The 72089-nt window shown below is 43.3% G+C and overlaps 1 protein-coding gene across 2 annotated transcripts; it reads left to right on the plus strand.

Moving 5' to 3' along the window:
- The first annotated feature begins 23509 nt into the window (after positions 1 to 23509).
- On the plus strand, positions 23510 to 37648 carry LOC135532365 (uncharacterized). 2 transcript variants are annotated; one of them, XM_064959928.1, is made up of 8 exons: positions 23510 to 23638; positions 24844 to 24936; positions 25116 to 25154; positions 27064 to 27160; positions 27279 to 27301; positions 35419 to 35548; positions 35658 to 35902; positions 37348 to 37648. In XM_064959928.1, exons 2-8 carry the CDS (start codon positions 24862 to 24864, stop codon positions 37495 to 37497), a joined length of 759 nt encoding a protein of 252 aa, XP_064816000.1. In that variant the 5' UTR covers positions 23510 to 23638; positions 24844 to 24861; the 3' UTR covers positions 37498 to 37648. The 2 variants fall into 2 exon arrangements, with proteins under 2 accessions (XP_064816000.1, XP_064815999.1); XM_064959927.1 differs by having other exon boundaries at positions 23511 to 23638; positions 27061 to 27160.
- The last annotated feature ends 34441 nt before the right edge of the window (positions 37649 to 72089 follow it).

Here is a 72089-nt window from a genome sequence, read left to right on the forward strand (position 1 = left end):
AACTGCAGGTATGATGGAGGGTATACAGTAGGTAGATAGAGGGTATACAGTAGGTATAATGGAGGGTATACAGTTGGTAAGATATAGGGTATACAGTAGGTATGATGGAGGGTATACAGTAGGTATGATGGAGGGTATACAACAGGTATGATGGAGGGTATACAGTAGGTATGATGGAGGGTATACAGTAGGTATGATGGAGGGTATACAATAGGTATGATGGGGGCATACAGTAGGTATGATGGAGGGTACACAATAGGTATGATGGAGGGTATACAGTAGGTATGATATAGGGTATACAGTAGGTATGATGGAGGGTATACAGTAGGTATGATGGAGGGTATACAGTAGGTATGATGGAGGGTAAACTGCAGGTATGATGGAGGGTATACAGTAGGTAGATAGAGGGTATACAGTAGGTATAATGGAGGGTATACAGTTGGTAAGATATAGGGTATACAGTAGGTATGATGGAGGGTATACAGTAGGTATGATGGAGGGTATACAGTAGGTATGATATAGGGTATACAGTAGGTATGATGGAGGGTATACAATAGGTATGATGGAGGATATACAGTAGGTATGATGGAGGGTTACCAGTAGGTATGATGGAGGTTATACAGTAGGTATGATGGAGGTTATACAGTAGGTATGATGGAGGGTTACCAGTAGGTATTATGGAGGTTATACAGTAGGTATGATGGGGGGTATACAGTAGGTATGATGGAGGGTATACAACAGGTATGATGGAGGGTATACAGTATGTATGATGGAGGGTATAGGGTATACAGTATGTATGATGGAGGGTATACAGTAAATCAAATCAAATCAAATCAAATTTATTTATATAGCCCTTCGTACATCAGCTGATATCTCAAAGTGCTGTACAGAAACCCAGCCTAAAACCCCAAACAGCAAGCAATGCAGGTGTAGATGCACGGTGGTTAGGAAAAACTCCCTAGAAAGGCCAAAACCTAGGAAGAAACCTAAAGAGGAACCAGGCTGTGTGGGGTGGCCAGTCCTCTTCTGGCTGTGCCGGGTAGAGATTATAACAGAACATGGCCAAGATGTTCAAATGTTCATAAATGACCAGCATGGTCGAATAATAATAAGGCAGAACAGTTGAAACTGGAGCAGCAGCACGGCCAGGTGGACTGGGGACAGCAAGGAGTCATCACGTCAAGTAGTCCTGGGGCATGGTCCTAGGGCTCAGGTCTGGAGCAGCAGCATGGCCAGGTGGACTGGGGACAGCAAGTAGTCATCATGTCAGGTAGTCCTGGGGCATGGTCCTAGGGCTCAGGTCCTCCGAGAGACAGAAGGAGAGAATTAGAGAACGCACACTTAGATTCACACAGGACACCGAATTGGACAGGAGAAGTACTCCAGATATAACAAACTGACCCCAGCCCCCCGACACATAAACTACTGCAGCATAAATACTGGAGGCTGAGACAGGAGGGGTCAGGAGACACTGTGGCCCCACCCGAGGACACCCCCGGACAGGGCCAAACAGGAAGGATATAACCCCACCCACTTTGCCAAAGCACAGCCCCCACACCACTGGAGGGATATCTTCAACCACCAACCTACCACCCTGAGACAAAGCTGAGTATAGCCCGCAAAGATCTCCGCCACGGCACAACCCAAGGGGGGGGGGCGCCAACCCAGACAGGATGACCACATCAGTGAATCAACCCACTCAGGTGACGCACCCCCTCCAGGGACGGCATGAGAGAGCCCCAGCAAGCCAGTGACTCAGCCCCCATAATAGGGTTAGAGGCAGAGAATCCCAGTGGAAAGAGGGGAACCGGCCAGGCAGAGACAGCAAGGGTGGTTCGTTGCTCCAGAGCCTTTCCGTTCACCTTCCCACTCCTGGGCCAGACTACACTCAATCATATGACCCACTGAAGAGATGAGTCTTCAGTAAAGACTTAAAGGTTGAGACCGAGTTTGCGTCTCTGACATGGGTAGGCAGACCGTTCCATAAAAATGGAGCTCTATAGGAGAAAGCCCTGCCTCCAGCTGTTTGCTTAGAAATTCTAGGGACAATTAGGAGGCCTGCGTCTTGTGACCGTAGCGTACGTGTAGGTATGTACGGCAGGACCAAATCAGAGAGATAGGTAGGAGCAAGCCCATGCAATGCTTTGTAGGTTAGCAGCAAAACCTTGAAATCAGCCCTTGCTTTGACAGGAAGCCAGTGTAGGGAGGCTAGCACTGGAGTAATATGATCAAATTTTTGGTTCTAGTCAGGATTCTAGCAGCCGTAATTAGCACTAACTGAAGTTTATTTAGTGCTTTATCCGGGTAGCCGGAAAGTAGAGCATTGCAGTAGTCCAACCTAGAAGTGACAAAAGCATGGATTAATTTTTCTGCATCATTTTTGGACAGAAAGTTTCTGATTTTTGCAATGTTACGTAGATGGAAAAAAGCTGTCCTTGAAATGGTCTTGATATGTTCTTCAAAAGAGAGATCAGGGTCCAGAGTAACGCCGAGGTCCTTCACAGTTTTATTTGAGATGACTGTACAACCATTAAGATTAATTGTCAGATTCAACAGAAGATCTAGGTAGGTAGGTATGATGGAGGGTATACAGTAGGTATGATGGAGGGTACACAGTAGTTATGATGGAGGGTATACAGTAGATATGATGGAGGGTATAGGGTATACAGTAGGTATGATGGAGGGTATACTGTATGTATAATGGAGGGTACACAGTAGGTATGATGGAGGGTATACAGTGGATATGATGGAGGGTATAGTGTATACAGTAGGTATGATGGAGGGTATACAGTATGTATGTGTTATGTACTTGAGTGAAGACCCAAAAGCGGTTTTAACAGAAACAGAGTTCTTTAATGAAAAAACAGGAATGGCATAGATCCTCTTCCGACGTTGTCAATGGAACAAAAGATAGTTAGTAGAGTGCAGGATGCACCTGCCAGGCAGACTCCGACAGGATAGGACTAGGTGGAAGCAAACGAGACGATAGCTTGCTTCTGGCATGAGAAACACAAACGAGAATCTGACACCGAAAGTAACAGGAACAGAGAGAGAAATAGAGACCTAATCAGAGGGAAAAAAGGGAACAGGTGGGGAAAGGGTGAATGAGCTAGTTAGAGGAGATGAGGAACAGCTGGAGAAGGAGAGAAAGAGAAGGTAACCTAATAAGACCAGCAGAGAGAGACAGAGTGAAGAGAAAGGACAGGAACAGACATAATAAGACATGACAGTACCCCCCACTCACCGAGCGCCTCCTGGCGCACTCGAGGAGGAAACCTGGCGGCAACGGAGGAAATCATCGATCAGCGAACGGTCCAGCACGTCCCGAGAGGGAACCCAACTCCTCTCCTCAGGACCGTACCCCTCCCAATCCACTAGGTACTGATGACCACGGCCCCGAGGACGCATGTCCAAAATCTTACGAACCCTGTAGATAGGTGCGCCTCGACAAGGATGGGGGGAGGGACGAGCGGGGGCGCGAAGAACGGGCTTAACACAGGAGACATGGAAGACCGGGTGAACGCGACGAAGATAGCTGGAGAAGAAGTCGCACAGCGACAGGATTAATGACTTGAGAAATACGGAACGGACCAATGAACCGCGGGGTCAACTTGCGAGAAGCTGTCTTAAGGGGAAGGTTCTGAGTGGAGAGCCATACTCTCTGACCGCAACAATATCTAGGACTCTTGGTCCTACGCTTATTAGCGGCCCTCACAGTCTGCGCCCTATTACGGCAAAGTGCCGACCTGACCCCTTCCAGGTGCGCTGCAACGCTGGACAAAAGCCTGAGCGGAGGGGACGCAGGACTCGGCGAGCTGAGATGAGAACAGCGGAGGCTGGTACCCGAGGCTACTCTGAAAAGGAGATAGACCGGTAGCAGACGAAGGAAGCGAGTTGTGGGCGTACTCTGCCCAGGGAGCTGTTCTGACCAAGACGCAGGGTTACGAAAAGAAAGACTGTGTAAGATGCGACCAACAGTCTGATTGGCCCGTTCGGCTTGACCGTTAGACTGGGGATGAAAGCCGGACGAGAGACTGACGGAAGCCCCAATCAAACGGCAAAACTCCCTCCAAAATTGAGACGTGAACTGCGGGCCTCTGTCCGAAACGACGTCTGACGGAAGGCCATGAATTCGGAAAACATTCTCGATAATGATCTGAGCCGTCTCCTTAGCAGAAGGGAGCTTAGCGAGAGGAATGAAATGAGCCGCCTTAGAGAATCTATCGACAACCGTAAGAATAACTGTCTTCCCGCTGATGAAGGCAGTCCGGTGATAAAATCTAAAGCGATGTGAGACCACGGTCGAGAGGGAATGGGAAGCGGTCTGAGACGGCCGGCAGGAGGAGAGTTCCCAGATTTAGTCTGCGCGCAGACCGAACAAGCGGCGACAAATCGACGCGCGTCACGTTCCCGAGTGGGCCACCAGAAACGCTGGCGAATGGAAGCGAGCGTACCCCGAACGCCGGGGTGGCCGGCTAACTTGGCAGAGTGGGCCCACTGAAGAACGGCCGGACGAGTAGGAACGGGAACGAACAGAAGGTTCCTAGGACAAGCTCGCGGCGACGGAGTGTGAGCGAGTGCTTGCTTTACCTGCCTCTCAATTCCCCAGACAGTCAACCCGACAACACGCCCCTCAGGGAGAATCCCCTCGGGGTCGGTGGAGACCTCAGAAGAACTGAAGAGACGAGATAAAGCATCAGGCTTGGTGTTTTTGAGCCCGGACGATAAGAAATAACGAACTCGAAACGAGCGAAAAACAGAGCCCAACGAGCCTGGCGCGCATTAAGTCGTTTGGCTGAACGGATGTACTCAAGGTTCCTATGGTCAGTCCAAACGACAAAAGGAACGGTCGCCCCTCCAACCACTGTCGCCATTCGCCTAGGGCTAAGCGGATGGCGAGCAGTTCGCGATTACCAACATCATAATTACGTTCTGACGGCGATAAGCGATGAGAGAAAACGCGCAAGGATGGACCTTGCCGTCAGAGAGGGAGCGCTGAGAAAGAATGGCTCCCACGCCCACCTCTGACGCGTCAACCTCAACAACAAACTGTCTAGAGATGTCAGGTGTAACAAGAATAGGTGCGGATGTAAAACGATTCTTGAGAAGATCAAAAGCTCCCTGGGCGGAAACGGACCACTTAAAGCACGTCTTAACAGAAGTAAGGGCTGTGAGGGGAGCTGCCACCTGACCGAAATTACGGATGAAACGACGATAGAAATTCGCGAAGCCAAGAAAGCGCTGCAGCTCGACGCGTGACTTAGGAACGGGCCAATCAATGACAGCCTGGACCTTAGCGGGATCCATCTTAATGCCCTCAGCGGAAATAACGGAACCGAGAAAAGGGACAGAGGAGGCATGAAAAGTGCACTTCTCAGCCTTCACATAAAGACAGTTCTCCAAAAGGCGCTGGAGGACGCGTCGCACGTGCTGAACATGAATCGGGAGAGACGGTGAAAAAATCAGGATATCGTCCATGTAAACGAAAACAAAAATGTTCAGCATGTCTCTCAGGACGTCGTTAACTAGTGCCTGAAAGACAGCTGGAGCGTTAACGAGGCCGAAAGGAAGAACCCGGTATTCAAAGTGCCCTAACGGAGTGTTAAACGCCGTCTTCCACTCGTCCCCCTCCCTGATGCGCACGAGATGGTAGGCGTTACGAAGGTCCAATTTGGTGAAAAACCTGGCTCCCTGCAGGATCTCGAAGGCTGAAGACATAAGAGGAAGCGGATAACGATTCTTAACTGTTATGTCATTCAGCCCTCGATAATCCACGCATGGGCGCAGGGACCCGTCCTTCTTCTGAACAAAAAACAACCCCGCTCCGGCGGGAGAGGAGGAGGAGACTATGGTACCGGCGTCGAGCGATACAGACAAATAATCCTCGAGAGCCTTACGTTCGGGAGCCGACAGAGAGTATAATCTACCCCGGGGGAGTAGTTCCCGGAAGGAGATCAATACTACAGTCATACGACCGGTGTGGAGGGAGAGAAGTGGTCTTGGAACGACTGAACACCGTGCGCAGATCGTGATACTCCTCCGGCACCCCTGTCAAATCACCAGGCTCCTCCTGTGAAGAAGAGACAGAGGAAACAGGAGGGATAGCAGACATTAAACAGGTCACATGACAAGAAACATTCCAGGATAGGATAGTATTACTAGACCAATTAATAGATGGGTTATGGCGAACTAGCCAGGGATGACCCAAAACAACAGGTGTAAAAGGTGAACGAAAAATTAAAAAAGAAATGGTTTCGCTATGATTACCAGAGACAGTGAGGGTTAAAGGCAGCGCCTCACGCTGAATCTCGGGGAGAGAACTACCATCTAAAGCGAACAAGGCCGTGGGATCCCTTAACTGTCTGAGAGGAATGTCATGTTCCCGAGCCCAGGTCTCGTCCATAAAACAGCCCTCCGCCCCAGAGTCTATCAAGGCACTGCAGGAAGCAGATGAACCGGTCCAGCGGAGATGGACCGGAAAGGTAGTGCAGGATCTTGAAGGAGAGACCTGAGTAGTTGCGCCACCAGTAGCCCTCCTCTTACTGATGAGCTCTGGCTTTTACTGGGCATGAGGTGACAAAATGACCAGCGGAGCCGCAGTAGAGACAGAGGCGGTTGGTGATTCTCCGTTCCTTCTCCTTGGCCGAGATGTGGATACCCCCCAGCTGCATAGGCTCAGCACCCGAGCCGGCGGAGGAGGGTGGCAGTGATGCAGCAGGTGGCTGTGATGCGGAGAGGGGGGCAACGGAGAACGCGAGCTCCCTTCCACGAGCTCGGCGACGAAGATCAAACCGTCGCTCTATGCGAATAGCGAGAGCTATTAAGGAATCCAGACTGGAAGGAACCTCCCGGGAGAGAATCTCATCCTTAACCTCGGCGAGGAGACCCTCCAGAAAACGAGCGAGCAAAGCCGGCTCGTTCCAGTCACTAGAGGCAGCGAGAGTGCGAAACTCAATAGAATAATCCGTTATGGATCGATTCCCCTGACATAGGGAAGACAGGGCCCTGGAAGCCTCCTCCCCAAAAACAGAACGGTCAAAAACCCGTATCATCTCCTCCTTAAAGTCCTGATACTGGTTAATACACTCAGCCCTCGCCTCCCAGATTGCCGTGCCCCACTCACGCGCCCGTCCGGTAAGGAGAGAAATGACGTAGGCGATGCGGGCTGTGCTCCTGGAGTAAGTGTTGGGCTGGAGAGAGAACACCACATCACACTGAGTGAGGAATGAGCGGCACTCAGTGGGCTCCCAGAGTAACACGGCGGGTTATTGATCCTGGGCTCCGGAGACTCGGAACCCTGGAAGTGGGCGGTGGATCGAGGTGGAGTTGGTGAACCTGTCTTGTGAGGTCGGAGACTTGGACGGCCAGGGTCTCAACGGCATGTCGAGCAGCAGACAATTCCTCCTCGTGTCTGCCTAGCATCGCTCCCTGGATCTCGACGGCGGAGTGAAAAGGGTCCGGAGCCGCTGGGTCCATTCTTGGTCAGATTCTTCTGTTATGTACTTGAGTGAAGACCCAAAGCGGTTTTAACAGAAACAGAGTTCTTTAATGAAAAAACAGGAATGGCATAGATCCTCTTCCGACGTTGTCAATGGAACAAAAGATAGTTAGTAGAGTGCAGGATGCACCTGCCAGGCAGACTCCGACAGGATAGGACTAGGTGGAAGCAAACGAGACGATAGCTTGCTTCTGGCATGAGAAACACAAACGAGAATCTGACACCGAAAGTAACAGGAACAGAGAGAGAAATAGAGACCTAATCAGAGGGAAAAAAGGGAACAGGTGGGGAAAGGGTGAATGAGCTAGTTAGAGGAGATGAGGAACAGCTGGAGAAGGAGAGAAAGAGAAGGTAACCTAATAAGACCAGCAGAGAGAGTCAGAGTGAAGAGAAAGGACAGGAACAGACATAATAAGACATGACAGTATGATTGAGGGTATACAGTAGGTATGATGGAGGGTATACAGTAGGTATGATGGAGGGTATACAGTAGGTATGATGGAGGGTATACAGTAGGTATGATGAGGGTATACAGTAGGTATGATGGAGGGTACATAAGGTATGATGGAGGGTATACAGTAGGTATGATGGAGGGTACATAAGGTATGATGGAGGGTATAGAGTAGGTATGATGGAGGGTACATAATGTATGATGGAGGGTATACAGTAGGTATGATGGAAGGTATACAGTAGGTAGATAGAGGGTATACAGTAGGTATGATTTGGGTATACAGTAGGTATGATGGAGGGTATACAGTAGGTATGATGGAGGGTAAACTGCAGGTATGATGGAGGGTATACAGTAGGTAGATAGAGGGTAAACAGTAGGTATAATGGAGGGTATACAGTAGGTAAGATATAGGGTATACAGTAGGTATGATGGAGAGTATACAGTAGGTATGATGGAGGGTATACAACAGGTATGATGGAGGGTATACAGTAGGTATGATGGAGGGTATACAGTAGGTATGATGGAGGGTATACAGTAGGTATGATGGAGGGTATACAGTAGGTATGATGGAGGGTATACAATAGGTATGATGGGGGCATACAGTAGGTATGATGGAGGGTACACAATAGGTATGATGGAGGGTATACAGTAGGTATGATATAGGGTATACAGTAGGTATGATGGAGGGTATACAGTAGGTATGATGGAGGGTATACAATAGGTATGATGGAGGGTATACAGTAGGTATGATATAGGGTATACAGTAGGTATGATGGAGGGTACACAGTAGGTATGATGGAGGGTATACAGTAGGTATGATGGAGGGTATACAGTAGGTATGATATAGGGTATACAGTAGGTATGATGGAGGGTATACAATAGGTATGATGGAGGATATACAGTAGGTGTGATGGAGGGTTACCAGTAGGTATGATGGAGGTTATACAGTAGGTATGATGGAGGTTATACAGTAGGTATGATGGAGGGTTACCAGTAGGTATGATGGAGGTTATACAGTAGGTATGATGGGGTATACAGTAGGTATGATGGAGGGTATACAACAGGTATGATGGAGGGTATACAGTAGGTATGATGGAGGGTATACTGTATGTATGATGGAGGGTATACAGTGGATATGATGGAGGGTATAGTGTATACAGTAGGTATGATGGAGGGTATACAGTATGTATGATTGAGGGTATACAGTAGGTATGATGGAGGGTATACAGTAGGTATGATGGAGGGTATACAGTAGGTATGATGGAGGGTATACAGTAGGTATGATGAGGGTATACAGTAGGTATGATGGAGGGTACATAAGGTATGATGGAGGGTATACAGTAGGTATGATGGAGGGTACATAAGGTATGATGGAGGGTATAGAGTAGGTATGATTGAGGGTACATAATGTATGATGGAGGGTATACAGTAGGTATGATGGAAGGTATACAGTAGGTAGATAGAGGGTATACAGTAGGTATGATTTGGGTATACAGTAGGTATGATGGAGGGTATACAGTAGGTATGATGGAGGGTAAACTGCAGGTATGATGGAGGGTATACAGTAGGTAGATAGAGGCTATACAGTAGGTATAATGGAGGGTATACAGTTGGTAAGATATAGGGTATACAGTAGGTATGATGGAGGGTATACAGTAGGTATGATGGAGGGTATACAACAGGTATGATGGAGGGTATACAGTAGGTATGATGGAGGGTATACAGTAGGTATGATGGAGGGTATACAATAGGTATGATGGGGGCATACAGTTTGTATGATGGAGGGTACACAATAGGTATGATGGAGGGTATACAGTAGGTATGATATAGGGTATACAGTAGGTATGATGGAGGGTATACAGTAGGTATGATGGAGGGTATACAGTAGGTATGATGGAGGGTAAACTGCAGGTATGATGGAGGGTATACAGTAGGTAGATAGAGGGTATACAGTAGGTATAATGGAGGGTATACAGTTGGTAAGATATAGGGTATACAGTAGGTATGATGGAGGGTATACAGTAGGTATGATGGAGGGTATACAACAGGTATGATGGAGGGTATACAGTAGGTATGATATAGGGTATACATTAGGTATGACGGAGGGTATACAATAGGTATGATGGAGGGTATACAGTAGGTATGATGGAGGGTATATAGTAGGTATGATGGAGGGTACACAGTAGGTATGATGGAGGGTATACAGTAGGTATGATGGAGGGTATACAGTAGGTATGATGGAGGGTATACAGTAGGTATGATGGAGGGTACACAGTAGGTATTATGGAGGGTATACAGTAGGTATGATGGAGGGTATACAGTAGGTATGATATAGGGTATACAGTAGGTATGATGGAGGGTATACAGTAGGTATGATGGAGGGTATACTGTAGGTATGATGGAGGGTATAGAGTAGGTATGATGGAGGGTACATAATGTATGATGGAGGGTATACAGTAGGTATGATGGAAGGTATACAGTAGGTAGATAGAGGGTATACAGTAGGTATGATTTGGGTATACAGTAGGTATGATGGAGGGTATACAGTAGGTATGATGGAGGGTATACAGTAGGTAGATAGAGGGTATACAGTAGGTATAATGGAGGGTATACAGTAGGTAAGATATAGGGTATACAGTAGGTATGATGGAGGGTATACAGTAGGTATGATGGAGGGTATACAACAGGTATGATGGAGGGTATACAGTAGGTATGATGGAGGGTATACAGTAGGTATGATGGAGGGTATACAGTAGGTATGATGAAGGGTATACATTAGGTATGATGGAGGGTATACAATAGGTATGATGGGGGCATACAGTAGGTATGATGGAGGGTACACAATAGGTATGATGGAGGGTATACAGTAGGTATGATATAGGGTATACAGTAGGTATGATGGAGGGTATACAGTAGGTATGATGGAGGGTATACAGTAGGTATGATGGAGGGTATACAATAGGTATGATGGAGGGTATACAGTAGGTATGATATAGGGTATACAGTAGGTATGATGGAGGGTACACAGTAGGTATGATGGAGGGTATACAGTAGGTATGATGGAGGGTATACAGTAGGTATGATATAGGGTATACAGTAGGTATGATGGAGGGTATACAATAGGTATGATGGAGGATATACAGTAGGTGTGATGGAGGGTTACCAGTAGGTATGATGGAGGTTATACAGTAGGTATGATGGAGGTTATACAGTAGGTATGATGGAGGGTTACCAGTAGGTATGATGGAGGTTATACAGTAGGTATGATGGGGGGTATACAGTAGGTATGATGGAGGGTATACAACAGGTATGATGGAGGGTATACAGTAGGTATGATGGAGGGTATACTGTATGTATGATGGAGGGTACACAGTAGGTATGATGGAGGGTATACAGTGGATATGATGGAGGGTATAGAGTATACAGTAGGTATGATGGAGGGTATACAGTATGTATGATTGAGGGTATACAGTAGGTATGATGGAGGGTATACAGTAGGTATGATGGAGGGTATACAGTAGGTATGATGTGGGTATACAGTAGGTATGATGGAGGGTACATAAGGTATGATGGAGGGTATACAGTAGGTATGATGGAGGGTACATAAGGTATGATGGAGGGTATAGAGTAGGTATGATGGAGGGTACATAATGTATGATGGAGGGTATACAGTAGGTATGATGGAAGGTATACAGTAGGTAGATAGAGGGTATACAGTAGGTATGATTTGGGTATACAGTAGGTATGATGGAGGGTATACAGTAGGTATGATGGAGGGTAAACTGCAGGTATGATGGAGGGTATACAGTAGGTAGATAGAGGGTATACAGTAGGTATAATGGAGGGTATACAGTTGGTAAGATATAGGGTATACAGTAGGTATGATGGAGGGTATACAGTAGGTATGATGGAGGGTATACAACAGGTATGATGGAGGGTATACAGTAGGTATGATGGAGGGTATACAGTAGGTATGATGGAGGGTATACAATAGGTATGATGGGGGCATACAGTAGGTATGATGGAGGGTACACAATAGGTATGATGGAGGGTATACAGTAGGTATGATATAGGGTATACAGTAGGTATGATGGAGGGTATACAGTAGGTATGATGGAGGGTATACAGTAGGTATGATGGAGGGTAAACAGCAGGTATGATGGAGGGTATACAGTAGGTAGATAGAGGGTATACAGTAGGTATAATGGAGGGTATACAGTTGGTAAGATATAGGGTATACAGTAGGTATGATGGAGGGTATACAGTAGGTATGATGGAGGGTATACAACAGGTATGATGGAGGGTATACAGTAGGTATGATATAGGGTATACATTAGGTATGATGGAGGGTATACAATAGGTATGATGGAGGGTATACAGTAGGTATGATGGAGGGTATATAGTAGGTATGATGGAGGGTACACAGTAGGTATGATGGAGGGTATACAGTAGGTATGATGGAGGGTATACAGTAGGTATGATGGAGGGTATACAGTAGGTATGATGGAGGGTACACAGTAGGTATTATGGAGGGTATACAGTAGGTATGATGGAGGGTATACAGTAGGTATGATATAGGGTATACAGTAGGTATGATGGAGGGTATACAGTAGGTATGATGGAGGGTATACTGTAGGTATGATGGAGGGTATACATTAGGTATGATATAGGGTATACAGTAGGTATGATGGAGGTTATACAGTAGGTATGATGGAGGGTATACAGTAAGTATGATGGAGGGTATACAGTAGGTATGATGGAGGGTATAGGGTATACAGTAGGTATGATATAGGGTATACAGTAGGTATGATGGAGGGTATACAGTAGGTATGATGGAGGGTATACAGTAGGTATGATGGAGGGTATACAGTAGGTATGATGGAGGTTATACAGTAGGTATGATGGAGGGTATACAGTAGGTATGATGGAGTTTGAAAATGTCTGGAGGAGACAGTCTCTACAGGGATTTTTCCAGGCCAGTCTCTTCAGGGATCTGTCCAGGCCAGTCTCTACACGGATTTGTCCAGGCCAGTCTCTACAGGGATTTGTCCAGGCCAGTCTCTACAGGGATCTGTCCAGGCCAGTCTCTACAGGGATTTGTCCAGGCCAGTCTCTACAGGGATCTGTCCAGGCCAGTCTTACAGGGATCTGTCCAGGCCAGTCTCTACAGGGATTTGTCCAGGCCAGTCTCTACAGGGATCTGTCCAGGCCAGTCTCTACAGGGATTTGTCCAGGCCAGTCTCTACAGGTAGAGATAACACTGGATCACCTGAGTGGATAGGTGAATGGGACATCAGTGAGGACTTGTGTGTCTATTAAGATCTGATTTGATAACAGTATTTATTTTGTTTTCTGCCCTGTAACAAATCCACGTTTTTATTGTTCATGATAATGTGACATGATTTGCATGGATAAAGTGCTGTGATACCTTGGCTGCAAAACAATTGACCCTGTTTCTTTTAATATTAATTTGAATGTCATGTAATAATGTACATTTTCTGTAATTTGTTTGTGTATATATCACAATTGTACCTACAGGTGTAGGATCTTAATTTGATCACGATTTTTTTGTTGCTGAGAATTTTGATGCACAACAGGAAAAGTAAACATGTAGTGTATTCAAGGTTTAAAAAGCTTCTAAAGTTTCAACCTCTAAATACATTCATTATAATCCATCCATTCATTTTAATCCACACAATAATTCACATTTTATGTTGCAGCAAGATTATGTTCCTGCTGTGGGAATCTGCTCAAAATAAGATCCAACATCTGTAGCTGTGCATGTGGAGACAGCAGATTATACACCACAATGCTGCAGCCACCAAAAGCACCAGCAGAAGTACATGAAAGCAAACTAATTTTGCGGTTCATAAATGATAATTTGATGTAATCACAATGATTACAACCGCTTTTGTATTTGTATTTATTAGGGATCCCCATTGGCTGGCAGCAGCTACTCTTCCTGGGGTCCAAACACATTAAAGGCACTTGATTGTTCCATTGTTACACCACTACATATGAGGCTGAGCCGTGTTCAGACGAGCGTGAAAAGTAAACAGTCTCCATGGTAAAGTTGTCAACACAGCCAAGTGTATATCCTTTAGTAACCCTGGGAAATAAATGATTATAGTTTAACATGGTTCAGCAGGTGTCCTGTTAATTAGTTAACGTCATCGTCATCATCTCCCTGTCAGGACGGAAGTCTCCTGCGTAGCACAGTGGGAACTCTCACACCCCACTGTCTCGGAGTCATTTAAAGAAGGGCAGGATTCAGTATGAGCAACTATTCTCAATCTAGAGACTCTAGTTACTAGTTCTTGTAGAACTAAAACATAATAATGGTTGGCCTGTGATAACAGCAACCCAGCTAATGGGAAACATTCACAAACATAATGGTTGGCCTGTGATAACAGCAACCCAGCTAATGGGAAACATTCACAAACATAATGGTTGGCCTGTGATAACAGCAACCCAGCTAATGGGAAACATTCACAAACATAATGGTTGGCCTGTGATAACAGCAACCCAGCTAATGGAAACATTCACAAACATAATGGTTGGCCTGTGATAACAGCAACCCAGCTAATGGAAACATTCACAAACATAATGGTTGGCCTGTGATAACAGCAACCCAGCTAATGGGAAACATTCACAAACATAATGGTTGGCCTGTGATAACAGCAACACAGCTAATGGGAAACATTCACAAACATAATGGTTGGCCTGTGATAACAGCAACCCAGCTAATGGGAAACATTCACAAACATAATGGTTGGCCTGTGATAACAGCAACCCAGCTAATGGGAAACATTCACAAACATAATGGTTGGCCTGTGATAACAGCAACCCAGCTAATGGGAAACATTCACAAACATAATGGTTGGCCTGTGATAACAGCAACCCAGCTAATGTGAAACATTCACAAACATAATGGTTGGCCTGTGATAACAGCAACCCAGCTAATGGGAAACATTCCCAAACATAACGCCTTCTTGTCCGCTTCCGTGGCCTCCTAACCACGGTGACCCTACTAAATAACCCCACTGGACTGAGGGGCGGAAGCTCTGGACAGAGGGGCGGAAGCTCTGGACAGAGGGGCGGAAGCTCTGGACAGAGGGGCGAAAGCTCTGGACAGAGGGGCGGAAGCTCTGGACAGAGGGGCGGAAGCTCTGGATAGAGGGGCGGACTAAGACGCCCACCCAGACCCTCCCCTATAGTGTCAGGATTTGGCCAGGGTTGTTCCGGGTTTTTTCACTAGATGCCCCCATTGTGCTTTTTGACCTTATGTTTTTTCCCTTGATCCCCATTATTATTTGCACCTGTGCCTCGTTTTCCCTGATTATATTTAAACCCTTTGTTTCCCTCAGTTCTGTGCTCTGTGTTTGTATGTTAGCACCCAGCCCTAGTGTTCTGTGTGCTCTGTCGATTCGGGTGACGCTCTTGTGGAATTCTTTTTTGTTCTTGTTCATTTTTTGTGAGTATCTCTTGAGGCTTTTTGTGCTTTACCTTCCACCTTTTGGATTTGCCATTTTTGTATTAGAAGGACTTTTACTTTATTAAATACAGTTGGGTACTGCTGTGTCTGCCTCATCTTCTGGGTTCTGCTGACTATTCGTGGCTCAGTTGGTTAAGTGACTGTTTCTCACTCTGGAGACCCATCGTCTCGGTCCTGACACTATAGGTTAAGGTTTTGGTTCTTTCAATCACTTTCTGACCTTTATTTTCTTTGTTTTGTCATTATTTAGTATGGTCAGGGCGTGAGTTGGGGTGGGCAGTCTATGTTTGTTTTTCTATGATTTGGGTATTTCTATGTCTCGGCCTAGTATGGTTCTCAATCAGAGGCAGGTGTCATTAGTTGTCTCTGATTGAGAATCATACTTAGGTAGCTTGTGGTTGATTGTTCCGGTCTCTGTGTTTGCACCAGATAGGGCTGTTTTGTTTTTTTCACATTTCTTGTTTTGTTAGTTTATTCATGTATAGTGTCTTTATAAATTAAACATGAGTAACCACCACGCTGCGTTTTGGTCCGCCTCTCCTTCAAGTAAAGAAAACTGTTACAGGAGCTAAAGTATTCCCTTAAACAGATGTTTCTACAAAACTTAAAACATGTCTACCGTAACATCAAAATCATTTCACTGACTTATAGGCACAAAAGATAACCCTTTATTAAGCAAAGAGACATGGGCAGGACTCAATATCTTGCTAGATGAATTAAAGACACTCAGTCCCCTGGGTTCTGGGACCGTGTGAACGGTCTCCTCTGCCTCAGATAGCTGTTTCTTCTCACCCCGTCGGGTGCATGTCGTAGATGCGCGTGCCCCCGGCCTCCTCCACCCTTCCGTCGGCCCAGTCTCTCGTTGAATAACAAACTGCCACTGGAAGCCGATGAGGCGCTGGTTGTAGAGTGTTGGTCAGACGGGGTGGATCCAAGTAAGCATCATTCCTCCTGCGTCTGCCATGGAGAGGAGGAGCAGGACCTCCCTTGTCAGGGTTTCTCCAGAAGTAGACTATCCTCATCATTTCCCCAAACTTGAAACCCTTACTCAAGGTTTCAAAGACCTCTCTGATGAGGATAGGCTGCTCTGTAACGGCGTTCTTCTATTGTTGAAAGAGAGTCGGACCGAAATGCAGCGTGTAAGTTTCTCATGTTTATTAGTGAAGACAAACGAACGAACTATACACGAATAACTAATAGATACAAAAATAACAAACAGAACGTGAAACCAATTACAGCCTGACTGGTGCACACTACACAGAAACAGGAACAATCACCCACGAAATACAAGGCGAAAACCAGGCTACCTAAATACGGTTCCCAATCAGCGACAACGAGAATCACCTGACTCTGATTGAGAACCGCCTCAGGCAGTCAACCTAATTAACACAAACACACACCCCTAATCAGCTACAATCCCAGACACTACAAACCCCAATACGAAAACACAATACATAATAACCCCATGTCACACCCTGGTCTGACTAACTAATAAACTAAAACACAAAATACTAAGACCAAGGCGTGACAGAACCCCCCCCCCCTAAGGTGCGGACTCCCGAACGCACCTCAAAACCATAGGGAGGGTCCGGGCGGGCGTCTGTCCATGGTGGCGGTTCCGGCTCCGGACGTGGACCCCACTTCATAAATGTCATTGTTCCTCCCCTTCGCGTCCATGGATAATCCACCCTCACCGCCGACCATGGCCGAATAGTCCTCACCCAGAACCCTACATAACAGAGGAGCAGCTCGTGACTGAGGGGCAGCTCGGGACTGAGGCAGCTCGGTACTGAGGGACAGCTCGGGACTGAGGGGCAGCTCGGGACTGAGGGGCAGCTCGGGACTGAGGGGCAGCTCGGGACTGAGGGGCAGCTCGGGACTGAGGGGCAGCTCGTGACTGAGGGGCAGCTCGGGACTGAGGGGCAGCTCGGGACTGAGGGGCAGCTCGGGACTGAGGGGCAGCTCGGGACTGAGGGGCAGCTCAGCACTGAGGGGCAGCCCAGCACTGAGATGAAGCCCAGTACTGAGAAAAAGCCCAGTACTGGGATGAAGCCCAGCCAGGCAGTTGAATCCGGCAGATCCAGACTGACTGGCGGATCCTGGCTGACTGGCGGATCCTGGCTGACTGGCGGATCCTGGCTGACTGGCGGATCCTGGCTGACTGGCGGATCCTGGCCGACTGGCGGATCCTGGCTGACTGGCAGATCTGGCAGATCCTGGCTGACTGGCGGATCCTGGCTGAGTGGCGGATCCTGGCTGACTAGCAGATCTGGAAGAATCTGGTTGACTGGCAGATCTGGAAGAGTCTGGTTGACTGGCAGATCTGGAAGAGTCTGGCTGACTGGCAGATCTGGAAGAGTCTGGTTGACTGGCAGATCTGGAAGAGTCTGGTTGACTGGCAGATCTGGAAGAGTCTGGCTGACTGGAAGAGTCTGGCTGACTGGAAGAGTCTGGCTGACTGGCAGATCTGGAAGAGTCTGGCTGTCTGGCGGATCTGGAAGAGTCTGGCTGACTGGCAGATCTGGAAGAGTCTGGCTGACTGGAAGATCTGGACTGGAAGAGTCTGGCTGACTGGCAGATCTGGAAGAGTCTGGCTGTCTGGCGGATCTGGAAGAGTCTGGCTGACTGGCAGATCTGGAAGAGTCTGGCTGACTGGCAGATCTGGAAGAGTCTGGCTGACTGGCAGATCTGGCTGCTTCATGCTGACTGACGGCTCTGGCTGCTCCATGCTGACTGGTGGCTCTGGCTGCTCCATACTGACTGACAGCTCTGGCGGCTTCATGGAGACTGGCAGCTCCTTGCAGACTGGCAGCTCTAACTGCTCCATGCAGACTAGCAGCTCTGGCTGCTTCATGCAGACTGGCAGCTCCATGCAGACTGGCAACTCCATGCAGACTGGCAACTCCATGCAGACTGGCAGCTCTGGCTGCTCCATGCAGACTAGCTGCTCCATGCAGACTGGCAGCTCAGGCTGCTCTATACAGACAGGAGGCTCCGGCAGCGCTGTAGAGGAGGAAGGCTCTAGAACCGCTGAACAGACGGGAGACTCCGACAGCGCAGGAGAGGGAGAAAGCGCTGGCTGCGCTGAACAGACAGGAGACTCCAGCAGCGCTGTAGAGGAGGAAGGCTCTAGAACCGCTGAACAGACGGGAGACTCCGACAGCGCAGGAGAGGGAGAAAGCGCTGGCTGCGCTGAACAGACAGGAGACTCCAGCAGCGCTGTAGAGGAGGAAGGCTCTAGAACCGCTGAACAGACGGGAGACTCCGACAGCGCAGGAGAGGGAGAAAGCGCTGGCTGTGCTGAACAGACAGGAGACTCCAGCAGCGCTGTAGAGGAGGAAGGCTCTAGAACCGCTGAACAGACGGGAGACTCCGACAGCGCAGGAGAGGGAGAAAGCGCTGGCTGCGCTGAACAGACAGGAGACTCCAGCAGCGCTGTAGAGGAGGAAGGCTCTAGAACCGCTGAACAGACGGGAGACTCCGACAGCGCAGGAGAGGGAGAAAGCGCTGGCTGCGCTGAACAGGCGAGGCGCACTGAAGGCCTGATGCGTGGTTCTGGCACTGGTGGTATTTGGCCGAGGACACGCACAGGAAGCCTAGTGCGGGGAGCTGCTACTGGAGGGCTGGGGTGTGAAGGTGGCACACTTTCCACCAGCCGACTAACACGCACCTCAGGACTAGTATGGAGTGCTGACCCAGGTGCCATTAAATCCCCGACACGCTCCGTCGGCCGAATATTATACCTAAAGCACCAAACTAGCAACTCCCTCATTAAACTCTCCTCCAATTTCCCCATTAACTCCTTCACAGTCTCTGCTTCACCTCCAACACTGGTTCTGACCTCCTCCTTGGCTCTTCACAATAAACAGGGAGAGTTGACTCAGGTCTGTCTCCTGACTCAGCCACTCCCCCTGATAGCCCCCCCCCAAAAAAAATTTTTGGGGCTGCTTTTCGGGCTTCCATCCACGTCGCCGTGCTGCCTCCTCATACTTGCGCCTCTCCGCTTTAGCCGCTTCTAATTCCTCCTTGGGGCGGCGATATTCACCAGGCTGAGCCCAGGGTCCTTTTCCGTCCAGTTCCTCCTCCCATGTCCAATTCTCCAAATGGTGTAGCCTCTCCCACTGAAGCTGCTTCTGTTGCCTTTCGTGTAGCTCCTGTTTCCTCTTCGCCTGCTGCACTTTAGGGCGGCTACACTCCTCTGATTTAGCCCAGGGTCCTCTTCCGTCAAGGATTTCCTCCCATGTCCAGAAATCCTTAAAACGCGGCTCCTCTTTGCGCTGCTCCTGCCTGTTGACACGCTGCTCGGTCCGTGTTTGGTGGGTGATTCTGTAATGGCGTTCTTCTTTTGTTGAAAGAGAGTCGGACCGAAATGCAGCGTGTAAGTTTCTCATGTTTATTAGTGAAGACAAACGAACAAACTATACACGAATAACTAATAGATACAAAAATAACAAACAGAACGTGAAACCAATTACAGCCTGACTGGTGCACACTACACAGAGACAGGAACAATCACCCACGAAATACAAGGCGAAAACCAGGCTACCTAAATACGGTTCCCAATCAGCGACAACGAGAATCACCTGACTCTGATTGAGAACCGCCTCAGGCAGCCAACCTATTTAACACACACACCCCTAATCAACTACAATCCCAAACACTACAAACCCCAATACGAAAATACAATACATAATAACCCCATGTCACACCCTGGTCTGACTAACTAATAAACTAAAACACAAAATACTAAGACCAAGGCGTGACATGCTCGTCCTGTTGGGGGAGGACGCAGAGAGCTGTGGGTTGGCAGCGCACTACATTACTGCCTGCCATAAGATGAGGGACAGTGTCTGACAGTCCAATCAACCTGCACATTGTTATTGTTCAATGTATGGTTATTTTGACCCTTGGTTATTGTTGTTATTGTTGTCCCGTTGACAATTTTGATTCTTATTATTTTCATATTGTAAATATCCAAAGTCAGCTTGGTTAATATGTACATTGTTATGTCATGCCAATAAAGCAAATTGAATTGAGAGAGTGAAAGAGAGAGAGAGAAAGAGGGAGAGAGGGAGAAAGAATGAGAGAGAGATAGTGAAATAGAGAGAGTGAGAAAGAGGGAGAGAGGGAGAAAGAATGAAAGAGAGAGATAGTGAAATAGAGAGAGTGAGAAAGAGAAAGAATGAAAGAGAGAGAGTGAAAGAGAGAGAGTGTGTGTGGGAGAGAGAGAGAGAGAGTATGTGTGAGAGAGAGAGAGAGAGAGAGAGAGAGAGAGAGAGAGAGAGAGAGAGAGAGAGAGAGAGAGAGAGAGGGTTATGGCATATGGTGTAACAATGTTCGTCTGAGGAAGAAGGAGTAGACCACAGCGCAGTACGTGTTCATATTTCCTTTAATTAACTGAACACTAAATACAAAAGAACAAGAGAATAAATGAAAACCAAACCGAAACAGTCCCGTATGGTGCAAACACTGAAACAGAAAACAACTACTCACAACCCATAGTGGGAAAACAGGCTGCCGAAGTATGGTCCTCAATCAGAGACAACGATTGACAGCTGCCTCTGATTGGGAACCATACCAGACCAAATTCCTAGAAATATAACACAGAACAAAGCATAGAATGCCCACCCCAACTCACGCCCTAACCAAACCAAAATAGAGACATAAAAAAACTTTCTCTCAGTCTGCTTTCGCTTCAATTAAATCTAGTTATATTTTCTGAAAGTTATACCCAACATAATCAAAGGCAGCACCCTCCATATAGTTGTGATACTAATGTGTTACTGTTATGTGTTGATGCACTGAGGACTTCCTTCCTGTCTTATGTGCTAGGACTGTGTAGTCTGGTCCCCGGTCTGTTGGGGTTCCTTGTTCCTGTCAAGCCCCAAAAAATGCCATGAAGAGTTGTCAAAAGAGCAGAAACAGTCTGGCTCTCAGGCTATAGGACAATGAGCTGAATAACAGAAGACATACAGTAATTGAGGTGATAAGAGCTCTCACTGTACAAGACACGGAAATCTAACATACTGTATGATCAAGTGTGTAAAGTCATTTGGAGCCATAAGGCTGATTTCAATATCTAACATGATAGAAAAGCCTGCTATTCATTTCACTATCAATACAACTGTCTATATTTGACCTTCTACTGTCTGCTATAACATTTACCGTCCTGCATATTTGCTATCGTTGTTCAGTTGGGTTTACAGCCACCAATTCCACTGAAACCGTTTGTCGCCCGTAACTGGCCATTCATACTTCTGGAGAGTTTATCATCTGAATGTTTACACATAGTTAGATTTTATGTTATGTTAATTTTAAGAGTTTTCAAACGGAATAGTAAAATGACACTATCACCTATTCTCTGCTCTGTGGCGGTTTTCTGTTGGATTTGAAAGTTTAACAATATGCATCTATGAGAGTTACAATGTTATGTTCCTAGCTCAATGTAATGATGTGATGTTTATTACTGAATGATAAAAAATAAAATAAAATATACAAAAGAGGTAGAAAAGCACGTTGAATAACCTATTTAATAAAAATGAGTTTAAAAACAAAAATTGAATCAAAGAAGACTTGATATGATGCAACCAATTATCAGGGATCTCATGAGAGAGAACCTAAAGCAGGTTCATCTATAGAGGCGTCTCAACTGACAGTAGTGAGATAAAACATGGAATTCTAAAACAAAATATGATCAAATATTGTTGTTTAGTGCACCAGCCATAATAGTTTAGGGATGGCACATATCCTGAAATATTTCATCATGTAAGAAATGCAGCCAAAGAAAAAGTGATTGTTCTGCCGCTTGGGTAAGAGTGGAGTAGTTCGATCACAAGAATAAATAAATACATCAAATGTTTCCACATTTCAGAATCTAAAGCAACAAAATGAAGTGAAAACTGTGCAGTGGTTCACATACTTTATCACCTCACTAGACATTTTGGTTTTATGGTAATAATTTTAAATATGAGTATATATCTAAACATACAGTATCGTTCTTTGAGTTTTGCCCTTCACTAAAAAAAGGATTGGATTGTAGAACTTATGATCATTTTTCAAGTGTAGATTTTGCTGCAAGGCCTTGTCTGAACACCAGTGAAGACCCCCAGATGGACCACAGATTACTATATCATACTGTATGTAGGTGATATGTTAAACACCTATCCAAGCGTTGTGAGATCTGTCATGCGTCTGCAATGTAGTCAACCTGGAACTTAGACATTTACAGTACTGTAATGTGTCTCATTTGCATACATATGCACACTGTGGGTATCAACCCTCATCTAATTAGTCATGTCTCATGGGTATTAAGCCAATCAGATGTGACTTCTGGGGAGGAGTCAGGTAATCTCATCAGTTCCTCTGTGTTCTTGACTCTAGAGTGAAATGTGTAACAATTTAATCTGGACAGTTTGTGAAGATCAATATCACCACACCTCTTTCAACTCGTCGCCTTGAAAGTAGCTTTTCCATCAACTCAACAAGCGCCAGCTGCTACTAACTGCCAATCATCCTCCATACCTGTCCTCACTTTTGTTGAACCCCACACCCACCGCTACTTAAACCTGACCAAACTAACATCCCTCCTCCTCCACCTTAAGTTCCTCCTGAGGGGGACTGGCATCATCATAATCATCATCGTTATCATCGCAGAAGCAGCATACCTACCATGGCCTGATGATGATATTGACCAAGACTCCAGGCCCAAGACAAATTGTTACATGTTTTTATTGACTTTAACTTTTTTTGTGAGTTCAGTTGATGATAACTGTAGAAGACCTTGACAACATACAGCATACTCTTTATTAGAGTGCACCATCATGTCTCTCTCCACCTGGGCCACCACTTGCACCATCATCTCTCTCTCCACCTGGGCCTCCATCTGCATCATCATGTCTCTCTCTACCTGTTCCTCCACCTGCCCCAGCATGTCTCTCTCCACCTGCACCATCATCTCTCTCTCCACCTGGGTTTACTATCAGAACATATTCAAAGCAGCTGATAATTATTTAAAGTGTTACAATTGTTAATGTCAGAGCAGTTGGAGGAAGTCTGAGGCTCCATTGTCACGGGTCTGGTCAAGAACAGTATTTAAAAGGTCACCTCTCCCAGCTTCAATAGGCTCTGACCATCACAGGAAAGACCCATCTCTCTCACCTCTCAACTCAACGTCCACTTGTCTTTCTCTCCGGAGGTAAGTGATACTTCATATCTTATCAGAAGAGACAGTGGTCTCTTCATCGGTCTGTCTCAGCTGCAGACCTGGGAACAAATACATCCTTATGGGGCTCGCGAATGGCACAGCAGTCCAAGGCACTGCATCTCAGTGGTAGAGGTGTCACTACAGACCCTGGTTCGATTCCGGGCTGTATCACAACCGGCCATGATTGGAAGTCCTATAGGGTGGCGCACAATTGGCCGAGCGGGATTAGGGTTAGGCAGGGGTAGGCCGTTATTGATCTTTACTGACTTGCCTAGTTAAATAAAACATTTCATTATTGAAGTATGTGTATTTTTAAATGTGGCTGAATTTGGCTGTTTGAAACATTACAAATGCCTCTAGTACCAAATGAACCTGGGTCCAAATACATGGAGCATTAAATTATAGGTATGAAAACATTTTTAAAAGTTATTCTCTGTTTGTAAAAACTATCTATTTACACATATTGATTTTGGAGGTTGTGTTGTATATCTGTGATGAACTTAAATATTCTATTCCTGTTTTAGTCAATGTCTGTCTGACATTTAACAAAGCTGCTACGGTTGATCTCTCAGCTAACCAACTCCAGTGGCAACCTACCCTATAGTTAGAAAACAAGTGTTTAAACACTGAAATTGCTTCTTGAGATAAGAATGTCATATAGAAGAGATACCAGTAGAGATACATTAGCCTAAATAAATACTAAGACATGTCATCCTCATCAGTGGCCTTTCAAGAAAAAAATGTTCATGACTTCTATATGTATTTTGGAATGTTGTAATGGCTTTGAAGTCTGAAGTCGGAATTCAACCACAACAGATGTTTTTCCGCACTATAATTCCAGAAGTGTGTTTGATTTGAACAGCAGTGTTTCTGGGATGTTTACACTTGATTTAGAAATAGATTGTCCCATTGTGTGACAAGTTCAGTACTGACCTAAAATGATTTGTCAGTTCCCCAGCTCTGTTCTCCGCTGCTACATTGATTGTCGTTTGTCATTGTGTATCCATGTGCTGATGCTGGTTCTGGCTTTGCTCTTTGTCTGTTCTTAATTAAACGTCAACTCCCCATACCTGCTTCTCGACTCCAGCGTCGGTCCTTGTAAATTCACACAATCTATAAAAGAATTGGTGAAAACCAAGCACACGTCGGAAGGAACAGTGCAGCAGAGTCACATTCACTGATATGTTTCTTTCCAGCATTTCCCCTGGACTGCCATGATGATGAGAATGAAGCTGGCCTTCCTTTTGGCCATCTTACTTTTTCAACTGACCATCTCTGTTAAAGGAGGGGTAAGTGACTTCAAATAAATGCTTTTAAAACACACAATTCAGGAGTTAATCTCGTAATCTACCAGTATGATATTTACCATCTTGTTAGTATGTGTCAACAAAAGTGATGTATTTTTATTGCAAGTCATTGAAATAGTTTGTTTTGTTCTGAAACAACTATCTCTCTGTTATACTAACAGGCATCTGCTTCTAAGCCAGCTCAACAGGCAGATAAACAGGTAAAGATAAAACATTACAAACATTGTAAACGTTAGTTATGTGAGTTGTCTAGTTATATTGTCCGTATGATATTTGACTTACTATATTGCTAGCAGTGGTGGGCACCAATATATATATATATAACTTCTGAAATCTCACCTTCATCTATCACTATTCAGCAAACAGTTCCAGATAATGGAAAACACAGGGAGACACTCGCTGTCTTATCTAAACATCCCAGAGCTAAGTTGAGTTGGTTCAACCACAGGTTAACGACCCTCTTTGCTTACTTAAAAACCCACAACCCATTTCCTCCCCAACCCAGCTGGAATGGTGTTTATTATGTTTAATTACCCCTGTTTCATGCTACACAATCCCTTCCTTATAAATTAACATTATTAATCAGATATAATAAAACAGAGTAGAGTTGAATTAGTTATAGTTCTATTTCAAATGTAGATATTGTTTAGTCATTATTCATCAAATCAAAATCAAATCAAATTTATTTATATAGCCCTTCGTACATCAGCTGATATCTCAAAGTGCTGTACAGAAACTCAGCCTAAAACCCCAAACAGCAAGCAATGCAGGTGTAGAAGCACGGTGGCTAGGAAAAACTCCCTAGAAAGGCCAAAACCTAGGAAGAAACCTAGAGAGGAACCAGGCTATGTGGGGTGGCCAGTCCTCTTCTGGCTGTGCCGGGTGGAGATTATAACAGAACATGGCCAAGATGTTCAAATGTTCATAAATGGTCAAATAATAGTAAGGCAGAACAGTTGAAACTGGAGCAGCAGCATGGCCAGGTGGACTGGGGACAGCAAGGAGTCATCATGTCAGGTAGTCCTGGGGCATGGTCATAGGGCTCAGATCAGTTGAAACTGGAGCAGCAGCATGGCCAGGTGGACTGGGGACAGCAAGGAGTCATCATGTCAGGTTGTCCTGGGGCATGGTCCTAGGGCTCAGGTCCTCCGAGAGAGAGAAAGAAAGAAGGAGAGAATTAGAGAACGCACACTTAGATTCACACAGGACACCGAATAGGACAGGAGAAGCACTCCAGATATAACAAACTGACCCTAGCCCCCCAACACAAACTACTGCAGCATAAATACTGTAGGCTGAGACAGGAGGGGTCAGGAGACACTGTGGCCCCATCCGAGGACACCCCGGACAGGGCCAAACAGGAAGGATATAACCCCACCCACTTTGCCAAAGCACAGCCCCCACACCGTATCATCAAATTCCTAACATGCTTAAACCTGCTTACTGCCGATGCCGTTCTCTGCAGTAGTGATGGAGGCTTGCCACAAACTTACAAGGTTGCGGGGCTCTGTTCAGAAACAACCCCTAGACGCTTGTGCAGATCTTAGAGGATTGGGAAGGTTTAAGCAATAGGGCCAGAATTCCACAAAGCAGATTAAAGTGTAGGTGACAGTATCACTACATCATCACCCATCAAACCCTCTCAGAATACCATGTAACTAGAGGTTAGGGGCTGAGGTTTATTTCTGGACAGGGCCTGGGTTGTAAATGTATATTCATTTTCACATCTTAAATTATTTCTTCAACCTATATCCTTTACCTTTGTCTGTGAAATTGATGAATCTAACGGCAAATGTAATGTCCTAAATGTAATATGACTCTCTGCGTCTGCCTTTCTCTCAATGCAATGACGTATACTTTGGATGTAAAATGCTGCCATTCACTCAATATTGACAGTTGACAGTTTAATCATTTTGATGCCATCAGAAAGCTGAGACTCTCCTCTCTTCAACTGTAATATCATTAGTTGCTTTCAAAAGTGTTTTATTCTGTGATTGCATTTTAAAATGTTGCACAAACTGTACCTTTATCGCCCATATTATTATCATGCAATGAACTTATGAAAAGTTCTTTAGAGCCTTGATAATCTGTATTCTCAATTCACAGCAGAATCCTCCTTCTGGCCGCCGGAATTCTGCTCCTGCTGCCCTGAATCATGCTCCTCCTGACCGGTCACCTGATCCTGGCCGCCGGAATTCTGCTCCTGCTGCCCTGAATCATGCTCCTCCTGACCGGTCACCTGATCCTCCGGAATTCGCTCCTGCTGCCCTGAATCATGCTCCTCCTGACCGGTCACCTGATCCTGGCCGCCGGAATTCTGCTCCCTGCCCTGTCTAGCCCCAGTCTGGTCAGTACCTGTTTTGTTATCTGATACTGTAAGTCAAATAACACTAAAGACCAATTGAAGTGTCAATTTAAGTCCAACCAGGACTTAAATATCACTTAAATATCAATGTCACTTAATAATTTAACACGTACATATTCTTTTTACATTGTGAGTACACTATCACTAGTAATGCATATGTCACAGTGCACTGCTTAGTATGCTTAGAGTTTTGTCTCACGCACCTGCTGCTTATGCACAAGGCAGGCACACACTTCCCCAAGCTCTGAAACTGCCGGTCAGAAAGAAATGCTAGTTGACAGATGCAAACATGGTTCTTATCCACAAGAAATCAACAAAAACATTGCAAAATGACATGATCTTTTCCAATATAGCTAGTTAGTTACCTATCTAGGTGTCATTGTCTGAATACAGCTGCATTTGATATGACAGTTTTCGTATTTGATTGCTGAAGCAAACCACTAGCCAGAGTATGAAGCTCACCAACTTGGGGCAGCATTGATAGGTAGCTAGTTTATTTCGTTTGCTAGTTTATTTCGTTTGCTACAGTGCCTTCAGAAAGTCTTCATACCCCTTGACATTTTCCACATTTTGTTGTCACAGGCTGAATTTAAAATCTATTACATTTAGATTGTTTTGCCTACACAATACTCCATAATGTCAAAGTGGAATTATGTATTTCAAAATGTTTACAAATAAAACATTAAGATTAAATTAAGTATTACACCCCTTTGTTATGGCAAGTTCAGCAGTAAATAATGTGTTTAACGAATCACATGGATTGAATGGACTCACTCTGCGTACATATGGAATTGTTTTCAGATGGTCATACAATGGATCATTTAGCTATTTGATTTAGAATTTTAGGACCCCTTTAGGCATAAAAATATATATAAAATATTCAATTCGCCTTTACTACTATATCCCATAGAAATGCATTGAATAACACATTCATAAATGGCAAAAAAATAAATCAGAAGGTTTGTCTGACAACTAGGGAATGTCAGCTGTTCATATAATTATATAGTACCAGTCAAAAGTTTGGACACGTCTATTCCAGTTTTTTTTAAACGATTTTCTGCATTGTATAATAGTGAACACATATTAATATACGTTATGAAGTGTAGAATTAGTGTACCCACTTAAAAAAAGGGAAAAGGTGCTTAACTGATGGACTTAGGAAAACAAAACACGGTCTTCCCCGAGGACACTTCACATGCTGACCAGCTCAGTAAATGGTCTCCCCGAGGACACTTCACATGCTGACCAGCCCAGTAAATGGTCTCCCCGAGGACACTTCACATGCTGACCAGCTCAGAAAATGGTCTTCCCCGAGGACACTTCACATGCTGACCAGCTCAGTAAATGGTCTTCCCCGAGGACACTTCACATGCTGACCAGCTCAGTAAATGGTCTTCCCCGAGGACACTTCACATGCTGACCAGCTCAGTAAATGGTCTTCCCAGACACTTCACATGCTGACCAGCTCAGAAAATGGTCTTCCCCGAGGACACTTCACATGCTGACCAGCTCAGTAAATGGTCTTCCCCGAGGACACTTCACATGCTGACCAGCTCAGTAAATGGTCTTCCCCGAGGACACTTCACATGCTGACCAGCTCAGTAAATGGTCTTCCCCGAGGACACTTCACATGCTGACCAGCTCAGTAAATGGTCTTCCCCGAGGACACTTCACATGCTGACCAGCTCAGTAAATGGTCTTCCCCGAGGACACTTCACATGCTGACCAGCTCAGTAAATGGTCTTCCCCGAGGACACTTCACATGCTGACCAGCCCAGTAAATGGTCTTCCCCGAGGACACTTCACATGCTGACCAGCCCAGTAAATGGTCTTCCCCGAGGACACTTCACATGCTGACCAGCCCAGTAAATGGTCTTCCCCGAGGACACTTCACATGCTGACCAGCTCAGTAAATGGTCTTCCCCGAGGACACTTCACATGCTGACCAGCTCAGAAAATGGTCTCCCCGAGGACACTTCACATGCTGACCAGCCCAGTAAATGGTCTTCCCCGAGGACACTTCACATGCTGACCAGCCCAGTAAATGGTCTTCCCCGAGGACACTTCACATGCTGACCAGCTCAGTAAATGGTCTTCCCCGAGGACACTTCACATGCTGACCAGCTCAGTAAATGGTCTTCCCCGAGGACACTTCACATGTTGACCAGCTCAGTAAATGGTCTTCCCCGAGGACACTTCACATGCTGACCAGCTCAGAAAATGTCATTGCAGTCACTTACACGCCTGTCTGTATATTGCAGATATCAGAGTGAACTTTATTCTTCTGGGATACATGTGAAGTGTCCTGAGCTAAGATATATTTTATACTGTATGAAGTAAATTTCTGTTTTAGAAAAAACAGGGGATTCCATCAGACAGAACCAGAAACTCCTGTAAAGAAATTAAAACAGTTTAAATTCCAAAATAATCCTCCTAAATATTTATTTTCAGGGCAAAAATGGACACTGAATGGAAAGAGAAATAAAGTTGTTAACATTGCTTCATTTCATGTGTACAGTGTGAATTTGGTGATATGATTGCCTTCCCACGTTCACCTGTTCATACATGCAACGGAATAGAATATATCAACAAACACTATGCCATTTATGTGGGTGACACAAAATTCCCTGGAACAAATAAAGAAGATGGTCAGGATATATTTCATATAACATGTTGTCTGCCCTACATACACAAACAAACATCATTAGGATATCTTAATTCATCTTGGAAATATAAACCTATAAACACAGACAAATAAACACAATAGGCTGAAATATCAACTATGAATATTAGGCTGCAATATCAACTATGAATATTTATGATGAATTTATGGTGATTCACTTTTTGGTAGCTGATTAATAGACAACTTTCCAAGTCAAATATCTTATCATTCACTGCTGTATTGTCCTGCCTGACAAAAATACCTAGTTACACACTCAGACACAGAAAACATGGTTTTTCCTCTGTAGATTTTATGTTCAGCCCCTACTCGTGGAATTATGTTAGGGGGACCCCTAGATTTGACTCCAAATTGAATATGGTGTCCCCAATCCCATTTGGTGCCACAATACCATTATGGTTAAAACCTGTGTATCAGCTCTACATGTTTTAAATGAGAGACATCTTTCAGATTTGTGTACTGTACTTATGACCTGTAGTCAAGACTATTCTGATGTATCTCAATGACGTTGGGAATCCAATATGCCATAATTACACTCATACACCTTTGTCTTGATATAGAAAAGAAAGGAGACTGCTTGTCATGGCAAAACCAAGTATTTTAAAGACATGCAACTAACTACTAAGTATTTTTTAAACCTCACGCTTTGGGCTGGATTTGTCAATATGTAGTTAGTTTATATATGCATAGTCTATGAGCAGATTTACTGTTTACCTCAATTAGCAAGGAAACTATTTTCTGGAAATAAGCTTTTTGTGCGTATGGACAATTTCTGGGATCTTTTATTTTAGCTCACGAAGCATGGGACCAACACTTTACATGTTGTGTTTATACTTTTCTTCAGGGTAGTTGAATATTTGCTTTGACATTGTAGTTCTTATTACCTACTCAAATCCTCATATCAATGCTTAATAAAACAAATAGTACTTGTTACAAACCCCTTTGGCCCTGCAGTCTAGGGGGGGGGGGGGGGGACGAGACCCGTATCATATCTCATGCAAATCACCCCAGTGATAAAGTAACAGTGAGAGCTAAAAACCACAGACAACCTAAATCTACCGTCAAACACTTCAGGTTTATTTTAAACACACGGTAATGGGGTGTGGGAAAAGGGGCTGAGCTGGACCCAAGGAAAGAAATAATAAATATCCAAACAAACCCCTAAGCTAGTCTAGCCTGCTTTAAGAACAGCTAGGTAACCAACCAAAAATACAGTGGGTGGTCCGCCCAGTTCTAATTAGGGTATTTAGACACTGTTTTCCTACGGGTAATGTAGGCCCATTGGCTACTTGGCTGGTTATCCCCGTTTCCCACCAACAAACAGTCATACACCATAACAATACAATACAATACAATACACACAGGCTAACGGACAAAGTGACATGTAGGTACAAGTACAAAAGAGAGAACTGATTGGGATACTTTTAAACCAAGGGTAAGGGGATGTGACTGGGTAAGGGAAAAGGAGCAGGTGTGTCTTCTGATTAGCGACTGATTGGCGACTGATTAGGGAATGATGATTGCCACCTGTGAATAGGGGAGAAGGAGAGAAAACAAATACACACACAGGATATCCGTAACAGTACCCATCTGATATTTGGATGAAAATGTAATACTTTGAAAAGAGTAAAGCTGCCATTTATATTTGTATTTATGTTTGTATTTATTCTTCCTGAGATCCCAACACATTAAGGCACTTATTACAAATAAAACTAATTACATATAAAACAAAAAATAAAACAGTACATCATATTATTACACCACCACACAGTTGAAGTCGGAAGTTTACGTACACCTTAGCAAAATTCATTTAAACTCAGTTTTTCACAATTCCTGACAAATTCACTGTCTTAAATCAGTTAGGATTACCACTAAATTTTAAGAACGTGAAATGTCAGAATAAGAGTAGAGAGAATTATTTATTTCAGCTTTTATTTCTTTCATCACATTCCCAGGGGGTCAGAAGTTTACATACACTCAATTAGTATTTGGTCACATTGCCTTTAAATTGTTTAACTTGGGTCAAATGTTTCAGGTAGCCTTCCACAAGCTTCCCACAATAAGTCGGGTGAATTTTGGCCCATTCCTCCTGACAGAGCTGGTGTACCTGAGTCAGGTTTGTAGGCCTCCTTGCTCGCACACGCTTTTTCAGTTCTTCCCACAAATTCTCTATAGGATTGTGTGCAGGGCTTTGTGATGGCCACTCCAATACCTTGACTTTGTTGACCTTAAGCCATTTTGTCACAACTTTGGAAGTATGCTTGGGATCATTGTCCATTTGGAAGTCTCATTTGCTACCAAGCTTAAACTTCCTGACTGATGTCTTGAGATGTTGCTTCAATATATCCACATCATTTTCCTTGCTCATGAATCCATCTATTTTGTGAAGTGCACCAGCCCCTCCTGCAGCAAAGCACCCCCACAACATGATGCTGCCACCCCCGTGCTTCACGGTTGGGATGGTGTTCTTCAGCCTGCAAGCCTCCCCCTTTTTCCTCCAAACATAACAATGGTCATAATGGCCAAACAGTTCTATTTTTGTTTCATCAGACCAAAGGACATTTCTCCAAAAAGTGCGATCTTTGTCCCCAAGTGCAGTTGCGAACCGTAGTCTGGCTTTTTTTATGGCGGTTTTGGAGCAGTGGCTTCTTCCTTGCTGAGCGGCCTTTCTGGTTATGTCGATATAGGACTTGTTTTACTGTGGATATAGATACTTTTGTACCTGTTTCCTCCAGCATCTTCACAAGGTCCTTTGCTGTTCTGGGTTTGATTTGCACTTTTCGCACCAAAGTACGTTCATCTCGACTCTGTCAATCACCATATTCTTATCAGCAGACTCAGTAGCCTCGGTTTTTCTGATGACTGCCTTGCTTGGTTCACCAACTACTTTGCAGACAGAGTTCAGTGTTTCAAATCGGAGGGCATGCTGTCTGGTCCTCTGGCAGTCTCTATGGGGGTACCACAGGGTTCAATTCTCGGGCCAAATCTTTTCTCAGTATATATCAATGATGTTGCTCTTGCTGCGGGCGATTCCCTGATCCACCTCTACGCAGACGACACCATTCTATATACTTCCGGCCCGTCCTTGGACACTGTGCTATCTAACCTCCAAACAAGCTTCAATGCCATACAACACTCCTTCCGTGGCCTCCAACTGCTCTTAAACACTAGTAAAACCAAATGCATGCTTTTCAACCGTTCGCTGCCTGCACCCGCACGCCTGACTAGCATCACCACCCTGGATGGTTCCGACCTTGAATATGTGGACATCTATAAGTACCTAGGTGTCTGGCTAGACTGTAAACTCTCCTTCCAGACTCATATCAAACATCTCCAATCGAAAATCAAATCTAGAGTCGGCTTTCTATTCCGCAACAAAGCCTCCTTCACTCACGCCGCCAAATTTACCCTAGTAAAACTGACTATCCTACCGATCCTCGACTTCGGCGATGTCATCCAAAATTGCTTCCAACACTCTACTCAGCAAACTGGATGCAGTTTATCACAGTGCCATCCATTTTGTCACTAAAGCACCTTATACCACCCACCACTGCGACCTGTATGCTCTAGTCGGCTGGCCCTTGCTACATATTCGTCGCCAGACCAACTGGCTCCAGGTAATCTACAAGTCCATGCTAGGTAAAGCTCCGCCTTATCTCAGTTCACTGGTCCCGATGGCAACATCCACCCGTAGCACGCGCTCCAGCAGGTGTATCTCACTGATCATCCCTAAAGCCAACAACTCATTTGGCCGCCTTTCATTCCAGTTCTCTGTTGCCTGTGACTGGAACGAATTGCAAAAATCGCTGAAGTTGGAGACTTTTATCTCCCTCACCAACTTTAAACATCTGCTATCTGAGCAGCTAACCGATCGCTGCAGCTGTACATAGTCTATCGGTAAATAGCCCACCCATTTTTACCTACCTCATCCCCATACTGTTTTTATTTGTATTTATTTACTTTTCTGCTCTTTTGCACACCAATATCTCTACCTGTACATGACCATCTGATCATTTATCACTCCAGTGTTAATCTGCAAAATTGTAATTATTCGCCTACCTCCTCATGCCTTTTGCACACAATGGATATAGACTCTCTTTTTTTTCCTACTGTGTTATTGACTTGTTAATTGTTTACTCCATGTGTAACTCTGTGTTGTCTGTTCACACTGCTATGCTTTATCTTGGCCAGGTCGCAGTTGCAAATGAGAACTTGTTCTCAACTGGCCTACCTGTTTAAATAAAGGTGAAATTAAAAATTAAATTAAAAAAAGGAGACAGAACACATCTCCTCTCTGAGTGGTATGACAGCTGTGGGGTCCCATGGTGTTTATACTTAAATACTATTGTTTGAACAGATGAACATGGTACCTTCAGGCGTTTGGAAATTGCTCCCAAGGATGAACCAGACTTGTGGAGGTCTACACTTTTTTTGTCTTCTGAGGTCTTAACTGATTTCTTTTGATTTTCCCATGATGTCAAGCCAGTAGGCACTGAGTTTGAAGGTAGGCCTTGAAATACATCCACAGGTACACCTCCAATTGACTCAAATTATGTAAATTAGCCTATCAGAAGCTTCTAAAGCCATGCCATTATTTTCTGGAATTTTCCAAGCTGTTTAAAGGCACAGTCAACGTAACGTAATGTAAACTTCTGACCCACTGGAATTGTGATACAGTGAATTATAAGTGAAATAATCTGCTTGTAAACAATTGTTGGAAAAAATGTACTTGTGTCATGGACAAAGTCGATGTCCTAACCGACTTGCCAAATCTATAGTTTGTTAACAAGAAATACGTGGAGTGGTTGAAAAACAAGTTTTAATGACTCCAACCTAAGTGTATGTAAACTTCCGACTTCAACTGTATCTACAATACAAATTGTATAATTCCGCCATAAAACAATATTACAATGTACGTGTGTGTAGAGTCAGTGTGCTAGCGCTTGTGTGTGTATGCGTGTGTTTGTACCTTTGTGTGTATCAGGAATCAGATAAGATCCATGTGAAACAGATCAGGGCGTGACAATCCCCCCCCCAGTTTATATTTAGGTCTAACGATTTTCCTTGCCACCCAATCTGAAACTAACTGCAGCTCTTTGTTAATAAGTGTTGCAGTCATTTCAGTCGCTGTAGTTGCTGACGTGTATAGTGTTGTGTCATCCGCATACAGACACATTGACAAGCCAGTGGCATGTCGTTAGTAAAGATTGAACAACAATCCATTGCACTCTAGTTACCATGTAATTGCACAGGTTATTATACATGTTATTACTGTGTAGCTACATAGTTAGAAGGGTAAACTACAGTACATGAATAATGGCCATCCAGATAGCCTGAGTGCACTTATTTCTCATTTGCCTGAATGAGAGACAATATTGGATTGCTCAAAATAACTAATGATGTGTCACCTATTCAACAGTATACATTTGGGGATATCATCAGATTTAATCGGAGGAAGGCTGGCTTGCCATATAACCACTATGCTATTTATGTGGGCAACCGTGATATCACAGGTAAAACACCTGAACAGGATATTTTTCACTTCTCAGGTAAGTTTACAAAAGTTTAAATAAAACTTAAGCCTTTTAAATTCTTTATGTTAAACATTTCTACTCCCTTAATTAATCATGTCAAATGGCTGTCTTTTTCATTCATCAGGTGAAAAGTTTCATCCAGGAAATGCAGATTGTGTATTTGACAGTCTGGCGAATGTTACAGAAGAAAGCACTCCTGTGGTCCAAACAGAATGGGCTGGAATAGACTTGACTAGAAGAACAGACGACAACATGATTGCCACAATTGAACGCCTTCACAATAAATGTAACGGACAATACAGTGTGTTGTCGGCTAATTGTGAGCATCTTGTGACATTCATTCGCTTTGATCATCCAATCTGCAAACAGGTATGTTTAATTATTTAATCCAATATTGAGACTCAACAACAATGTAACTTTTGAAATCACTATTATAATCCACCAAATGCATTCATAAGTATTTGACTTTGATAATTGTGTTAACATCAACTGGAATTTTAAAACAAATTAACTCTGTAGGCTACTTGATATGAATTCTTATAAGATGGTTAGTGAATGTAGGTAACCCCTTATCAACCATGAATCAGTCCATTCCATAGAAATAGAATGAATAGAATGGGCTTGGAAGATCTAACCCAGGCAATTTTACTGGTAAACCCATGGGTACACTCGCAGTAGATGAGGTAAAGGAGTCAATGGAAGGCAGCCGTTCCATTGACTAGATTGGGGCACAATCAACAAATCTGAACTAACAAAGTGGATATTTATCAAATCCGTTATGATTTATGTGTTGTAGCAGGCCCACAATGGAAAAGGGGGATACCTAGTCAGTTGTACAACTGAATGCATTCAACTAAAATGTGTCTTCCGCATTTAACCCAACCCCTCTGAATCAGAGAGGTGTGGGAGGCTACCATAATCAGCATCCACATCTTCAGCACCCGGGAAATAGTGGGTTAACTGTCTTGCTCAGGGGCAGAACAGCAGATGTTTACCTTGTCAGCTCGAGGATTTGATCCAGCAATCTTTTGGTTACTGGCCCAACGCTCTAACCACTAGGCTACCTGTAGCCCCAATGTGTTTACTTAAGTCCAATTTGGATATATTTGTCTGTTTTTGCTGTGTAACAGAAGTTGTCCCTTTTCAGGTTTAGAAGAAGTGACTCCAAACAAGCATTATACTCCGATTTTTACCTCAACATAGTGTGAAATACATGTATAAGCAATAGCCTAAATGTAGACAGATTTTGCTGTGGGGCAATGAGGAGACTGAGGATCTTTCACCCACGAGTTTCCATGGCAACTTCATTGTTTTGTTTGAGTTTAATTGACTCCTTTACTCTATCTATAGTTAAAGAGACGAATCGAACTCAAGAGTTATACATTGGAAAGACACCAAGTGACAACGAAGATACTATTAACTCAATATTCATATATACATATTCATATTATTATATACAGTTACAGTTGATCTTTAGAAAGATGAGGCAGTGTGATACAATATGTTTTTATATGTATATTTCTTTTAAGCTAAACTTGTATTTGTGGTAATGTCAGTTTAGTTGACTCAAAAAAATCACAGCACAGATTGAAGGGTACACTTCCTGCTTTTACTTCTTAGCATGGGGACACTCAAAATGGCTGCCAGTCCATTCTATGGTCAATTACCCCTAAAAATCCCTGTTTCGTCATTAAAGGAGAATACATTATAATTGTGATTGGAATTTCAGTAACCTTCCTGAATTGAAATAATTGATCCCAACCCTGGAGACATTGTGTAACACCTGATTTTGTCTCTTTGTCAACCTTCCATAGAAAGGTACCGATCCGTTCATCGAATTTCTTGCAAAACTTTTTTGCAAACCTAACTCAACCCTATTCACAAATAAGAGGGGGCGTGGCAGAAGAGGTCTTGGTCTCCTACAGGATGAAACCCGAGCCAACCAGGGTGCACCAGCTGCTTGAGTTCTAAACCTCTCAGATGTTCTCTCTCTCTTCCATCCTCTCTGTCTCTGTATGAAGTGAGGTCTAAACCTCTCAGATGTTCTCTCTCTCTTCCATCCTCTCTGTCTCTGTATGAAGTGAGGTCTTAATAATAATAAAACATGAGCAAGAATTCTGTTTCCTGTCTGTTTTATTGTCTGTTGACTGCATCCACATCCATGTTTTAGAGTAAGACTGAACACTGCTGAGAGAAGCAGAATATATTCAGACTTTACCTTAGGGTAGAATCTACATATAGTCTATTAACTGTTACATTTTAGAAGTAAGGGATTATCCAGTGTTACTGAGTTTATGGTCGCACAATTTCAGGTGTGAATTTAGAAAGGTTAACAAAGTACTGTATTGGTAATATAGGGTTAATAGAAATATAATAATCTAAAACTGACTGGATAATATTTCTATTGGTGTTTTACTGTAAGATGAGGAAATGTTGGAAACATTGCTGTTAGCAGCACATGGACATGATTATCACTGATGTAATAGTTGAATCCCAACACCAGATGGCAGACAATGTACAACCTAAAGATCTTCGGACGACTCTAGTGTGTTACAGTAGCCTACTCATCTTGGAAGGTGGCAAAGCTACAGTGGTGTTTGTCAGACCATGAGGCATCCCGTAAATCAGTATTCTAACAAAACGTCTGTACAGTGCATTTGGAATGTATTGAGATACCTTGACTTTTTCCACATTTTGTCATTTTACAACCTTGTTCTAAAAGTAATAAAACAATTCCTCATCAATCTACACATAATACCCCATAATGACAAAGCAATTTTTTTTGCAAGTGTATTAAAATTAAAAAACCTTATTTAGATAAGTATTCACACCCTTTGAAGTTTTCACAACCTTCCAGAAGGACATCCATCTCTGCAGCACTCTAACAGCCAGGCCTTTATGTTAGAGTGGCCAGTCAGAAGATACTCCTCATTAAAAGGCACATGACAGCTCACTTGGAGTTTTCCAAAAGGCACCTAAAGACTCTCAGACCATGAGAAACAAGATTCTCTGGTCTGATGAAACCAAGATTTAACTATTTGGCCTGAATGCCAAGCGTCATGTCTGGAGGAAACCTGGCACCATCCCTATGGTGATGCATGGCTGTGGCAGTATCATGCTGTGGGGATGTTTTTCAGGGACTGAGAGACATGTCAGGATTAAGGCAAGGATGAACGGAGCAATGTACAGAGATCCTTGATGAAAACCTGCTCCAGAGCACTCAGGACATCAGACTGGGGCGAAGGTTCACCTTCCAACAGGGCAATGACCCTAAGCACACAGCCAAGACAACGCAGGAGTGGCTTCGGGACAAGTCTCTGAATTTCCTTGAGTGGCCCAGCCAGAGCCCAGACTCTAACCCAATCGAACATCTCTGGAGAGACATGAAAATAGCAGTGCAGATACGCTCCCCATCCAACCTGACAGAGCTTGAGAGGATGTGCAGAGAAGAATGGGAGAAACTCCCCAAATATCAAATCAAATCAAATCAAATGCATTTATATAGCCCTTCGTACATCAGCTGATATCGCAAAGTGCTGTACAAAAACCCAGCCTAAAACCCCAAACAGCAAGCAATGCAGGTGTAGAAGCACGGTGGCTAGGAAAAACTCCCTAGAAAGGCCAAAACCTAGGAAGAACCTAGAGAGGAACCAGGCTATGTGGGGTGGCCAGTCCTCTTCTGGCTGTGCCGGGTGGAGATTATAACAGAACATGGCCAAGATGTTCAAATGTTCATAAATGACCAGCATGGTCCAATAATAATAAGGCAGAACAGTTGAAACTGGAGCAGCAGCATGGCCAGGTGGACTGGGGACAGCAAGGAGTCATCATGTCAGGTAGTCCTGATGCATGGTCCTAGGGCTCAGGTCCTCCGAGAGAGAGAAAGAAAGAGAGAAAGGGAGAATTAGAGAGAGCACCTTAAATTCACAAAGGACACCGAACAGGACAGGAGAAGTACTCCAGATATAACAAACTGACCCTAGCCCCCCGACACATAAACTACTGCAGCATAAATACTGGAGGCTGAGACAGGAAGGGTCAGGAGACACTGTGGCCCCATCCGAGGACACCCCCGGACAGGGCTAAACAGGCAGGATATAACCCCACCCACTTTGCCAAAGCACAGCCCCCACACCACTAGAGGGATATCTTCAACCACCAACTTACCATCCTGAGACAAGGCAGAGTATAGCCAACAAAGATCTCGCCACGGCACAACCCAAGGGGGGATGCCAACGCAGACAGGAAGATCACGTCAGTGACTCAACCCACTCAAGTGACGCATCCTTCCTAGGAATGGCATTGGAGAGCACCAGTAAACCAGTGACTCAGCCCCTGTAATAGGATTAAAGGCAGAGAATCCCAGTGGAGAGAGGGGAACCGGCCAGTCATAGACAGCATGGGCGGTTCATTGCTCCAGTGCCTTTCCGTTCACCTTCACACTCCTGTGCTGGACTACACTCAATCATAGGACCTACTGAAGAGATGAGTCTTCAATAAAGACTTAAAAGTTTAGACCGAGTCAACGTCTCTCACATGGGTTGGCAGACCGTTCCATAAAAAGGGAACTCTGCCTCCAGCTGTTTGCTTAGAAATTCCAGGGACAGTAAGGAGGCCTACATCTTGTGACCATAGCGTACGTGTAGGCATGTACGGCAGGACCAAATCAGAAAGATAGGTAGGAGCAAGCCCATGTAATGCTTTGTAGGTTAGCAGTAAAACCTTGAAATCAGCCCTTGCCTTAACAGGAAGCCAGTGTAGAGAGGCTAGCACTGGAGTAATATGATCCAATTTTGGGGTTCTAGTCAGGATTCTAGCAGCCGTATTTAGCACTAACTGAAGTTTATTTAGTGCTTCATACGGCTAGCTGGAAAGTAGAGCATTGCAGTTGTCTAACCTACAAGTAACAAAATCATGGATTCATTTTTCTGCATCAATTTTGGACAGAAAGTTTCTGATTTTGCAATGTTACGTAGATGGAAAAATACTGTCCTTGAAACAGTCTTGATATGTTCATCAAAAGAGAGATCAGGGTCCAGAGTAATGCCGAGGTCCATCACAGTTTTATTTGAGACGACTGTACAACCATCAAGATTAATTGTCAGATTCAACAAAAGATCTCTTTGTTTCTTGGGACCTAGAAAAAGCATCTCTGTTTTGTCCAAGTTTAAAAGTAGAACGTTTGCAGCCATCTACTTCCTTATGTCTGAAACACAGGCTTCGAGGGAGGGCAATTTTGGGGCTTCACCATTGTTCATTGAAATGTACAGCTGTGTGTCATCTGCATAGTAGTGAAAGTTAACATTATGTTTCTGAATGACATCACCAAGAGGTAAAATATATAGTGAAAACAATAGTGGTCCTAAAACAGACCCTTGAGGAAGACTGGGATTTACACTTGATTTGTCAGAGTACAAACCATACACAGAGACAAACTGTTATCTTTCCGACAGATATGATCTAAACCAGGCCAGAACTGGTCCGTGTAGACCAATTTGAGATTCCAATCTCTCCCAAAAAATGTAGTGATCGATGGTATCAAAAGCAGCACTAAGGTCTAGGAGCACGAGGACAGATAACGAGCCTCGGGCTGACGCCAATTAAAGGTAATTTACCACCTTCACAAGTGCAGTCTCAGTGGTATGATGGGGTCTGAAACCTGACTGAAGCGTTTCGTATACATTGTTTGTCTTCAGGAAGGCAGTGAGTTGCGACGCAAGAGCTTTTTCTGAAAGGAATGGGAGATTCGATATAGACAGATAGTTCTTTATATTTTCAGGGTCAAGGTTTGGATTTTTCAAGAGAGGCTTCATTACTGCGTAGCAAAGACACACATAGTCAGACAGCATAGACATAACTCATCGTTCAGCTTTGTCTCCTTTCATAAATCAAATCCTCCATATCAACAGGCATATATCAAATTGTAATTTATATACAACCCACTCTAAACACAAACACCTGTACAAACTCACGGATAGGAGAGTGACCCTACAGGTTAAGAGATAAACAACATAAGAGGGAGCATAGAATGATTCCAGACACTGCAAACCCTCCTTTCCCCACTCGGAAAGGTAGGGAGTAAAAGATATGTTTACACATGATGACACTTTGACCTCTCCCCTCTCATCGTCCCATGCAACTTAGTCCTGACATAGAACAGATAACTGCCAATGGCCACCACTATAGTACAACAAAATACATTCTTATGAGAAGTAACTTACACACATTAGATGAATATTAAACATCTTACAAATGTTACCAACAAATTCTGATAATTCCACGACAAGGGTCTGACAGTACAGGGAAGACAGCCTTCCTCTCTCTACATACAGGGTCTGACAGTACAGGGAAGACAGCCTTCCTCTCTCTACATACAGGGTCTGACAGTACAGGGAAGACAGCCTTCCTCTCTCTACATACAGGGTCTGACAGGACAAGGAAGACAGCCTTCCTCTCTCTACATACAGGGTCTGACAGTACAGGGAAGACAGCCTTCCTCTCTCTACATACAGGGTCTGACAGTACAGGGAAGACAGCTTTCCTCTCTCTACATACAGGGTCTGACAGGACAGGGAAAACAGCCTTCCTCTCTCTACATACAGGGTCTGACAGGACAGGGAAGACAGCCTTCCTCTCTCTACATACAGGGTCTGACAGGACAGGGAAGACAGCCTTCCTCTCTCTACATACAGGGTCTGACAGGACAGGGAAGACAGCCTTCCTCTCTCTACATACAGGGTCTGACAGTACAGGGAAGACAGCCTTCCTCTCTCTACATACAGGGTCTGACAGTACAGGGAAGACAGCTTTCCCTCTCTCTACATACAGGGTCTGACAGTACAGGAAGACAGCCTTCCTCTCTACATACAGGGTCTGACAGGACAGGGAAGACAGCCTTCCTCTCTCTACATACAGGGTCTGACAGTACAGGGAAGACAGCCTTCCTCTCTCTACATACAGGGTCTGACAGGACAAGGAAGACAGAGACATGAGTGTCTCATATCACTACTGTAGTGGCTGTCCTCCAACACTACATGGTAATCCATCCACTATGAAACCCATGGTCTATGCACCCTCACACATTCACTGCAATGTTAATCATTTGCATACGCACACTGTGGGTATAAACTCTAATTTCATTGGTTGGGACTTGTGTCTCATGGGCATTAAGCCAATCAGCTATGACCTCTGGGGAGGAGTCAGGTATTTTCATCAGTTCCTCTGTGTTCTTGACTCTAGAGTAAAAGGTGTAACAAGTTCATCTGGACAGTGTGTGAAGATCAATATCACCACACCAGTGTCCAATAGAGTTATAGAGTGGTGATGAACAGAACACAAAGAAACATGTTGTTGCTCTGTATGCTGACAACCTGTGTATGAATTATTTACATTTTTTTAATAACTAGGCAAGTCAGTTAAGAACAAATTCTTATTTATGACGGCCTACCCCGGCAAAACCCGGACGATGCTGGGCCAATTGTGCACCGCCCTATGGATTCCCAATCATGTCCGGATGTGATGCAGCCTGAATAGTGTGCATAGAGAGTGTGCATAGATAGTGTGCATAGATAGTGTGTATAGATAGTGTGTATAGATAGTGTGTATAGATAGTGTATATAGCTAGTGTATATAGATAGTGTGCATAGATAGTGTGTATAGATAGTGTGTATAGATAGTGTGTATAGATAGTGTATATACATAGTGTATATAGATAGTGTGCATAGATAGTGTGTATAGATAGTGTATATAGACAGTGTATATAAATAGTGTATATAAATAGTGTATATAGATAGTGTATATAGATAGTGTATATAGATAGTGTATATAGATAGTGTATATAAATAGTGTATATAGAGTCTGAATGTTTTAGCTCTTCACTTGGACTATGAAGGTTAACATCAGGAACTGATACACTAAACCACACTGGACCCTGAACATATTAACTCATCTATTACACTAAACCACACTGGACCCTGAACATATTAACTCATCTATTACACTAAACCACACTGGACCCTGAACATATTAACTCATCTATTACACTAAACCACACTGGACCCTGAACATATTAACTCATCTATTACACTAAACCACACTGGACCCTGAACATATTAACTCATCTATTACACTAAACCACACTGGACCCTGAACATATTAACTCATCTATTACACTAAACCACACTGGACCCTGAACATATTATTAACTCATCTATTACACTAAACCACACTGGACCCTGAACACATTATTAACTCATCTATTACACTAAACCACACTGGACCCTGAACATATTAACTCATCTATTTAAATAAGACCTCAAACTAAAAGGTTTTTCAAATATGTCATGGCTTCCTCTTCAGTCCACAGTAGAATGTAATGGTGTATCCTCATTTATGACTTGGAAGGTTCTGTGTTCGTTACGTTAATAAGTCTGATTTCATCAATATGATGAATTATTTTATTTTCACCTTGCTAGTATTTCATTATGCTATTTCTCAGTTTTATTACTAGAAGAGTTTAATCATGTTCCATTCTCTATTCAGACGTCAAATAACTCTCATTTGGTTATGCACACTGTGGATATCATATCTCATTTCATTGGTCCGCTCCCATTGGCATTAAGCCAATCTCAATGTGACCTGTTAGAAAGAGGGAAGTCCATGTATGGTCTGTCAAATGAAGTCAAGTTGTATTAGTCACATGCGCCGAATGCCACAGGTGTAGATCTTACAGTGAAATGCTTACTTACAAGCCCCTAAGCAACAATGCGTTTTAAACAATACGAATAAGAAATAAAAGGAACAAGTAATTCAAGAGCAGCAGTAAAATAACAATAGTGAGACTATATACAGGGGGTACCAGTAAAGAGTCAATGTGCGGGGGGCACCGATTAGTCCAGGTAATTGAGAGAATATGTACATGTAGGTAGAGTTATTCAAGTGACAATGCATAGATGATAAAAACAGAGAGTAGGGGGTGGAGCAATGCAAATAGTCTGGGCAGCCATTTGATTAGATGCTCAGGAGTCTTATGGCTTGGGGGTAGATGCTGTTCAGAAGCCTCTTAGAACTAGACTTGGCGCTCCGGTACCACTTGACATGCGGTAGCAGAGAGAACAGTCTGTGAACAGGGGTGGCTGGAGTCTTTGACAATTTTCAGGGCCTTCCTCTGACTCCGCCTGGTATAAAGGTCCTGGATGGCAGGAAGCTTGGCCCCAGTGATGTACTGGGCCGTACGCACTATCCTCTGTAGTGCCTTGTGGTCGGAGGCCAAGCAGTTGCCATACCAGGCAGTGATGCAACAGCTGTAGAACCTTTTGAGGATCTGAGGACCCATGCCAAATCTTTTCAGTCTCCTGAGGGGGAATAGGTCTTGTCATGCCCTCTTCACGCCTGTCTTGGTGTGTTTGGACCATGTTAGTTTGTTGGTGATGTGGACACCAAGGAACTTAATGCTCTCAACCTGCTCCACTGCAGCCCAGTCGATGAGAATGGGGGTATGCTCTATCCTCTTTTTCTTGTAGTCCACAATCATCTCCTTTGTCTTGAACATGTTGAGGGAGAGGTTGTTGTCCTGGCACCACATGGCCAGGTCTCTGAACTCCTCCCTACAGACTGTCTCGTTGCTGTCGGTGATCAGACCTACCACTGTTGTGTCATTGGCAAATTGAATGATGGCATTGGAGTCGTGCCTGGCCGAGCAGTCATGAGTCAACAGGGAGTACAGGAGGGAACTGAGCACACACTCCTGAAGGGCCCCTGTGTTGAGGATCAGTGTGACGGATGTGTTGTTACCTACCCTTACCACCTGGGAGCGGCCTGTCAGGAAGACCAGGATACTATGGTGTTAAACGCTGAGCTGTAGTCAATGAATAGCATTCTCAAATAGGTGTTACTTTTGTCCATGTGTGAAAGGACATTGTGGAGTGCAATAGAGATTGGATCATCTGTGGATCTGTTAGGGTGGTATGCAAATTGGAGTGGGTCGAGTGTTTCTGGAATTATGGTGTTGATGTGATCCATGACCAGCCTTTCAAAGCACTTATTTTTTTTTAACCTTTATTTTACTAGGCAAGTCAGTTAAGAACAAATTCTTATTTTCAATGACGGCCTGGGAACAGTGGGTTAACTGCCTGTTCAGGGGCAGAACGACAGACACCGATTTGTAAGTCGCTCTGGATAAGAGCGTCTGCCAAATGACTTAAATGTAAATGTAAATTTTGTACCTTGTCAGCTCGGGGGTTTGAACTTGCAACCTTCCGGTTACTAGTCCAACACTATAACCACTAGGCTACCCTGCCGACTTCACGGCTATAGACAGCTAATCTGTATTCTACCTCCCAATCTTGTGTATTTTACCCCCTTCCTCCTTATTCTACCCCCCCTCCTCTGTATTCTACCCCCATCCTCTGTATTCTACCCTCCTCTGTATTCTACCCCCCTCCTCTGTAATCTACCCCACCTCGTCTGTATTCTACCCCCTCCTCTGTATTCTACCCCCTCCTCTGTATTCTACCCCCTCCTCTGTATTCTACCCCCCCTTGTCTGTATTCTACCCCCTCCTCTGTATTCTACCCCCCTCCTCTGTATTCTACCCCCTAATCTGTATTCTACCCCCTCCTCTCTGCATTATACCCCCTCCTCTGTATTCTACCCCCTTGTCTGTATTCTACCCCCTCCTCTGTAATCTACCCCCTCCTCTGTATTCTACCCCCTCCTCTGTAATCTACCCCTCCTCCTCTGTATTCTACCCCCTCCTCTGTATTCTACCCCTCCTCCTCTGTATTCTACCCCCCTCCTCTGTAATCTACCCCCCTCCTCTGTATTCTACCCCCCTCCTGTATTCTACCCCCCTCCTCTCATATTCTACCCCCTCCTCTGCATTATACCCCCTCCCTCTGTATTCTACCCCCCTCCCTCTGCATTCTACCCCCTCCTCTGTATTCTACCCCTCCTCCTCTGTATTCTACCCCCTCCTCTGTAATCTACCCCCCTCCTCTGTATTCTACCCCTCCTCCTCTGTATTATAACCCCCCTCCTCTGTATTCTACCCCCTCCTCTGCATTATACCCCCCTCCTCTGTATTCTACCCCCTCCTCTGCATTCTACCCCCTCCTCTGTATTCTACCCCTCCTCCTCTGTATTCCCCCCTCCTCTGTAATCTACCCCCCTCCTCTGTATTCTACCCCTCCTCCTCTGTATTCTAACCCCCTCCTCTGTATTCTACCCCCCTCCTCTGCATTCTACCCCCCTCCTCTGTAATCTACCCCCCTCCTCTGTATTCTACCCCCTCCTCTGTATTCTACCCCCCTCCTCTGTATTCTACCCCTCCTCCTCTGTATTCTACCCCCTCCCTCTGTATTCTACCCCCCCTCCTCTGTATTCTACCCCCTCCTCTGCATTCTACCCCCTCCTCTGTAATCTACCCCCCCTCCTCTGTATTCTACCCCCTCCTCACCTTATTCTACCCCCTCCTCTGTATTCTACCCCCCTCCTCTGCATTCTACCCCCTCCTCTGTATTCTACCCCTCCTCCTCTGTATTCTACCCTCCTCCTCTGTATTCTACCCCCTCCCTCTGTATTCTACCCCCTCCTCTGCATTCTACCCCCTCCTCTGCATTCTGCCCCCTCCTCTGTAATCTACCCCCTCCTCTGTATTCTACCCCCTCCTCTGTATTCTACCCCTCTCCTCTGTATTCTACCCCCCTCCTCTGCATTCTACCCCCTCCTCTGTATTCTACCCCTCCTCCTCTGTATTCTACCCCCCTCCTCTGTATTCTACCCCCCTCCTCTGCATTCTACCCCCCCTCCTCTGTAATCTACCCCCTCCTCTGTATTCTACCCCCTCCTCTGTATTCTACCCCCCTCCTCTGTATTCTACCCCCTCCCTCTGCATTCTACCCCCTCCTCTGTAATCTACCCTCCCTCCCTCTGTATTCTACCCCCCCCTCCTCTGTATTCTACCCCCTCCTCTGTATTCTACCCCCTCCTCTGTATTCTACCCCCTCCTCTGTATTCTACCTCTCCTCCTCTGTATTCTACCCCCCTCCTCGGTATTCTACCCCAGTCCTCTGTATTCTGCCCCCCTCCTCTGTATTCTACCCCCTCCTCTGTATTCTACCCCCTCCTCTGTATTCTACCTCTCCTCCTCTGTATTCTACCCCCTCCTCTGTATTCTACCCCAGTCCTCTGTATTCTACCCCCTCCTCTGTATTCTACCCCCTCCTCTGTATTCTACCTCTCCTCCTCTGTATTCTACCTCTCCTCCTCTGTATTCTACCCTCCTCTGTATTCTACCCCCCCTCCTCTGTATTCTACCCCCCTCCTCTGCATTCTACCCCCTCCTCTGTAATCTACCCCCCCTCCTCTGTATTCTACCCCAGTCCTCTGTATTCTACCCCCTCCCTCTGTATTCCACCCCAGTCCTCTGTATTCTACCCCCTCCTCTGTATTCTACCCCCTCCTCTGTATTCTACCCCCTCCTCTGTATTCTACCTCTCCTCCTCTGTATTCTACCCCCTCCCTCTGTATTCTACCCCAGTCCTCTGTATTCTACCCCCCTCCTCTGTATTCTACCCCCCTCCTCTGTATTCTACCTCTCCTCCTCTGTATTCTACCTCTCCTCCTCTGTATTCTACCTCTCCTCCTCTGTATTCTACCCCCTCCTCTGTATTCTACCCTCCTCCTCTGTATTCTACCCCCCCTCCTCTGTGTTCTACCCCCTCCTCTGCATTCTACCCCCTCCTCTGTAATCTACCCCCTCCTCTGTATTCTACCCCCTCCTCTGTATTCTACCCCCTCTCCTCTGTATTCTACCCCCTCCTCTGCATTCTACCCCCTCCTCTGTATTCTACCCCTCCTCCTCTGTATTCTACCCCCTCCTCTGTATTCTACCCCCCCTCCTCTGCATTCTACCCCCTCCTCTGTAATCTACCCCCCTCCTCTGTATTCTACCCCCTCCTCTGTATTCTACCCCCTCCCTCTGTATTCTACCCCCTCCTCTGCATTCTACCCCCTCCTCTGTAATCTACCCCCTCCTCTGTATTCTACCCCCTCCTCTGTATTCTACCCCCTCCTCTGTATTCTATCCCCCTCCTCTGTATTCTACCCCCCTCCTCTGTATTCTACCTCTCCTCCTCTGTATTCTACCCCCTCCTCTGTATTCTACCCCAGTCCTCTGTATTCTACCCCCTCCTCTGTATTCTACCCCCTCCTCTGTATTCTACCCCCTCCTCTGTATTCTACCTCTCCTCCTCTGTATTCTACCCCCTCCTCTGTATTCTACCCCAGTCCTCTGTATTCTACCCCCCTCCTCTGTATTCTACCCCCTCCTCTGTATTCTACCTCTCCTCCTCTGTATTCTACCCCCCTCCTCTGTATTCTACCCCCCTCCTCTGTATTCTACCTCTCCTCCTCTGTATTTCTACCTCTCCTCCTCTGTATTCTACCCCCTCCTCTGTATTCTACCTCTCCTCCTCTGTATTCTACCCCCTCCTCTGTATTCTACCCCAGTCCTCTGTATTCTACCCCCTCCTCTGTATTCTACCCCCTCCTCTGTATTCTACCCCCCTCCTCTGTATTCTACCTCTCCTCCTCTGTATTCTACCCCCCTCCTCTGTATTCTACCCCAGTCCTCTGTATTCTACCCCCCCTCCTCTGTATTCTACCCCCTCCTCTGTATTCTACCTCTCCTCCTCTGTATTCTACCCCCTCCTCTGTATTCTACCCCCTCCTCTGTATTCTACCTCTCCTCCTCTGTATTCTACCTCTCCTCCTCTGTATTCTACCCCCCTCCTCTGTATTCTACCCCTCCTCCTCTGTATTCTACCCCTCCCCCCATTCCTGCCCGTTACCCCGTCTGCTAATGATAATAAAACACCTGTCTTATGAAGTGTATGCTCTGAACTTAACTAAACACCAGAAATATCCATTTAATTTTGAGAAATTTGTGTGGGATTCCTTCCATTTCAAAATAATTAATACATTTTTTTAAAAATTGAAACCTGTCAAAAGTTCAGTTGTATAGTAGCCTAAATAACCATGGCATTGTTACTAATGAGAAGCATCATTCCCCCCAAAATATTACTTTTTTGTTTTACTTGAACTTTTGTGCAGTTGAACAGAAATGTACAAGACGTTGACAACATATTCTCCATCTAAAATGGAGGAGAATAAAGGACCTAAAAGCAATAATATTTAAAGCAGCTGATAATGACTTTATAGGATACATGTCTCTCTCCATCTGGACCTAAAATCAGAACATATTCAAAGCAGCTGATAATTAGTTAAAGTGTTACAATTGTTAAGGTCAGAGTAGTTGGAGAAAGACTGAAGGTCCATTGTCACAGGTCTGGTCAGAATAGTATTTAAAGGGTCACCTCTCCCAGGTTCAGTAGGCTCTGACCATCATAGAGAAGGCCCTTCACTCTCACCTCTCAACAGGGAAGACCCTTCACGCTCACCTCTCAACAGGGAAGACCCTTCACGCTCACCTCTCAACAGGGAAGACCCTTCACGCTCACCTCTCAACAGGGAAGACCCTTCACGCTCACCTCTCAACAGGGAAGACCCTTCACGCTCACCTCTCAACAGGGAAGACCCTTCACGCTCACCTCTCAACAGGGAAGACCCTTCACGCTCACCTCTCAACAGGGAAGACCCTTCACTCTCACCTCTCAACAGGGAAGACCCTTCACCTCAACTCAAAGTCCACTTGTCTGACTCTCTAGAGGTGAGCTAAACGAAATGGGGGAGCAGTGTGTCTTTTCATCAGTCTGTCTCAGCTATATCTTTTAGTCAAGGGGAGAGTGGGGTATGTTCAGCCACTTTAGGGTAAGTGGCTGATGGTGTCCTGTTATGATGCTTGATAGGTCAAAGTTTAATTCATGGAATGGGGGTGTGGTATATTGTATAAATAAAGTATGCCTACATTCAGATATAGATCTCTCTGTTCAATATCACGCAGAGTTCCGTTTATTGACAGGTTGTCTGGGACAGGGATGTTATTCCGATGTGCCAATTCGTGAGCAAATTCTCTGCATTTGAGGCAACTAAGCCCATTAAACTGGTCCGTGAGATTCTTGATATGATTATCAAGCTCAGACTCCACGCCATCAGATAAAACCTTGTATTCCCCTGCTACTCTATCATAGCTTCTCCTTATCAAGCTCAGACTTTTAGACAGGTGTATGTTCATTTGATTAAAGTGTAAGTTGTATTGGTCATATGTACAGGATACACATGCTATACAAGTCCAACGACAAAATGCTTACTTGCAGGTTCCTTCTGGACAATGCAACAACAAAAATAAATAGTAAAATATATGAATATATACATAAAGTAGATGGTTCAGTAGAATAGAATAAACATTTTAACATATATATAATACAGGAAGGCACAGTGCAGTATTTAACGATCATAAATAAGAGTCAGGTAGCAGCATTTGTGATGTGTGTGAAGTATGAATGTGTGTGTGTGTGTGTGTATAAGTGTGTGTGGATGAGTGGATGTCTGTGTGGGAGTGCCTGAGTTCTAAAGTCCGTCCAGTTGTGAAGAGTTCCTGGGGTGGCATGTGGGATTTCTTCAGCCGCCTTAGTCAGTAAAGGCGCTGTTGTGGCCTCTTGACAAGAGTGGTGGTGTTGTTGGTCCATGTCAAGTCCTTGGTGATGGGGAAGCAGTGGAGGGAAAAGGACTTGAGTAAAAGTAAAGATACCTTGATAGAAAATGACTCAGGTGAAAGTCTTCCAGTAAAATACTACTTAAGTATAAGTCTAAAAGTATTCGGTTTCAAATATATTTAAGTCTCAAAGTAAAAATAATTGCTAAAATATACTTAAGTATCAAAAGAAAAAGTAAAGGTACAAATAATTTCAAATTCAACAAACCAGACGGCACAATTATTTATTTACATTTTTTTATGGAGACCCCGGGTCAATCTCCAACACTCAGACATCATTTACATCCAATTTTCAAAATGTACATTTTAGGATCAAGGAAAATTTGTGGAGTAAAAACTACATTCTTTTCTTTATGAACACTCAGACATAATTTACAAACAAAGCATGTGTGTTTAGTGAGTCTGCCAGATCAGAGGCAGTATGGATGACCATGGATGTTCTCTTGATAAGTGCGTGAATTGGACAATTTTCCTGTCCTGCTAAGCATTCAATATGTACATTTTAGGGTCAGGGAGAATTTGTGGAGTAAAAAGTACACTATTTTCTTTACGAATGTAATGAAGTAAAAGTCAAACTTGAAAATATAAAAATACCCCCCAAAACTACTAGAGAAGTACTTTAAAGTATTTTCACTTGAGTACTTTACACAACTGTGTAGATGATAAGGAAGTTAAAACTGCTGACTCTCTCTACTGCAGTCCCATTGATGTGGATCGTGGGCATGTTCCCTTCTCTGCTTTCTGAAGTCAACAATCATCTGTTTTGCAGATGTTGAGGGATGCCTGTTCCTCAATGCCTGTTCCTCCTCCCTATAGGCTGACTCGTTGTTGTTAGTTAATTGTGCTATTGCCGTGGTGTCATTAGCAAACTTGATGATGGATTTGGTGACGCGCAAAGCCACGCAGTTGTGGAGGAACAGGGAGTTGGGCAGAGGTCTGAGGACACAACCCTGTGTTAAAAATGTTTTTGGGCTGTTTATAAAAACTATCTATTTTCACCAGTAATTTTGAGGTTGTGTTGTATTACTATACATTTAGCAACACGTTCATGTTTCAGTCACTGTCAGTCTGACATTTGACTGTAGCTCCTACAACTCTCAGATAACTCCATTAACTCCAGTGGTAAGCTACTGTACCCTATAGCTAGAAATGGGTTATTGAGATTCAAATGTAATTTGAAGAGTTATAGTTACAGTTGCCAAAATGAATGCGAAGACACTTAGTGCCCTCTGAAATTAACATGTGCTTGACTCCTCTTTAATTTGCATCTCTGTTTGATCCTTTCCAGCATTTCCCCTGGACAGCCATGAAGATGACAATTAAGCAGACTTTAACTTTGGCCATTTTGCTTTTTCAACTGACCGTCTCGGTTGAAGGAGGGGTAAGTGACTTGAAATAAATAATCTCCTAATCTACTAGTATGATATATACCTTCTCGTTAGTAGGTATCCAACAAAAGTGAGAAACGCTTTGGCTAATTGAACATGTTTTTTTTATTGAAAATAGTTACTGTTTTGTTATGAATCAATTGCCTCTCTGTTTTACGAACAAGGGACTGGGTCTGGGCCGGTTCAACAGGTAAAAACAACCAGAACTACAAACACTACATTATTGATTTACTGAATAATATGACATACTGTGTGCTGGTAGTCCATTTAAAAACGAGTTATTCAAGTAATATCGTTATGATAAAGCATTTGTAGTTATTAGTCTATTTTATTATTAGTAATTCACTTTTTAGAGAAAAGTTTCTGAAGTAATTAACAGTAAATTACTAACTGAACATGTTTTTATTTGAAAAGTAGTTTTTTGTTCTGAATATATAACTTGGGACCCCAACACACTTACACTTTGTGAAAATGTGTCATAATTGTCAGTTGCATTAGCATTATACATTGTCAATGAATACTGTGAAATTATTGCCTGCTCTGAGTATAACTACTTTTTTAAATATATGGATTATGTGATTTACAGGCAAATATCAATGTAAATAGCAATTAGCGTCAGACAATTCAGGTATTACTTGTTCCTATAATGTTTCTATTTATTTATTTAATAATCTTTTAGTATCATTTTGGGGATATCATCAAATTTGATCGAACTGGGTTCAACCACTATGCAATTTGGGTGGGTGATGAAGTGTTTGGCGATCCCAACATAAGAAAAAATGGACAAAATATTTTTCACTTCACAATATAAAACATGAGCCTATACAATCTAAAATATTATTATAAAGTCACCAATTACATTTCATTTCCATTTCTCTATCAGGTGAAGTAATCTCCACAGTTACAAAATGTGCCTTTGATTCACTGGATGCAGTTAAAGGCAGTAGTACCCCTGTGGTGGCCAATTGTCTAGATGGAAAAGACCATTTTATTATCAGAACACGTAAAGAGATGATTCAAGATATTCTGACCCTGAATAACGATTGTGGGAGATACTTTGTTATCAAGAACAATTGGGAGCATATTGCCACAACTATTCGCTACGGTGAGGCTGTCTGCTTGCAGGTACGTGTATTTATTTAATCAGACTCTGAAGAGGCAATACAACAACTGAAGTGTGTAGTGAACTTCCATTCCATCAAACACAAACTCTCTTTCTTGTCTTGACAACTGGATTTTTGGGGATTTTGGATATAGATCAATCTATTACTGAGCATATTTAAATGAGGTGAAGGCTAGCCATCAATGTATCTAGAACCATGACGGCATTATGTTTATAACCTCAGGCACATTCAATTAATTAAACATTTCGCTACGTTTCACAACGGTTTGTACTGAATGACAACGGTGCGCACCATTCTTCAATGTTCTTTGAGGTGTGTTTGCTCCAGTCTGGTGGGGTGTGTGTCCTGATTAATATGGGTATGACCATTTAAAATGGCAAAACTTGAACAGTGTCATACTGAAATCTATTGCATTGTCAGAGACCATATTCACAGCATTTTTAAACTGGTCTTTCAGTACAGCACCATTTCCATTCAATTTAAAATTGTACAACGTTGGCCCCTGCTGAATTGCCTGGTTTTTCTCTCCTTCAATGGTCCATAGCAAGGTTCCAATCCACTTACTGAAATTATGGCGAGACTCTGCTGTGCTACCAATAGAGTTGCCAAAACACTCAGGTAGAATCAGAAGAGGGGGCGTGGCAGAAGAGGTCTTGGTCACCTACAGGATGAAACCCGAGCCAACCAGGGTGCACCAGCTGCTTGAGTTCTAAACCTCTCAGATGTTCTCTCTCTCTCTTCCATCTTCTCTGTCTATGTATGAAGTAAGGTCTAAACCTCTCAGATGTTCTCTCTCTTCCATCCTCTCTGTCTCTATATGAAGTAACGTCTAAACCTCTCAGATGTTCTCTCTCTCTTCCATCCTCTCTGTCTCTGTATGAGGTAAGGTCTAAACCTCTCAGATGTTCTCTCTCTCTTCCATCCTCTCTGTCTCTGTATGAGGTGAGGTCTAAACCTCTCAGATGTTCTCTCTCTCTTCCATCCTCTCTGTCTCTGTATGAAGTAAGGTCTAAACCTCTCAGATGTTCTCTCTCTCTTCCATCCTCTCTGTCTCTGTATGAAGTGAGGACTAAACCTCTCAGATGTTCTCTCTCTCTTCCATCCTCTCTGTCTGTATGAAGTAAGGTCTAAACCTCTCAGATGTTCTCTCTCTGTTATGAACTTGAGTGAAGACCCAAACGCGGTTTTAACAGAAAACAGAGTTCTTTAATAAAAAACAGGAATGGCATAAATCCTCTTCCAACGTAGTCAATGGAACAAAAGAACGTAGTATAATGCAGGTTGCACCTGCCATGCAGACTCCGACAGGACAGGACAAGGTGGAAGCAAACGAGACGACAGCTTGCTTCTGGCATCAAAAAACACAAACAAGAATCAGACACTGAAAGTAGCAGGAACAGAGAGAGAAATAGAGACCTAATCAGAGGGGGAAGAGAGAACAGGTGGGGAAAGAGAGAATGAGCTAGTTAGGGCAGATGTAGAACAGCTGAGGAATGAGAGACAGAGAAGGTAACCTAAAAAGACCAGCAGAGAGAGAGAATGAAGAGAAAGGACAGGAACAGACATAACAAGACATGACACTCTCTTCCATCCTCTCTGTCTCTGTATGAAGTAAGGTCTTAGTAATAATAAAACATGAGTAGAATTCTGTTTCCTGTCTGTTTTATTAAAAGGATAAAGGGCTTGTAAGCCGTCAATTAAGAGTTACATGTTTTTTTAAATATGTTAGAACTCACTTATTTACATTCATCTCGTGTTAAGTGATTTATTGGTAATATGGTGTTTTACTGTAAGATGAGGACATGTTGGAGACATTACTGTTAGCAGCACATGGACATGATTATCACTGATGTAAGAGTTGAATCCCAACACCAGATGGCAGACAATGTACAACCTAAAGACCTTTGGTCTCATCCTCTCAAATTATATTCTGGACCTTCGTGCCAGTTTGACTGCATTTTGTCATTCTTCCCTTCTAATCAGGGACTGATTTATACCTGGGACACCAGGTGGATGCAATTCATTATCAGGTAGAACAGAAAACCAGCAGCAATCTGGACTCCAGGGTAGTTTTGGATACCCTGGTCGAGTGTATTAAGGTGGACTATATATAATAAAACTACATGATAACGAATTAATAACTTTGTGAAAACTAATTGATAACTGGAGGATATACAGTAGGTATGATGGAGGGTATACAGTAGGTATGATGGAGGGTATACAGTAGGTATGATGAGGGTATACAGTAGGTATGATGGAGGGTACATAAGGTATGATGGAGGGTATACAGTAGGTATGATTGAGGGTACATAAGGTATGATGGAGGGTATAGAGTAGGTATGATGGAGGGTACATAATGTATGATGGAGGGTATACAGTAGGTATGATGGAAGGTATACAGTAGGTAGATAGAGGGTATACAGTAGGTATGATTTGGGTATACAGTAGGTATGATGGAGGGTATACAGTAGGTATGATGGAGGGTAAACTGCAGGTATGATGGAGGGTATACAGTAGGTAGATAGAGGGTATACAGTAGGTATAATGGAGGGTATACAGTAGGTAAGATATAGGGTATACAGTAGGTATGATGGAGGGTATACAGTAGGTATGATGGAGGGTATACAACAGGTATGATGGAGGGTATACAGTAGGTATGATGGAGGGTATACAGTAGGTATGATGGAGGGTATACAGTAGGTATGATGGAGGGTATACAATAGGTATGATGGGGGCATACAGTAGGTATGATGGAGGGTACACAATAGGTATGATGGAGGGTATACAGTAGGTATGATATAGGGTATACAGTAGGTATGATGGAGGGTATACAGTAGGTATGATGGAGGGTATACAGTAGGTATGATGGAGGGTATACAATAGGTATGATGGAGGGTATACAGTAGGTATGATTGAGGGTATATAGTAGGTATGATGGAGGGTACACAGTAGGTATGATGGAGGGTATACAGTAGGTATGATGGAGGGTATACAGTAGGTATGATGGAGGGTATACAGTAGGTATGATGGAGGGTATACAGTAGGTATGATATAGGGTATACAGTAGGTATGATGGAGGGTACACAGTAGGTATTATGGAGGGTATACAGTAGGTATGATGGAGGGTATACAGTAGGTATGATATAGGGTATACAGTAGGTATGATATAGGGTATACAGTAGGTATGATATAGGGTATACAGCAGGTATGATATAGGGTATACAATAGGTATGATATAGGGTATACAGTAGGTATGATATAGGGTATACAGTAGGTATGATATAGGGTATACAGTAGGTATGATATAGGGTATACAGTAGGTATGATATAGGGTATACAGTAGGTATGATATAGGGTATACAATAGGTATGATGGAGGGTATACAGTAGGTATTATGGAGGGTATACAGTAGGTATGATGGAGGGTATACCGTAGGTATGATATAGGGTATACAGTAGGTATGATGGAGGGTATACAGTAGGTATGATGGAGGGTATACTGTAGGTATGATGGAGGGTACACAGTAGGTATTATGGAGGGTATACAGTAGGTATGATGGAGGGTACACAGTAGGTATTATGGAGGGTATACAGTAGGTATGATGGAGGGTATACCGTAGGTATGATATAGGGTATACAGTAAGTATGATGGAGGGTATACAGTAGGTATGATGGAGGGTATAGGGTATACAGTAGGTATGATGGAGGGTATACAGTAGGTATGATGGAGGGTATACAGTAGGTATGATATAGGGTATACAGAAGTTATGATGGAGGATATACAGTAGGTATGATGGAGGGTATACAGTAGGTATGATGGAGGGTATACAATAGGTATGATGGAGGGTATACAGTAGGTATGATATAGGTTATACAGTAGGTATGATATAAGGTATACAGTAGGTATGATATAGGGTATACAGCAGGTATGATATAGGGTATACAATAGGTATGATATAGGGTATACAGTAGGTATGATATAGGGTATACAGTAGGTATGATATAGGGTATACAGTAGGTATGATATAGGGTATACAGTAGGTATGATATAGGGTATACAGTAGGTATGATATAGGGTATACAATAGGTATGATGGAGGGTATACAGTAGGTATGATATAGGGTATACAGTAGGTATGATGGAGGGTACACAGTAGGTATGATGGAGGGTATACAGTAGGTATGATGGAGGGTATACAGTAGGTATGATATAGGGTATACAGTAGGTATGATGGAGGGTATACAATAGGTATGATGGAGGATATACAGTAGGTATGATGGAGGGTTACCAGTAGGTATGATGGAGGTTATACAGTAGGTATGATGGGGGGTGTACAGTAGGTATGATGGAGGGTATACAACAGGAATGATGGAGGGTATACAGTATGTATGATGGAGGGTATAGGGTATACAGTATGTATGATGGAGGGTATACAGTAGGTATGATGGAGGGTATACAGTAGGTATGATGGAGGGTACACAGTAGGTATGATGGAGGGTATACAGTAGATATGATGGAGGGTATAGGGTATACAGTAGGTATGATGGAGGGTATACAGTATGTATGATGGAGGGTACACAGTAGGTATGATGGAGGGTATACAGTGGATATGATGGAGGGTATAGTGTATACAGTAGGTATGATGGAGGGTATACAGTATGTATGATTGAGGGTATACAGTTGTTATGATGGAGGGTATACAGTAGGTATGATGGAGGGTATACAGTAGGTATGATGGAGGGTATACAGTAGGTATGATGGAGGGTATACAGTAGGTATGATGAGGGTATACAGTAGGTATGATGGAGGGTACATAAGGTATGATGGAGGGTATACAGTAGGTATGATGGAGGGTACATAAGGTATGATGGAGGGTATAGAGTAGGTATGATGGAGGGTACATAATGTATGATGGAGGGTATACAGTAGGTATGATGGAAGGTATACAGTAGGTAGATAGAGGGTATACAGTAGGTATGATTTGGGTATACAGTAGGTATGATGGAGGGTATACAGTAGGTATGATGGAGGGTAAACTGCAGGTATGATGGAGGGTATACAGTAGGTATGATGGAGGGTATACAGTAGATATGATGGAGGGTATAGGGTATACAGTAGGTATGATGGAGGGTATACAGTAGGTATGATGGAGGGTACACAGTAGGTATTATGGAGGGTATACAGTAGGTATGATGGAGGGTATACAGTAGGTATGATATAGGGTATACAGTAGGTATGATGGAGGGTATACAGTAGGTATGATGGAGGGTATACTGTAGGTATGATGGAGGGTATACAGTAGGTATGATATAGGGTATACAGTAGGTATAATGGAGGTTATACAGTAGGTATGATGGAGGGTATACAGTAAGTATGATGGAGGGTATACAGTAGGTATGATGGAGGGTATAGGGTATACAGTATGTATGATGGAGGGTATACAGTAGGTATGATGGAGGTTATACAGTAGGTATGATATAGGGTATACAGTAGGTATGATGGAGGGTATACAGTAGGTATGATGGAGGGTATACAGTAGGTATGATGGAGGGTATACAATAGGGATGATGGAGGGTATACAGTAGGTATGATGGAGGGTATACAGTAGGTATGATATAGGGTATACAGTAGGTATGATGGAGGGTACACAGTAGGTATTATGGAGGGTATACAGTAGGTATGATGGAGGGTATACAGTAGGTATGATATAGGGTATACAGTAGGTATGATGGAGGGTATACAGAAGGTATGATGGAGGGTATACTGTAGGTATGATGGAGGGTATACAGTAGGTACGATATAGGGTATACAGTAGGTATGATGGAGGTTATACAGTAGGTATGATGGAGGGTATACAGTAAGTATGATGGAGGGTATACAGTAGGTATGATGGAGGGTATAGGGTATACAGTAGGTATGATGGAGGGTATACAGTAGGTAGGATGGAGGGTATACAGTAGGTATGATGGAGGGTAGACAGTAGGTATGATGGAGGGTATACAATAGGTATGATGGAGGGTATACAGTAGGTATGATATAGGGTATACAGTAGGTATGATATAGGGTATACAGTAGGTATGATATAGGGTATACAGCAGGTATGATATAGGGTATACAATAGGTATGATATAGGGTATACAGTAGGTATGATATAGGGTATACTGTAGGTATGATATAGGGTATACAGTAGGTATGATATAGGGTATACAGTAGGTATGATATAGGGTATACAGTAGGTATGATATAGGGTATACAATAGGTATGATGGAGGGTATACAGTAGGTATGATATAGGGTATACAGTAGGTATGATGGAGGGTACACAGTAGGTATGATGGAGGGTATACAGTAGGTATGATGGAGGGTATACAGTAGGTATGATATAGGGTATACAGTAGGTATGATGGAGGGTATACAATAGGTATGATGGAGGATATACAGTAGGTATGATGGAGGGTTACCAGTAGGTATGATGGAGGTTATACAGTAGGTATGATGGGGGGTATACAGTAGGTATGATGGAGGGTATACAACAGGTATGATGGAGGGTATACAGTATGTATGATGGAGGGTATAGGGTCTACAGTATGTATGATGGAGGGTATACAGTAGGTATGATGGAGGGTATACAGTAGGTATGATGGAAGGTACACAGTAGGTATGATGGAGGGTATACAGTAGATATGATGGAGGGTATAGGGTATACAGTAGGTATGATGGAGGGTATACAGTAGGTATGATGGAGGGTACACAGTAGGTATTATGGAGGGTATACAGTAGGTATGATGGAGGGTATACAGTAGGTATGATATAGGGTATACAGTAGGTATGATGGAGGGTATACAGTAGGTATGATGGAGGGTATACTGTAGGTATGATGGAGGGTATACAGTAGGTATGATATAGGGTATACAGTAGGTATAATGGAGGTTATACAGTAGGTATGATGGAGGGTATACAGTAAGTATGATGGAGGGTATACAGTAGGTATGATGGAGGGTATAGGGTATACAGTAGGTATGATGGAGGGTATACAGTAGGTATGATGGAGGTTATACAGTAGGTATGATATAGGGTATACAGTAGGTATGATGGAGGGTATACAGTAGGTATGATGGAGGGTATACAGTAGGTATGATGGAGGGTATACAATAGGTATGATGGAGGGTATACAGTAGGTATGATATAGGGTATACAGTAGGTATGATATAGGGTATACAGTAGGTATGATATAGGGTATACAGTAGGTGTGATATAGCGTATACAGTAGGTATGATATAGGGTATACAGTAGGTATGATATAGGGTATACAGTAGGTATGATATAGGGTATACAGTAGGTATGATATAGGGTATACAATAGGTATGATGGAGGATATACAGTAGGTATGATGGAGGGTATACAGTAGGTATGATGGAGGGTACACAGTAGGTATTATGGAGGGTATACAGTAGGTATGATGGAGGGTATACCGTAGGTATGATATAGGGTATACAGTAGGTATGATGGAGGGTATACAGTAGGTATGATGGAGGGTATACTGTAGGTATGATGGAGGGTATACAGTAGGTATGATATATGGTATACAGTAGGTATGATGGAGGTGATACAGTAGGTATGATGGAGGGTATACAGTAAGTATGATGGAGGGTATACAGTAGGTATGATGGAGGGTATAGGGTATACAGTAGGTATGATGGAGGGTATACAGTAGGTATGATGGAGGGTATACAGTAGGTATGATATAGGGTATACAGTAGGTATGATGGAGGATATACAGTAGGTATGATATAAGGTATACAGTAGGTATGATATAGGGTATACAGCAGGTATGATGGAGGGTAAACTGCAGGTATGATGGAGGGTATACAGTAGGTAGATAGAGGGTATACAGTAGGTATAATGGAGGGTATACAGTAGGTAAGATATAGGGTATACAGTAGGTATGATGGAGGGTATACAGTAGGTATGATGGAGGGTATACAACAGGTATGATGGAGGGTATACAGTAGGTATGATGGAGGGTATACAGTAGGTATGATGGAGGGTATACAGTAGGTATGATGAAGGGTATACAGTTGGTATGATGGAGGGTATACAGTAGGTATGATGGAGGGTATACAGTAGGTATGATGGAGGGTATACTATAGGTATGATGGAGGGTATACAGTAGGTATGATGGAGGGTATATAGTAGGTATGATGGAGGGTACACAGTAGGTATGATGGAGGGTATACAGTAGGTCTGATGGAGGGTATACAGTAGGTATGATGGAGGGTATACAGTAGGTATGATGGAGGGTAAACAGTAGGTATGATATAGGGTATACAGTAGGTATGATGGAGGGTATACAGTAGGTATGATGGAGGGTATACAGTAGGTATGATGGAGGGTATACAGTAGGTATGATGGAGGGTATACAATCGGTATGATGGGGGCATACAGTAGGTATGATGGAGGGTACACAATAGGTATGATGGAGGGTATACAGTAGGTATGATATAGGGTATACAGTTGGTATGATGGAGGGTATACAGTAGGTATGATGGAGGGTATACAGTAGGTATGATGGAGGGTATATAATAGGTATGATGGAGGGTATACAGTAGGTATGATGGAGGGTATATAGTAGGTATGATGGAGGGTACACAGTAGGTATGATGGAGGGTATACAGTAGGTATGATGGAGGGTATACAGTAGGTATGATGGAGGGTATACAGTAGGTATGATGGAGGGTATACAGTAGGTATGATATAGGGTATACAGTAGGTATGATGGAGGGTACACAGTAGGTATTATGGAGGGTATACAGTAGGTATGATGGAGGGTATACAGTAGGTATGATATAGGGTATACATTAGGTATGATGGAGGGTATACAGTAGGTATGATGGAGGGTATACTGTAGGTATGATGGAGGGTATACAGTAGGTATGATATAGGGTATACAGTTGGTATGATGGAGGTTATACAGTAGGTGTGATGGAGGGTATACAGTAAGTATGATGGAGGGTATACAGTAGGTATGATGGAGGGTATAGGGTATACAGTAGGTATGATGGAGGGTATACAGTTGTTATAATGGAGGGTATACAGAAGGTATGATATAGGGTATACAGTAGGTATGATGGAGGGTATACAGTAGGTATGATGGAGGGTATACAGTAGGTATGATGGAGGGTATACAATAGGTATGATGGAGGGTATACAGTAGGTATGATATAGGTATACAGTAGGTATGATATAGGGTATACAGTAGGTATGATATAGGGTATACAGCAGGTATGATTTAGGGTATACAATAGGTATGATATAGGGTATACAGTAGGTATGATATAGGGTATACAGTAGGTATGATATAGGGTATACAGTAGGTATGATATAGGGTATACAGTAGGTATGATATAGGGTATACAGTAGGTATGATATAGGGTATACAATAGGTATGATGGAGGGTATACAGTAGGTATGATATAGGGTATACAGTAGGTATGATGGAGGGTACACAGTAGGTATGATGGAGGGTACACAGTAGGTATGATGGAGGGTATACAGTAGGTATGATGGAGGATATACAGTAGGTATGATATAGGGTATACAGTAGGTATGATGGAGGGTATACAATAGGTATGATGGAGGATATACAGTAGGTATGATGGAGGGTTACCAGTAGGTATGATGGAGGTTATACAGTAGGTATGATGGAGCTTATACAGTAGGTATGATATAGGGTATACAGTAGGTATGATATAGGGTATACAGTAGGTATGATATAGGGTATACAGCAGGTATGATATAGGGTATACAATAGGTATGATGGAGGTTATACAGTAGGTATGATGGAGGGTATACAGTAAGTATGATGGAGAGTATAAAGTAGGTATGATGGAGGGTATAGGGTATACAGTAGGTATGATGGAGGGTATACAGTAGGTATGATGGAGGGTATACAGTAGGTATGATATAGGGTATACAGTAGGTATGATGGAGTGTATACAATAGGTATGATGGAGGGTATACAGTAGGTATGATGGAGGGTATACAATAGGTATGATGGAGGGTATACAGTAGGTATGATATAGGTATACAGTAGGTATGATATAGGGTATACAGTAGGTATGATATAGGGTATACAGCAGGTATGATATAGGGTATACAATAGGTATGATATAGGGTATACAGTAGGTATGATATAGGGTATACAGTAGGTATGATATAGGGTATACAGTAGGTATGATATAGGGTATACAGTAGGTATGATATAGGGTATACAGTAGGTATGATATAGGGTATACAATAGGTATGATGGAGGGTATACAGTAGGTATGATATAGGGTATACAGTAGGTATGATGGAGGGTACACAGTAGGTATGATGGAGGGTACACAGTAGGTATGATGGAGGGTATACAGTAGGTATGATGGAGGATATACAGTAGGTATGATATAGGGTATACAGTAGGTATGATGGAGGGTATACAATAGGTATGATGGAGGATATACAGTAGGTATGATGGAGGGTTACCAGTAGGTATGATGGAGGTTATACAGTAGGTATGATGGAGCTTATACAGTAGGTATGATATAGGGTATACAGTAGGTATGATATAGGGTATACAGTAGGTATGATATAGGGTATACAGCAGGTATGATATAGGGTATACAATAGGCATGATGGAGGTTATACAGTAGGTATGATGGAGGGTATACAGTAAGTATGATGGAGAGTATAAAGTAGGTATGATGGAGGGTATAGGGTATACAGTAGGTATGATGGAGGGTATACAGTAGGTATGATGGAGGGTATATAGTAGGTATGATATAGGGTATACAGTAGGTATGATGGAGTGTATACAATAGGTATGATGGAGGGTATACAGTAGGTATGATGGAGGGTATACAATAGGTATGATGGAGGGTATACAGTAGGTATGATATAGGGTATACAGTAGGTATGATATAGGGTATACAGTAGGTATGATATAGGGTATACAGCAGGTATGATATAGGGTATACAATAGGTATGATATAGGGTATACAGTAGGTATGATATAGGGTATACAGTAGGTATGACATAGGGTATACAGTAGGTATGATATAGAGTATACAGTAGGTATGATATAGGGTATACAGTAGGTATGATATAGGGTATACAATAGGTATGATGGAGGGTATACAGTAGGTATGATATAGGGTATACAGTAGGTATGATGGAGGGTACACAGTAGGTATGATGGAGGGTATACAGTAGGTATGATGGAGGGTATACAGTAGGTATGATATAGGGTATACAGTAGGTATGATGGAGGGTATACAATAGGTATGATGGAGGATATACAGTAGGTATGATGGAGGGTTACCAGTAGGTATGATGGAGGTTATATAGTAGGTATGATGGAGGTTATACAGTAGGTATGATATAGGGTATACAGTAGGTATGATATAGGGTATACAGTAGGTATGATATAGGGTATACAGCAGGTATGATATAGGGTATACAATAGGTATGATGGAGGTTATACAGTAGGTATGATGGAGGGTATACAGTAGGTATGATATAGGGTATACAGTAGGTATGATATAGGGTATACAGTAGGTATGATGGAGGTTATACAGTAGGTATGATGGAGGGTATACAGTAAGTATGATGGAGGGTATACAGTAGGTATGATGGAGGGTATAGGGTATACAGTAGGTATGATGGAGGGTATACAGTAGGTATGATGGAGAGTATACAGTAGGTATGATGGAGGGTATACAGTAGGTATGATGGAGGGTATACAGTAGGTATGATGGAGGGTATACAATAGGTATGATGGGGGCATACAGTAGGTAAGATGGAGGGTACACAATAGGTATGATGGGGGGTATACAGTAGGTATGATATAGGGTATACAGTTGGTATGGAGGGTATACAGTAGGTATGATGGAGGGTATACAGTAGGTATGATGGAGGGTATATAATAGGTATGATGGAGGTTACACAGTAGGTATTATGGAGGGTATACAGTAGGTATGATGGAGGGTATACAGTAGGTATGATATAGGGTATACAGTAGGTATGATGGAGGGTATACAGTAGGTATGATGGAGGGTATACTGTAGGTATGATGGAGGGTATACAGTAGGTATGATATAGGGTATACAGTAGGTATGATGGAGGTTATACAGTAGGTATGATGGAGGGTATACAGTAAGTATGATGGAGGGTATACAGTAGGTATGATATAGGGTATACAGTAGGTATGATGGAGGGTACACAGTAGGTATTATGGAGGGTATACAGTAGGTATGATGGAGGGTATACAGTAGGTATGATATAGGGTATACAGTAGGTATGATGGAGGGTATACAGTAGGTATGATGGAGGGTATACTGTAGGTATGATGGAGGGTATACAGTAGGTATGATATAGGGTATACAGTAGGTATGATGGAGGTTATACAGTAGGTATGATGGAGGGTATACAGTAAGTATGATGGAGGGTATACAATAGGTATGATGGAGGGTATAGGGTATACAGTAGGTATGATGGAGGGTATACAGTAGGTATAAGGGAGGGTATACAGTAGGTATTATATAGGGTATACAGTAGGTATGATGGAGGGTATACAGTAGGTATGATGGAGGGTATACAGTAGGTATGATGGAGGGTATACAATAGGTATGATGGAGGGTATACAATAGGTATGATATAGGGTATACAGTAGGTATGATATAGGGTATTCAGTAGGTATGATATAGGGTATACAGCAGGTATGATATAGGGTATACAGCAGGTATGATATAGGGAATACAATAGGTATGATATAGGGTATACAGTAGGTATGATATAGCGTATACAGTAGGTATGATATAGGGTATACAGTAGGTATGATATAGGGTATACAGTAGGTATGATATAGGGTATACAGTAGGTATGATATAGGGTATACAATAGGTATGATATAGGGTATACAGTAGGTATGATGGAGGGTACACAGTAGGTATGATGGAGGGTATACAGTAGGTATGATGGAGGGTATACAGTAGGTATGATATAGGGTATACAGTAGGTATGATGGAGGGTATACAATAGGTATGATGGAGGATATACAGTAGGTATGATGGAGGGTTACCAGTAGGTATGATGGAGGTTATACAGTAGGTATGATGGAGGTTATACAGTAGGTATGATATAGGGTATACAGTAGGTATGATATAGGGTATACAGTAGGTATGATATAGGGTATACAGCAGGTATGATAAAGGGTATACAATAGGTATGATGGAGGTTATACAGTAGGTATGATGGAGGGTATACAGTAAGTATGATGGAGGGTATACAGTAGGTATGATGGAGGGTATAGGGTATACAGTAGGTATGATGGAGGGTATACAGTAGGTATGATGGAGGGTATACAGTAGGTATGATATAGGGTATACAGTAGGTATGATGGAGGGTATACAGTAGGTATGATGGAGGGTATACAGTAGGTATGATGGACGGTATACAATATGTATGATGGAGGGTATACAGTAGGTATGATATAGGGTATACAGTAGGTATGATATAGGGTATACAGTAGGTATGATATAGGGTATACAGCAGGTATGATATAGGGTATACAGTAGGTATGATATAGGGTATACAGTAGGTATGATATAGGGTATACAATAGGTATGATGGAGGGTATACAGTAGGTATGATATAGGGTATACAGTAGGTATGATGGAGGGTACACAGTAGGTATGATGGAGGGTATACAGTAGGTATGATGGAGGAATACAGTAGGTATGATATAGGGTATACAGTAGGTATGATGGAGGGTATACAATAGGTATGATGGAGGATATACAGTAGGTATGATGGAGGGTTACCAGTAGGTATGATGGAGGTTATACAGTAGGTATGATGGAGGTTATACAGTAGGTATGATGGAGGGTATACAGTAGGTATGATGGAGGGTATACAGTAGGTATGATATAGGGTATACAGTAGGTATGATGGTGGGTATACAGTAGGTATGATGGAGGGTATACAGTAGGTATGATGGAGGGTATACAATAGGTATGATGGAGGGTATACAGTAGGCATGATATAGGGTATACAGTAGGTATGATATAGGGTATACAGTAGGTATGATATAGGGTATACAGCAGGTATGATATAGGGTATACAATAAGTATGATATAGGGTATACAGTAGGTATGATATAGGGTATACAGTAGGTATGATATAGGGTATACAGTAGGTATGATATAGGGTATACAGTAGGTATGATATAGGGTATACAGTAGGTATGATATAGGGTATACAATAGGAATGATGGAGGGTATACAGTAGGTATGATATAGGGTATACAGTAGGTATGATGGAGGGTACACATTAGGTATGATGGAGGGTATACAGTAGGTATGATGGAGGGCATACAGTAGGTATGATATAGGGTATACAGTAGGTATGATGGAGGGTATACAATAGGTATGATGGAGGATATACAGTAGGTATGATGGAGGGTTACCAGTAGGTATGATGGAGGTTATACAGTAGGTATGATGGAGGTTATACAGTAGGTATGATATAGGGTATACAGTAGGTATGATATAGGGTATACAGTAGGTATGATATAGGGTATACAGCAGGTATGATATAGGGTATACAATAGGTATGATGGAGGTTATACAGTAGGTATGATGGAGGGTATAGAGTAAGTATGATGGAGGGTATACAGTAGGTATGATGGAGGGTATAGGGTATACAGTAGGTATGATGGAGGGTATACAGTAGGTATGATGGAGGGTATACAGTAGGTATGATATAGGGTATACAGTAGGTATGATGGAGGGTATACAGTAGGTATGATGGAGGGTATACAGTAGGTATGATGGAGGGTATACAATAGGTATGATGGAGGGTATACAGTAGGTATGATATAGGGTATACAGTAGGTATGATATAGGGTATACAGTAGGTATGATATAGGGTATACAGCAGGTATGATATAGGGTATACAATAGGTATGATATAGGGTATACAGTAGGTATGATATAGGGTATACAGTAGGTATGATATAGGGTATACAGTAGGTATGATATAGGGTATACAGTAGGTATGATATAGGGTATACAGTAGGTATGATATAGGGTATACAATAGGTATGATGGAGGGTATACAGTAGGTATGATATAGGGTATACAGTAGGTATGATGGAGGATACACAGTAGGTATGATGGAGGGTATACAGTAGGTATGATGGAGGGTATACAGTAGGTATGATATAGGGTATACAGTAGGTATGATGGAGGGTATACAATAGGTATGATGGAGGATATACAGTAGGTATGATGGAGGGTTACCAGTAGGTATGATGGAGGTTATACAGTAGGTATGATGGAGGTTATACAGTAGGTATGATGGAGGGTTACCAGTAGGTATGATGGAGGTTATACAGTAGGTATGATGGGGGATATACAGTAGGTATGATGGAGGGTATACAACAGGTATGATGGAGGGTATACAGTTTGAATGATGGAGGGTATAGGGTATACAGTATGTATGATGGAGGGTATACAGTAGGTTTGATGGAGGGTATACAGTAGGTATGATGGAGGGTACACAGTAGGTATGATGGAGGGTATACAGTAGATATGATGGAGGGTATAGGGTATACAGTAGGTATGATGGAGGGTATACAGTATGTATGATGGAGGGTACACAGTAGGTATGATGGAGGGTATACAGTGGATATGATGGAGGGTATAGTGTATACAGTAGGTATGATGGAGGGTATACAGTATGTATGATTGAGGGTATACAGTAGGTATGATGAAGGGTATACAGTAGGTATGATGGAGGGTATACAGTAGGTATGATTGAGGGTATACAGTAGGTATGATGGAGGGTATACAGTAGGTATGATGAGGGTATACAGTAGGTATGATGGAGGGTACATAAGGTATGATGGAGGGTATACAGTAGGTATGAAGGAGGGTACATAAGGTATGATGGAGGGTATAGAGTAGGTATGATGGAGGGTACATAATGTATGATGGAGGGTATACAGTAGGTATGATGGAAGGTATACAGTAGGTAGATAGAGGGTATACAGTAGGTATGATTTGGGTATACAGTAGGTATGATGGAGGGTATACAGTAGGTATGATGGAGGGTAAACTGCAGGTATGATGGAGGGTATACAGTAGGTAGATAGAGGGTATACAGTAGGTATAATGGAGGGTATACAGTAGGTAAGATATAGGGTATACAGTAGCTATGATGGAGGGTATACAGTAGGTATGATGGAGGGTATACAACAGGTATGATGGAGGGTATACAGTAGGTATGATGGAGGGTATACAGTAGTTATGATAGAGGGTATACAGTAGGTATGATGGAGGGTATACAGTAGGTATGATGGAGGGTATACAATAGGTATGATGGGGGCATACAGTAGGTATGATGGAGGGTACACAGTAGGTATGATATAGGGTATACAGTAGGTATGATATAGGGTATACAGCAGGTATGATATAGGGTATACAATAGGTATGATATAGGGTATACAGTAGGTATTATATAGGGTATACAGTAGGTATGATATAGGGTATACAGTAGGTATGATATAGGGTATACAGTAGGTATGACATAGGGTATACAGTAGGTATGATATAGGGTATACAATAGGTACGATGGAGGGTATACAGTAGGTATGATATAGGGTATACAGTAGGTATGATGGAGGGTACACAGTAGGTATGATGGAGGGTATACAGTAGGTATGATGGAGGGTATACAGTAGGTATGATATAGGGTATACAGTAGGTATGATGGAGGGTATACAGTAGGTATGATGGATGGTAAACAGTAGGTATGATGGAGGGTATACAATAGGTATGATGGAGGGTATACAGTAGGTATGATGGAGGGCATATAGTAGGTATGATTTGAGGGTACACAGTAGGTATGATGGAGGGTATACAGTAGGTATGATGGAGGGTATACAGTAGGTATGATGGAGGGTATACAGTAGGTATGATGGAGGGTATACAGTAGGTATGATATAGGGTATACAGTAGGTATGATGGAGGGTACACAGAAGGTATGATGGAGGGTATACAGTAGGTATGATGGAGGGTATACAGTAGGTATGATATAGGGTATACAGTAGGTATGATGGAGGGTATACAGTAGGTATGATGGAGGGTATACAGTAGGTATGATGGAGGGTATACAATAGGTATGATGGAGGGTATACAGTAGGTATGATGGAGGGTATAAAGTAGGTATGATGGAGGGTACACAGTAGGTATGATTGAGGGTATACAGTAGGTATGATGGAGGGTATACAGTAGGTATGATGGAGGGTATACAGTAGGTATGATGGAGGGTATACAGTAGGTATGAAATAGGGTATACAGTAGGTATGATGGAGGGTACACAGTAGGTATGATGGAGGGTATACAGTAGGTATGATATAGGGTATACAGTAGGTATGATATAGGGTATACAGTAGGTATGATGGAGGGTATACAGTAGGTATGATGGAGGGTATACTGTAGGTATGATGGAGGGTATACAGTAGGTATGATATAGGGTATACAGTAGGTATGATGGAGGGTATACAGTAGGTATGATGGAGGGTATACAGTAAGTATGATGGAGGGTATACAGTAGGTATGATGGAGGGTATAGGGTATACAGTAGGTATGATGGAGGGTATACAGTAGGTATGATATAGGGTATACAGTAGGTATGATGGAGGGTATACAATAGGTATGATGGAGGATATACAGTAGGTATGATGGAGGGTTACCAGTAGGTATGATGGAGGTTATACAGTAGGTATGATGGAGGTTATACAGTAGGTATGATGGAGGGTTACCAGTAGGTATGATGGAGGTTATACAGTCGGTATGATGGGGGTATACAGTAGGTATGATGGAGGGTATACAACAGGTATGATGGAGGGTATACAGTATGTATGATGGAGGGTATAGGTATACAGTATGTATGATGGAGGGTATACAGTAGGTATGATGGAGGGTATACAGTAGGTATGATGGAGGGTATACAGTAGGTATGATATAGGGTATACAGTAGGTATGATGGAGGGTATACAGTAGGTATGATGGAGGGTACATAAGGTATGATGGAGGGTGTACAGTAGGTATGATGGAGGGTACATAATGTATGATGGAGGGTATACAGTAGGTATGATGGAAGGTATACAGTAGGTAGATAGAGGGTATACAGTAGGTATGATTTGGGTATACAGTAGGTATGATGGAGGGTATACAGTAGGTATGATGGAGGGTAAACAGTAGGTATGATATAGGGTATACAGTAGGTATGATATAGGGTATACAGTAGGTATGATATAGGGTATACAGTA

This window comes from Oncorhynchus masou, unplaced genomic scaffold, assembly GCF_036934945.1.
Source record: "Oncorhynchus masou masou isolate Uvic2021 unplaced genomic scaffold, UVic_Omas_1.1 unplaced_scaffold_1838, whole genome shotgun sequence".
NCBI lineage: Eukaryota > Metazoa > Chordata > Actinopteri > Salmoniformes > Salmonidae > Oncorhynchus > Oncorhynchus masou.

Excerpts from the sequence above, each read along its gene's own strand:
- LOC135532365 (XM_064959927.1), top strand. The coding sequence starts at position 24,862 with ATGATGATGAGAATGAAGCTGGCCTTCCTTTTGGCCATCTTACTTTTT. Across the intron at positions 24,937-25,115 it reads CCATCTCTGTTAAAGGAGGG|GCATCTGCTTCTAAGCCAGC; the intron begins GTAAGTGACTTC and ends TTATACTAACAG. Across the intron at positions 35,549-35,657 it reads GGATATTTTTCACTTCTCAG|GTGAAAAGTTTCATCCAGGA; the intron begins GTAAGTTTACAA and ends TTCATTCATCAG.